The sequence below is a fragment of the Lathamus discolor genome, chromosome Z (genome assembly GCF_037157495.1).
Source record: "Lathamus discolor isolate bLatDis1 chromosome Z, bLatDis1.hap1, whole genome shotgun sequence".
NCBI classification, from domain to species: Eukaryota; Metazoa; Chordata; class Aves; order Psittaciformes; family Psittacidae; genus Lathamus; species Lathamus discolor.
The window spans coordinates 32,777,685-32,849,773 of record NC_088909.1 but is presented as its reverse complement, the minus strand read 5'-3'; positions in this window follow the sequence as shown (position 1 = coordinate 32,849,773).

Below are 72,089 nucleotides of genomic sequence, written 5' to 3'. Positions count from 1 at the left end.
GTAGCTGGAGAGGTTAATGCTCTGGGCAGATAGCTAAGAACCATGCTAAACTGGAGACAGTGGAGAAGGAAATGTCATAGAGAGCAAATTAAGAGCCTGATTGTAAGCCAAGAGAAGTGTCATCAAGTCCACATGAAAAGGCCAGGAAGCTCGGACAGCAGCAAACTCAGTGGGGTGACTGGGAGATAACCACCAGATTGTAAATCCAGAACTGATGAAACTCAGAAATAGACATTGGAAAAGAAAGATTATGCTATACACTTTTTTTGTATATGATCAGGCTTGTACTTAACCTTCCAGTGCTTTCCAGGTCCTGTGGCTGGCTGCAGTTTCAATACCCAGAAAGGTGTGGCTAGTAACTGACCAGTACCACCTAACAAAAGGAAATTTAAATAAATGGCAAGAAATAGGACAATTCAAATCTAATATTCAAATGGCTGAGAGAGTTGGGATTGTTCAGCCTGGAGAAGACTCCTGGGAGACCTTATTGTAGACTTTCAGTTTTTAAAAGGGTCCTATAAGAAAGATAGGGGGAGACTTTTATCAAGGCCTGTTGAAACCGAATGACGGGTAAATGGGTTTAAATTAAAACAGGGGAAATTCAGGCTGGATGCGAGGAAAAATTCTTTACAATGAGGATGTTGAAATACTGGAATCATCTCTGGTTCCAGTTGCCAGAGAGGTGGTGGATGTGCCATCCTTGCAAACATTTAAGGCCAGTCTGGATGTGACTCTGGGCAACCTGATGTAGTTGAAGATGTTCCCGCTTATTCCAGGGGGTTGGAATAGATGACCTTTGAGGGTCTCTTCCAACCCAAACTATTCTATGATTCCATGATTTTGTAATTAGAAGACTTTGTAGGTTCTGGGATAGCTTTTGGAATTTGCAAATTTCTCCTGTATATACAAATTAAGAGATAATTCTCTGAAGATTCACTTCTATACATTATGTGCGAAAATATCAGAATTGTTAAAAATAGAAATCAAATTCAGAAAGCAGACTGTATGTGGTTAATGATAAGTGTTAGGAATTAATAACAAATTTCACTGGATAGAGAATTTATTCTTTTATGATTAATTTCAATTTGATGCAATAAATGTAAACATGTTACAGTTAATTTACATTTTATCTTCTAACAAAGTTTAACAGAAGCCTTAAAGCAGCATGACTTCTCCTCTGTGCTGCAGGTAAGGTTAAAAAAATGAAAAAAGAACATCACAGGTGGAAGCACACAACCTACAGAAAAAAATTAGCTAACACATCTAATTAGTGTAAGGTACAAATTGAAAGTTGAATTCTGACTATCGTAAATTTAAGTCTACCTTTTTTCTCAGTACATTTTCAATCCAAGTGTCCTGGGTTCAGCAGTAGCAGTTATTTTTCTCCTTCTTAGGAGCTAGTGCAGTGCTGTGTTTTGATTTTTTGGCCTGGGAACAGTGCTGATAACGCCGATGTTTTCAGCTGCTTCTCAAATGTTTGGTCTGGCCAAGGACTTTCTGAGCCTCATGCTCTGCCAGGGAGGAGGGAAACCTGGGAGGAAGCAGAGACAGACACCTGACCCAAACTAGCCAAAGAGGTATTCCATACCATAGCACGGCATGCCCAGGATGTAACAGAGAGGTACCCAGAAGGACTGGAGGGTTGGACCAGGGATCAGTTGGTGCTCGGCTGGGGGGAGTGGGGCGAGTTATTGGTTGGCTGGTGTTGAGGTGTTGTATCCTTTCCTCTTGTTATTTCCTTTAACATTATTATTATTGGTGGTAGCAGTAGTGGTTTGTGTTATACCTTAGTTACTAAACTGTTCTTATCTCAGCCTGTGGGAGTTGCATTCTTTTTGATTCCCCTCTTCGTCCCTCCAGGAGTAGAGGGAGGGAAAGAAGGGGGGGAGTGAGTGAACAAGCTGTGTCAATTGGTTTAAACCACGACACCAAGATAACATTTAATTTCCTCTGTAAAGTTTTCTATATAAAGTTAGCGAAATTAAAACCAAGATATTGCATTGTATAATGACAAAATTAAAGCTTACAAATATAATAATAATTATCATTATTATTATGAATAGTAATAATAATAATAATCTGGGCAATGTTACAGATGCTAGCATTTCATATGCTTAATATTAAATTAATTATACCCAGATAATACACCTGTCTCAGACACGAAAAAAAAAAGTATTAGTGAATTAATAATCACGTTAATTGGTATATATAGCTGTGGGAGTACTGATAATTCATTTAGCACAGATTAAGATAGACGTGGCAATCAAATGTTTACATGCTATTAAAACTTGGAGCTTGAAGACGCAGGGGAATTTTGTCTCAAAAATGGCTTTGGTTTGCTGTAATGCTATAGCATTTACCATCAAAACTAGGCTACTGGTGATGGTTCATTAGCAATTTGAGGTCTTCAGACCTCAAGGAAAAAAAAGTGCTTGCAGAATAAGAATTAATCGCAGACTTCTGAATCTGAAATTCAATGAAATAGCATATTAAATCTCCTATATTTATGCCTTCATCAGAAGTTTTTAAATGTAGAAATTATAGTATTATATTTAATCTGAAATTCAAGCTATATTATTGAGGCAGGAATAGCTAATGTAAATAGAAATTTAACATTACTTCTTTCTGTTATTTCTACAGGGGAGTACATTATCACCTTTGTATACAAAAGCTCTGTTTTCATACAAATAGTTTTCATTATCTTACTAAAATGGTTAGGATTTGTTCTACACTATGTAGTATTAAGACTTGATATAATTTTTGATATATATATATATATAACAAAAAATAAAACCAGCAACAAATGTGATCCATTTAAAAAACCCTACTTGGTAACGTAACAAATCTAATAAAAAGATACTGTAATAAATCACTAAGTACTTTTCTGTAATACAATCTCTAATCAATTAACATTGAAATTGCAAATTGCATTATGAGAATAACACTAACACTTAGGCGCCTGTTTGTCATTAAATTAGGTAAGACCTTTATGTTTGGTTCATATCATACTGATATCACTTATAGCTGTAAACTTAAAATCTGTTGATTTCAGTAGAACTGTTGTGGATTGTATGAATGATTTATGACTAATGAGAGTGTAACTTGTTTTCACAACCAACCTTTTTAGCTAGACCTTTTTATCCATTTGTTTTATTTATTTCCTAGCTTTTGCATCAGTCCGGATTGGGATTAATTTACTTTTAAACTCTTAACTAAGTCATTTAGATTGCTGAGGTGAGTAGCTTGAGAGAGGACGCCTGCAACACCGGAGCGGAGAGGGGAGAGATCAGCGCCCAGGAGCCTCACCTCAGAGCGACAAGAGCCACTGAGGAGGGAGCCTCAAGTCCTCAACAGGACTTGCCCAGGACTCGGAAGCTCAGCTCCCGCGAGGGGCTGACTCACAGGGGGTGGAGCCAGGAGGAGTGGCACCAGCTAGGAGTGGCTAAAAAACCTTCCCAGGGAGCACGGCGACCAGGAGCGCGGCGAACAGAGAGCGTCGAGGCAGAGGGTCGAGGCAGTTTGCGCGGCAGTTCGCGCGGGCAGGCGAGCGGGCAGGGGAGCATTCCAACCGCCTCATCAAGAGGACTCGCCTGGAGTACAGGAGGGGGAAGGAGTGCTGAGAGACGTAGACGGATTGATTGACCAGATAGATCATGGTTACAACACGATCGAAAGCTGTAGTGAGTACTAATGTGGGTATCCAGACTGAGCCTTCCTGCAGACATGCAGCTGTGCAGGTCTCTGGCTGCAGCGAATGCCTGAGCCTGGCACTTGTGTTGGAGGGAGTCAGTGATACTGCTTGTGTTCGCTGTGAGCAAATAAATGACCTGCTCAGGCAGGTGGCTGAACTGAGGGAGGAGGTAGAAAGGTTGAGAGCCATTAGAGAGTGTGAAAGTGAAATAGATTGGTGGAACCGCACCCTAAGGCAAGGGCAGAGGGAAGTGGTTCAACAAGATATGGATCCCCTTCCCTCCTACCATCAGACAGAGGGAGAGAGCTTAATGGACAAGGATGGATGGAGGGAGGTTCCTCCTCGGAGAGGTAAGCGAAAACCCTCACAATCCCTTCCTCCCTCCCAGTTGCCCTTGAATAACAGGTACGAGGTCTTGGAAATTCAGGGCCAGGTGAATGGAGATGGTGAGGCAAATCTATCTAGTGAGTCACCCAGGGCTAGTCACTCACCCACATACCTCAGAACTTCCCCAACCAAGAAGAAAAGAAGAGTAATTGTGGTGGGTGACTCCCTTCTGAGGGGAACAGAAGGGCCCATTTGTCGACCGGATCCACCCCACAGGGAGGTCTGCTGCCTGCCTGGGGCTCGGATTAGAGATGTTAAAAAGAAGCTCTCTGAACTGGTGCAGCCGTCTGACTACTACCCACTGCTGGTTTTTCAGGTTGGCAGTGACGAAATTATTACGAGGAACGTAAGGGCAATGAAGAGAGACTACAGGGCCCTGGGACGGCTGGTTAAAGGGTCTGGAGCGCAAGTGGTGTTTGCCTCCATACCTGTTACAAGCGAGGGTGAAGGGATATATAAGAAAACTCTGCAGGTTAATGTATGGCTACGTGACTGGTGCCAAAGGCAGGGGTTTGGGTTTTTCAGTCACGGGCTGCTGTATGGGACACCTGGTTTGCTGGTGACAGGCGGGATACACCAGTCCCAGAGAAGAAAAAGGGTTTTGGGGCAGGAGTTAGCAGGGCTTATTGACAGGGCTTTAAACTAGTTATGAAGGGGGGAGGGGATTTAACTGGGCCTGTTGGGGACAAGCCCAAGAGGAACATGCTACGGATTGAAGGATGGCGGGCTAAGGAGGACTATCAATCTCTTGTTTCACTTGTGGGAAAGGATAGCTTTTTAGACCCTGTCCCGCAGGGGAAAAAGGGTACTAGGACTGGCTCCCTGAAATGCCTGTACACCAATGCACGCAGCATGGGGAATAAACAGGAGGAGTTAGAAGTCTGTGTGCGGGCTAAAGGTTATGATCTAGTGGCGATTACAGAGACATGGGGGGACAGTTCACATGACTGGAATGTGGTCATGGATGGCTATGTCCTTTTTAGGAAAGATAGGTCAGCGAAGCGAGGTGGTGGAGTTGCTCTTTACGTGAGAGAGCAACTAGAATGTATTGAGTTCTGTCCGGGGTCGGATGAGGAGCAAGTGGAATGCCTGTGGGTACGAATCAAGGGGCTGACTGGCACGGGTGATACAGTTGTGGGGGTCTATTACAGACCTCCTGATCAGGACGAAGGAGTTGATGAGGCTTTCTACAGGCAACTGGAAGTAGCCTCGCGACTACATGCCTTAGTCGTCGTGGGGGACTTTAATTACCCCGATATTTGCTGGAAGACTCACACAGCCAGTCATTCACAGTCTAGGAGGTTCCTCGAGTGCATTGATGATAATTTCTTAATGCAAATGGTGGACGTACCAACTAGGGGAGCAGCGCTGCTAGATTTAGTACTTGCCAACAAGGAGGGTTTGGTCGAAGTGGTGACGGTCAATGGCAGCCTTGGCTGCAGTGACCATGAGATGGTGGAGTTTAGGATCCTGTGTGGGAGGAATAGAATACCTAGCAAAGCCACAGTTCTGGATTTCCGAAGGGCCAACTTTGGCCTCTTCAGTCAACTGCTAAGGGAAGTCTCATGGGAAAGTGTACTAGGCGGTAAAGGGGCTCAAGATAGTTGGTTAGCATTCAAGGACCGCTTCTTCCAAGCTCAGGATCGGAGCGTCCCAATGAGTAGGAAGTCAAGTAAGGGATCTAGGAGACCGGCGTGGTTAAACAAGGAGCTGCTGGGCAAACTCAAGTGGAAAAGGAGAATTTATGGATTATGGAAGGAGGGGCTGGCCGCTTGGGAGGAATATAGGACAGTTGTTAGAGGATGTAGGGAGGCAATTAGGACAGCTAAGGCCTCCTTGGAACTCAATCTTGCTAGTCGGGTTAAAGACAATAGAAAGGGCTTCTTCAAATACATAGCAAATAAAACTAACACAAGAGGCAATATAGGCCCACTGCTGAACGAAGTGGGTACCCTGGAGACAGAGGATATAAAGAAGGCAGAGGTGCTGAATGCCTTCTTTGCCTCTGTCTTTACTCGTGCAGACTCTCCCCGAGGGCCCCGGATTTCTTTAGCCCCAGAAGGAGTCAGGACAAAGGAGGAGTTTGCTTTGGTAGATGAGGATTGGGTTAGGGATCAGCTATGCAAACTGGACATCTGTAAATCGATGGGTCCGGATGGAATGCACCCACGGGTGCTGAGGGAGCTGGCGGAGGTCATTGCTAGGCCACTTTCCATCATCTTTGGTAAGTCGTGGGAAACGGGCGAGGTGCCTGAGGATTGGCGGATGGCAAAGGTCACACCAATCTATAAGAAGGGCAAGAAGGAGGACCCGGGTAATTATAGACCGGTCAGCCTTACCTCCATCCCTGGAAAGATGATGGAACAACTTATTCTTGACTCCATAACTAGGCATATCAAGGATGAGGGGGTCATTAAGAACAGCCAACATGGTTTTATGACGGGGAAGTCATGTATGACCAACCTTATAGCCTTCTATGAGGAAGTGACTAGGTGGAGGGATGATGGTAGAGTGGTAGATGTAGTTTTTCTTGATTTCAGTAAGGCATTTGATACTGTCTCCCACAGCATCCTCATAGATAAGCTAAGGAAGTGTGGGCTTGATGATCAAGTAGTGAGGTGGATCGAGAACTGGTTGAAAGGAAGAAGGCAGAGAGTTGTGGTCAATGGCGCAGAATCTAGCTGGAGGTCTGTGACTAGTGGAGTCCCTCAGGGGTCGGTGCTGGGACCGGTGCTGTTTAATATTTTCATCAATGACCTGGATGAGGGAACTGAGTGCACCCTCAGCAAGTTTGCTGATGACACAAAACTGGGAGGAGTGGCTGACACACCAGAGGACTGTGCTGCCATTCAGCGAGACCTGGACAGGCTGGAGAGTTGGGCGGGGAGAAACTTGATGAAATTTAACAAGGGCAAGTGTAGAGTCCTGCATCTGGGGAAGAACAACCCCATGTACCAGTACAGGTTGGGGGTTAACCTGCTGGAAAGTAGTGAAGGGGAAAGGGACCTGGGGGTCCTGGTGGATAGGAGGATGACCATGAGCCAGCAATGTGCTCTTGTGGCCAAGAAGGCAAATGGCATCTTAGGGTGCATTAGAAAGGGAGTGGTTAGTAGGTCAAGAGAGGTTCTCCTCCCCCTCTACTCAGCCTTGGTGAGGCCGCATCTGGAATATTGCGTCCAGTTCTGGGCCCCTCTGTTCAAGAAGGACAGGGAATTGCTTGAAGGAGTCCAGCGCAGAGCCACAAAGATGATTAAGGGAGTGGAACATCTCCCTTATGAGGAGAGGCTGAGGGAGCTGGGTCTCTTTAGCTTGGAGAAGAGGAGACTGAGGGGTGACCTCATCAATGTTTACAAATATGTGAAGGGTAGGTGTCAGGATGATGGAGCTAGGCTTTTTTCAGTGATATCCAGTGATAGGACAAGGGGCAATGGGTGTAAACTGGAACATAGGAAGTTCCACGTTAACATCAGGAAGAACTTCTTTACTGTAAGAGTGACAGAGCACTGGAACAGGTTGCCCAGGGGGGTTGTGGAGTCTCCTACACTGGAGATATTCAAGGCCCGCCTGGACAAGTTCCTGTGTGATGTACTGTAGGTTACCCTGCTCTTGCAGGGGGGTTGGACTAGATGATCTTTTGAGGTCCCTTCCAACCCTTGGGATTCTGTGATTCTGTGATTCTGTGATTTTGGGATGTATGGACACTAAGTCCTGGATGCTTATGGGAATATTTTAAAGCCATATAGACAAGTTAGACTTTTTAAAAAAGTCTGGGAATTTATGAAGTAGTGACTTTTAAAATAAAAATCTGCGTCTAATTTGATTAAATTTTGCAGAATCTGGTTGTTTCTCTGGAATATTTGGACTATTTAATTCTTGACCTCCAGTCTGTTACTACCATGCAGCCAGCCTCACCCCTCCACTCTTATGGTCTGTCATCAGCCCTTTCCTCCTAAACAGTTCTATTTAATTTAATAGGTCAGAATTCTTTCAATGAGTCTTTTATCAGACTTTTCACTTCCTTCTATGTGCTCAGAACCTGTAACACAGTACACTCCTCTTTGCATGGATTTTTTTTTTTGTTTGTTTGTTTTGTTTTATTTTGTTAGGTTTTCAGTTAATGTCTTAGTATACTTTCAGGCGTCATTGTATCTACGCTGTATCAGCTGCACTGCAGACATCTTGAGGCTAAATTTATTGCCCATCCATACTTCTGACTTGTAGGTACATAACTGGTCTGAATGCAGGACCTTATTATTGGAAAGTAGCTGTGAGAAAAAGTTTCCATAGGCTTTCTGTACATTGTGGGACAAGGAAGCACTTGTATAAAATATGTATGTACCTCAGCGGCTTTTTTTACCAACCTTTTTCTACCTTCTTCTGTTCCCATTTGGTATCACCTACAAAAAGTCTTGCTTGAAAGGCCTGGTGGACATGCTACAAGGATAGATGGACTTTATGAAGAAATCCTATTTCTTTGGATATTTAAATAAAGTCGTCTAGCAGATAGTCAAAGTAAACACTACTAAAGGCAACACATGAATTAAACAGGAAACAAATCCAAACCCAGAGAATAAATATTATTATACTGTAATATCTTTCTTTTTTCCTTCAGTTTTTACTCTCTAATTTGGTATGGTATGGTGCATACATGTCTTGTAGAATGTGACTTTTATTGTTTCTTTCAAGGACAAGGTATTCCACTTTTATTTTTGATAATACAGTAACAATTTTCATGATTTGCTTGCTGCCCTGAAGAAGAAAATTGAACTTTTCAGGTAAGCATGTGAATTTACTAATCCACAAGTAAAGAATACAAGTCCATGTTACTTCCCAAGTTTATTAATCCTTCTAACATTCCTTTCCTTTACTATTTAAAGTTATTAACATATTAATGCAATTTTGCATAGAAAGTAGATTTGCCAATATATGACAAATAATCTGAAATACCACATGAACAAAGTTATTATTTTTTACTCAATTGTGTGGGTGGCTATAAAAGCTGTAAGTAAAACTCGTAATTACTAGTGGTGATATTTTGCTGAATTATAATTGTATTTCATACGAATAACCATTTGGTGAAATTACCAAATAAACAAAGAATCTGAAAACTGTTCATAATGAAGCAAGAAAGCTTTCCATTGAAAGGAAAAAAAGAAAAAAAGTGAAAAAAGTGTCTATTAAAGAGAAATTTTATTTATTTGCCTTTCTATCCTTTCAAAATTCCTTTTAAATATTTTGGATCTTGTCCTAGTATTTGTTGTCTCACAGATAAATCGATTCTTAGCCACAAAGTAGAATAATATTCACAAAAAAATGTAATATATCTTGAATAAGGTATGAATTACTCTTACCAGTTGAGCGCTCTGAAAGCTAATAAAATGATAAATTACAGTCTTTTATATCACCTCACCGTTGGCATAGTGACAAGTGTCAAAATAAGTCTGGTTCCACAAAAAATATTTAAATATAAAAGCTTTATCTGGATTACTGTACCCTGTTTTCCTTCACTTAAGTCTATATAGAAGGTTTGGCTATTACTTTGATGCATTTTTATTGATCTGCTGAAGATTTTTTCGTAGTCAGTTATCAGACAGTATCAATTTTTTTTAGGAAAGAAAAAAAAAAACAGCAAAGAAAACAAAACAGTAAAACAAACAAACAACCACCACACCAAAACCACAAATAAACAATCTTATTTAATATTACATGAAATTATTTTCTGGTTTGTTTCAAAGGTAGAAAACTGTGGAAGGTTACTTGGTAGATGTTGCAACATAGTTCTCTGTTATTAAGAAGAATGTAAGATTGTCAGTCTACAATGTTCTGTGTAACAGAGGAATATAGTAGTATTTTCACTACTTTTCATTTGCAAAAGTGAAAAGTTAAAATCATGTAAAGAAAAGGCTAGAAACAGGTAAAATCTCTCTTTAAAGGTTGTTATCAGCATTTGGGGCCTTCTCTAGCAAGTTGCTATATTCAGGGGGATTTTAGTTTTACTTTTTTTCAAAAAAGACCACCAGGTTCTCAGCTGGTCAGGAAAAGAAATACACCTTTAGTGGGCTAGCACTATGAGAGGCAGTTTTAATGTATTATTAACTTTTTTTTTCCCTTAAATGTCATAATCGAGCTTTTAGCAGTCATGTTCCATAAGAAGTATGAGAGAATGTATGAATATCAAAGGTTTTTAGTTTGACTTTTAGATTTGAAATCATAAGCTTAAAAACAGAAAGCAAAATTGTCTCATTTCCTTCAAAGGTAATGATAATGCTGACAAAAAAATAGCCTATATGACCTACTTTTTCACATTTAAAAAGAAAAAAAAAATAGTAACTTATTATCAATTACTACATGTTATTATTGCAGTTCTTCTATTATTTTGTTTCATTTAAATACCCATTTTAACTTCTAATTGAAAACTAACAACTAACTTCTAACAGAAAATAAACAGATTTTTCTTACAAGTTAAAGGGTTTTCTTGAATAAGGTTAAAATACACAGAATCACAGAATCACAGAATCCCAAGGGTTGGAAGGGACCTCAAAAGATCATCTAGTCCAACCCCCCTGCAAGAGCAGGGTAACCTACAGTACATCACACAGGAACTTGTCCAGGCGGGCCTTGAATATCTCCAGTGTAGGAGACTCCACAACCCCCCTGGGCAACCTGTTCCAGTGCTCTGTCACTCTTACAGTAAAGAAGTTCTTCCTGATGTTAACGTGGAACTTCCTATGTTCCAGTTTACACCCATTGCCCCTTGTCCTATCACTGGATATCACTGAAAAAAGCCTAGCTCCATCATCCTGACACCTACCCTTCACATATTTGTAAACATTGATGAGGTCACCCCTCAGTCTCCTCTTCTCCAAGCTAAAGAGACCCAGCTCCCTCAGCCTCTCCTCATAAGGGAGATGTTCCACTCCCTTAATCATCTTTGTGGCTCTGCGCTGGACTCCTTCAAGCAATTCCCTGTCCTTCTTGAACAGAGGGGCCCAGAACTGGACGCAATATTCCAGATGCGGCCTCACCAAGGCTGAGTAGAGGGGGAGGAGAACCTCTCTTGAGCTACTAACCACTCCCTTTCTAATGCACCCTAAGATGCCATTTGCCTTCTTGGCCACAAGAGCACACTGCTGGCTCATGGTCATCCTCCTATCCACCAGGACCCCCAGGTCCCTTTCCCCTTCACTACTTTCCAGCAGGTTAACCCCCAACCTGTACTGGTACATGGGGTTGTTCTTCCCCAGATGCAGGACTCTACACTTGCCCTTGTTAAATTTCATCAAGTTTCTCCCCGCCCAACTCTCCAGCCTGTCCAGGTCTCGCTGAATGGCAGCACAGTCCTCTGGTGTGTCAGCCACTCCTCCCAGTTTTGTGTCATCAGCAAACTTGCTGAGGGTGCACTCAGTTCCCTCATCCAGGTCATTGATGAAAATATTAAACAGCACCGGTCCCAGCACCGACCCCTGAGGGACTCCACTAGTCACAGACCTCCAGCTAGATTCTGCGCCATTGACCACAACTCTCTGCCTTCTTCCTTTCAACCAGTTCTCGATCCACCTCACTACTTGATCATCAAGCCCACACTTCCTTAGCTTATCTATGAGGATGCTGTGGGAGACAGTATCAAATGCCTTACTGAAATCAAGAAAAACTACATCTACCGCTCTACCATCATCCCTCCACCTAGTCACTTCCTCATAGAAGGCTATAAGGTTGGTCATACATGACTTCCCCGTCATAAAACCATGTTGGCTGTTCTTAATGACCCCCTCATCCTTGATATGCCTAGTGATGGAGTCAAGAATAAGTTGTTCCATCATCTTTCCAGGGATGGAGGTAAGGCTGACCGGTCTATAATTACCCGGGTCCTCCTTCTTGCCCTTCTTATAGATTGGTGTGACCTTTGCCATCCGCCAATCCTCAGGCACCTCTCCCGTTTCCCACGACTTACCAAAGATGATGGAAAGTGGCCTAGCAATGACCTCCGCCAGCTCCCTCAGCACCCGTGGGTGCATTCCATCCGGACCCATCGATTTACAGATGTCCAGATTGCATAGCTGATCCCTAACCCAATCCTCATCTACCAAAGCAAACTCCTCCTTTGTCCTGACTCCTTCTGGGGCTAAAGAAATCCGGGGCCCTCGGGGAGAGTCTGCACGAGTAAAGACAGAGGCAAAGAAGGCATTCAGCACCTCTGCCTTCTTTATATCCTCTGTCTCCAGGGTACCCACTTCGTTCAGCAGTGGGCCTATATTGCCTCTTGTGTTAGTTTTATTTGCTATGTATTTGAAGAAGCCCTTTCTATTGTCTTTAACCCGACTAGCAAGATTGAGTTCCAAGGAGGCCTTAGCTGTCCTAATTGCCTCCCTACATCCTCTAACAACTGTCCTATATTCCTCCCAAGCGGCCAGCCCCTCCTTCCATAATCCATAAATTCTCCTTTTCCACTTGAGTTTGCCCAGCAGCTCCTTGTTTAACCACGCCGGTCTCCTAGATCCCTTACTTGACTTCCTACTCATTGGGACGCTCCGATCCTGAGCTTGGAAGAAGCGGTCCTTGAATGCTAACCAACTATCTTGAGCCCCTTTACCGCCTAGTACACTTTCCCATGAGACTTCCCTTAGCAGTTGACTGAAGAGGCCAAAGTTGGCCCTTCGGAAATCCAGAACTGTGGCTTTGCTATTTATTCTATTCCTCCCACACAGGATCCTAAACTCCACCATCTCATGGTCACTGCAGCCAAGGCTGCCATTGACCGTCACCACTTCGACCAAACCCTCCTTGTTGGCAAGTACTAAATCTAGCAGCGCTGCTCCCCTAGTTGGTACGTCCACCATTTGCATTAAGAAATTATCATCAATGCACTCGAGGAACCTCCTAGACTGTGAATGACTGGCTGTGTGAGTCTTCCAGCAAATATCGGGGTAATTAAAGTCCCCCACGACGACTAAGGCATGTAGTCGCGAGGCTACTTCCAGTTGCCTGTAGAAAGCCTCATCAACTCCTTCGTCCTGATCAGGAGGTCTGTAATAGACCCCCACAACTGTATCACCCGTGCCAGTCAGCCCCTTGATTCGTACCCACAGGCATTCCACTTGCTCCTCATCCGACCCCGGACAGAACTCAATACATTCTAGTTGCTCTCTCACGTAAAGAGCAACTCCACCACCTCGCTTCGCTGACCTATCTTTCCTAAAAAGGACATAGCCATCCATGACCACATTCCAGTCATGTGAACTGTCCCACCATGTCTCTGTAATCGCCACTAGATCATAACCTTTAGCCCGCACACAGACTTCTAACTCCTCCTGTTTATTCCCCATGCTGCGTATATATTTAACCTTCTAAATCCATTATCTGCTTGGATTCCATAATTTCATTCCTGTCTTTTCAGCTAATAAACAGGATAATTTTTAACAGTTCTTAGTACATTTATTTGCTATTCATACCACAGAAATTTAGAGAAATCAAAGATGTTCTAGAGAACTATTTTTTTTTAAATCATGAAGAATTGAAATATTTGCACAAAATAAATAAAAAAAAAAATTGTTTCTAACTATTTTCCAAGTAGTTAGGTGTAAGGGAAGTAGAAACAAGTAGATATTAGAAACATTCAGGTTGTCTTGCTTAGTTGTACATTTTACTAAACCGAAAAGAAAGTGAATACAAAATAAAAATATATTGAGGATGATATTTATGGACCTCAGTCCCTGTTTACAAAGTGCAATTTAAAGTAAAAATTAAATAGAAGTCTTATTTTACATGAAACCATTCAAACAAAAGAAAACCGGACAAATTATTGGGGTTTTATTTAGTTTGTTTTTAATTTTTCTAAATCATATTTCCAGAAAAAATAATTTCCAAAGGAAACAATCACATAGTTCATCTGAACTGCCTAATGGATTGGATGAATACCATACTGTAACTACAAATTACTGATTGTTTACATTATTGCCATCCAGTTATTTGCAATACTACCTCCCCAGATATTTGATTAACTCTGTAACTTAAAAGTAAAGAATAAAAAATTGAACCCATGGGATAAGACCCTGTCTGTGCAAATTCTCACCATTAATTTCTGCTGAGAATTCATCTCCAATAATCTTTACTTGCACATATTGACTTAAATCAATGTAAGTTGAAATCTATACAAATATTTTATGTTACCAAGAACTGGCTTGAAAGCGGGGCTACATGAAATCTTTCTACATAAAGCTTTGATTTTCTATATCATAGTGAAAATAATCCCTTCAAGTTTGAAACATACCTTGCAGTTACTAGCTTCTAAACTGATTTTATCATTTACTGTTATTGCAAAACATTTTCCTTGAAAGCTGATTACACTACAGAAATAGATATCCAGAGAAGACTGGGGAGGGGATGAAGCAAGGCAGTTCACATTCTTTTCAGTTTTAGTGTGATCAGCGAGTCAATGAAAAAGCCTATGCTAACAGTACACTATAAATTAGTACATCTGCAATAAAGGAACTGATTTTCCATTTTAATCTCTTGGGAGCTCTCTTGTAAATGTATTTCTATCTTAGGTACTGGTAAGTTCAATGAGGTACACTAAAGGACTCATGCTCCAGTAAACTGATGAAAGATGTTAAATGCAAGAACAGCATTAATGTTATGTCTAGTGGCAGCATAAATGAAAGTCCTTCAGTATTCCCTTGTAACCTGCTCTGGAGTTTGTAACTCAGCTGTGAAATGGGCACTGGATTAAAGAAAGTACTACACAAGTCTACAGAAAAAATATTCCCTTGAGTTTGTTGGAGCTACCTTAACAGACTTTGACTTTTAGGCTTGCCAGGGAACAGAAATGGTCCATTGTGATTCTGGAAGAGAAGACTGTTGATATGATATATATGTAGGAAATATGTGATACTCAATCCTCAGCTATTTCTCAGCAAATCCTAAATTAATATGTTTTTATCTATATATGTAAATAAATACACAGATACCCCATTTCCCCTACACAACATGGAAATTTGACACGCTTCAAATTACACTGCAAATCTTGCCAAGAAAACTGAGCTGAATATGATAAGGTCTGAATGTGAGATTTATTGTATTTTAAAGTCTATTTACAGTGATATCTATGCATTAAAATTTTGAAAGTAAGAATATGTGACCACCAATATGTGGAGGCCTAATTCTCCTCATATTTGTTAGTGAACAGGGCAGAAATTCAGCTGATTTCAATAAAGTTTTACATTTGAACCATTTGAACAGAGAGAAACCATTTTATGTGACTTATTAAGAAGACCTTTATTTTCTTTCGTTCATCTGCTGTGGCTGTGGAAAGAAACTCAGTGTGTACAAATTGCAGGCATACAAGGATTACAGAATGCTCCCACATAATGTTCCTTATGCTGCACGCCTGAAAACAAAAATATTTGCATGTACATACAGGAAGCCCTCAGGTGAAGACAGCTGATGAAATCTCTTCTAATTTCTAGTCCGGGTGGGAACCTGAAAAAGATGTGTTTTCCAGAGTGGAAGATATTTTGACTGTATCACAAGAATTAGTATTATCTGTTAGAATAGTGTCTGCTGGAAATACCTGTTCCTATCCCCATTCTGGGCATAATGATAACCATGCAGACTACACCATTGTGTTGAATATTGCCCTTGATGCAATGAGCTTGAATTGTACTACGAATATTTTGATATACAAAGTTCATTTAGGTTTAAAATGAACAATATCTTTCAGTATAATCTCCTTAGGTAGCACTGTAGCCTTCAGTTTCACAGAATCACAGAATCACAGAATCCCAAGGGTTGGAAGGGACCTCAAAAGATCATCTAGTCCAACCCCCCTGCAAGAGCAGGGTAACCTACAGTACATCACACAGGAACTTGTCCAGGCGGGCCTTGAATATCTCCAGTGTAGGAGACTCCACAACCCCCCTGGGCAACCTGTTCCAGTGCTCTGTCACTCTTACAGTAAAGAAGTTCTTCCTGATGTTAACGTGGAACTTCCTATGTTCCAGTTTACACCCATTGCCCCTTGTCCTATCACTGGATATCACTGAAAAAAGCCTAGCTCCATCTTCCTGACACCTACCCTTCACATATTTGTAAACATTGATGAGGTCACCCCTCAGTCTCCTCTTCTCCAAGCTAAAGAGACCCAGCTCCCTCAGCCTCTCCTCATAAGGGAGATGTTCCACTCCCTTAATCATCTTTGTGGCTCTGCGCTGGACTCCTTCAAGCAATTCCCTGTCCTTCTTGAACAGAGGGGCCCAGAACTGGACGCAATATTCCAGATGCGGCCTCACCAAGGCTGAGTAGAGGGGGAGGAGAACCTCTCTTGACCTACTAACCACTCCCTTTCTAATGCACCCTAAGATGCCATTTGCCTTCTTGGCCACAAGAGCACATTGCTGGCTCATGGTCATCCTCCTATCCACCAGGACCCCCAGGTCCCTTTCTCGTTCACTACTTTCCAGCAGGTCAACCCCCAACCTGTACTGGTACATGGGGTTGTTCTTCCCCAGATGCAAGACTCTACACTTGCCCTTGTTAAATTTCATCAAGTTTCTCCCCGCCCAACTCTCCAGCCTGTCCAGGTCTCGCTGAATGGCAGCACAGTCCTCTGGTGTGTCAGCCACTCCTCCCAGTTTTGTGTCATCAGCAAACTTGCTGAGGGTGCACTCAGTTCCCTCATCCAGGTCATTGATGAAAATATTAAACAGCACCGGTCCCAGCACCGACCCCTGAGGAACTCCACTAGTCACAGACCTCCAGCTAGATTCTGCGCCATTGACCACAACTCTCTGCCTTCTTCCTTTCAACCAGTTCTCGATCCACCTCACTACTTGATCATCGAGCCCACACTTCCTTAGCTTATCTATGAGGATGCTGTGGGAGACAGTATCAAATGCCTTACTGAAATCAAGAAAAACTACATCTACCGCTCTACCATCATCCCTCCACCTAGTCACTTCCTCATAGAAGGCTATAAGGTTGGTCATACATGACTTCCCCGTCATAAAACCATGTTGGCTGTTCTTAATGACCCCCTCATCCTTGATATGCCTAGTTATGGAGTCAAGAATAAGTTGTTCCATCATCTTTCCAGGGATGGAGGTAAGGCTGACCGGTCTATAATTACCCGGGTCCTCCTTCTTGCCCTTCTTATAGATTGGTGTGACCTTTGCCATCCGCCAATCCTCAGGCACCTCGCCCGTTTCCCACGACTTACCAAAGATGTTGGAAAGTGGCCTAGCAATGACCTCCGCCAGCTCCCTCAGTTTCAATATAATCTCTATATTCAAATTTTGTAAGTTCAATTCTTTCAAATTCTTAATTCCAAATTAAATTTTAGTTGCTTCAGTAACTTTAGCTATCATATTTGGTAAAGAAATTATGTAGCTGCTTTTAAATGTCAATTGTATTCTTACAGAACTGCATACTCCTTTTGTTTTATCCTCCTCAATACAGAGATAATAGAGAAAATAACATTCATATTTTATGAAACTAGGTTTCTTTATAAATTGCTTAACAATAAAATATGAAATGGATTCCTTTTTCTTGTCATGTAAGAGCCACTAAGAGTCTTCAAATGCTGATACTTAATGTAAAGAAGTAAACTATTATATTTTTTGTGTTTAAAGTCTAAATTTACACACTCAAGCAGGCACATATGTGCTCAAACCAAGTCGCTTCTTGTGTACAATAGGGCAGTTAGTCAAGCAATTAGATATTTGTAAAAATTAACAATGTTCTCCCATGTCTTTGGAAGATCAGACAACACATATAAATCTCATCAGTGAAAGTACGTTACACGTCTTCTGTGGCTAACTCTGAGAAGAGTCTTTTTTTCTGGATATGCTCTGCAAAACCCACAGAAGAATCTTTTACTAGTTTCAGTGAGGCTTGATCTGAGGTCTCATTTTGTTAATGTGGCTGGGGCTCATGCTGAATGTGATAGTGCCCAGTGCCATGGTAACAGAGCTTTACAACTTATGGAAACATTCTAGGCATTGCTTATTAAGCTTCTGTGTCACACAGTAATTTGTAAAATCAATTAGCATACACTACTAATGCTTATATGTTACTCTGGGAATTTTTTTAACAATAAAATTAATCCTAAAGTCCGCTCTACTTAAAAATTTCATCCACATAATGGATTTCTTTTGGAAGATTATACTTAGGGAAGTGGTAAGTGAATATGTAAGACTTTATTATTATTTAAAGAAGGAAATGTAATCTTTCTCTGAAGAAAGATATCTTTACTTCCAGCACACTTTCTTTTCTTTGTTTCATACATAATTCTCTATATATTCCATATTTCTGAGGCAGACCATTGTACAATTGTTTGATTTTGCTTGCTTTTTCCTAGATGATTACTTATATTTAAAACTTTATTCATAAGTAAGTTTAGAGACTTCTAAAAGTAATTAATTAATGAATTCTGTTTGCCCCAAAAGTTAGAATCTCAAAGTTCTGAAAACTAAAACTGGTTGATGAAGATTTCTTGAGCTTTTTCATGCTTATATGTTACATATACAATTGTTTTATTGAATCTTTAAATGCTTGACATTTTTACCTAAATGGTTGCATTCTTTGAAGAAGATAGGTATGTCCTTATTTTAAGTTGAATCATAGCATAAGTCAAGCAGAGGGGGCAAAAATTAATTTCTTTGTAGAGCTGATATTTTTCTTCTATGTTAACTGGAAATGTTTTCAGGAGCAATGTGACAGTTAAAGAGCAGTAAAAGTACAAATTCAAGTATATTCATTCCTGCTAACACAACATTATTATGGTGGAAAATAAAACCCAGCATATTGTTTCTTCTAAAACTCTGGTTGAGAATGGCATATAATATTGACACATCTTCAAAATTGCCAAAAAGATCAAATGATAGCAGAGAAAACTAAAAAAAAAAAAATAAAGCAACCATAAAAATGCAATGAGGGTTTTGAAATAACCCATAGCATCAACTTTAAATTATATTGCCATAAAGGAGGACATTAAACTGTTTCTCTAAAAACAAAGATGAAAGAAAGATTTTGCACCAGGAAGCATTGTTTTTGAAGGTAATAAATGGACTAGATGATGTGATGTGATCCCGAAGATATCCTTTATGAAAGTCACCAGTGTTTCATCTCTTTCATGGAACCTCATGAGCTTTGCTGAGACCGCATCCCAGAATAAAACCCCTGTTGTTCAGGGATGCTGCAGAAAGGAGGAAGGTTTGCTTGCAACAAGAAGCAGACCCAAAAGGCGACATTCAGGGAAATAGAAAGGAGATTTTTCTAGACACCTGTAGGAATGGATAGGAAGGGGAAAAAACCCTAGAAAGTCATTTGAAATCTGATAGGCTAAAAAGCAAAGTAGTAGGACAGGGAGAGGACAACAAAGACCTGTTAGCTAAAAAAAAAATTTGGTTTTGTACATCTAAAAAAGAAAGTTTTCTTAAAAAACATCAATAGAAATAACAAGACATTGTCAATGTTATTATGCTTTAAAGTGAGAAGCCAAAATGACATCTAATTTGAAAATCAAATGATGACTCATGCCTTTAAGGTTTCATTTTTACTCAGTTTGTAAACCTTGTAAACTGTGTCACTGTCAGATTTGCAAATATATTGAGGCCCAAATATATTATGTTCTGCTAATACAGGGGAATTCAGAGGATTTTAAAATGGGAATGATATAGCTTTTTAAACTAAGCACTCTGCAGGATGCCAAGTGTTTACCACTTTTCATTTTAAAGGGAAAAGGCACTTTTTTTCAGTAATTATGAATGTTATTCTGCTTTTGCTCTACTATTTGTATCCTGGTGTGCCATTCGGAGGGACACAGAGCACACACAGACTACATGTGTTAGACTGATATCACATCCTTTGAACAACCATTTTTTGCATATGCAACTACCGTACCCACCAGAAACTGTACTGTAGAAAAAACAGATTTTTTTTAAAACTTAGATACTTACTGTCGTGAAGTTATTTTGATATTTTTCTCTAATTTCCACAACAAATCCCAATAGTTACCATGCAGAGATTTATTAATTTAATCTAAGTAAATGTAATTACAGTATTGACATTTATAATATCAGATTTGTCTTGTGTAATTTTCCTAATCAAACTAGAAGCTAATGTATTATTCTTTTTCCCATCAATTTTATTTTAATGTTAATATTTTTTATTTTTAATGTTACTATTAATATTTTTATCTGCTATGTCTTTAAAAAGTCTGTATATTCCTTTCTATATTTAATTAATCACACTGAAAATTTGAATACCTATCTCAGTCTAATTCTCAAATGACATACTTAGTCAGAAAAGTATGAACAGAGTCACTGACTAGACTACCACAAATGACCTTCTCTTGCAAATATCTGACCTTTTAAAACTGGTCTTTCAGAATTCATTTTTGCTCATCAGAAGAGAAAGTTTTTTTCACACCTGATTTAAATAAAAAAATATTTATAATATTATATTTTTTTCAATTATAAAGAGATTAAACTATTGGAACTGATAATCCCTTCTGATGGTTCATCCAGAACAATATTTATATACTTAAATATTTTTCAAGACTCTGAATGAAATTTGGACTATGTAAGTGTTCAGACTTACTCTTAAACATAAACACAGATTCCAGCTCTTGAGTGCACATTCCACTGAAAGTGAAGAAAAAAAAAAGCATCTGCCACCCATGATGTTTAAGTTGAATATTAAAAGAAAATATTTATTTTATACGATTACACATGGAACACCCCTCACTACCAGAACAGGAATATTCCATTACTAAACCTCTGAAAAAAAACCCAAACAGGAAAACAAAACTCAAACCCAATAAATATCTGAAACAGGCTGCAGTCAGAAGTTTTTGTGCACAAAAGGTAACAGCCCTTTGTAATCAACAGTAAGAAATTCCTTTGACACATCAATAACATTCATATTGCAACACTGGACATTTTGGTATGATAGTATGAATGCAGAAGAGCGTCAAATCGTTACTAAAACCTGTCACTTCCCACTATTATTTCAAGAAAGGTGTTACCTTCTGCTTAAGTCTTGCTTGTATCCCACTGTGTTCTTGATCAAAGAAATGATGGGGAGTGTGAATTTACACAGCATTCACTTTGCCAAGTAACAGCTCTAACAGATGAGGTTCATAAAATAACACATACTGATATATTTACAGAACCCACAACCACATTCTTTTTCCAATCTAGAAGCAGTCTAGTCATATTGAAAGAAAAATACTGTTAATCTGGCGCTATTTTTTCAAGTTTTGGATTGAGCAGTTTGGGCATTATTCTGGTTTTGGCTGGGATAATTAATTCTCTTCCTAGTAGCTGGTGCAGTGGTATGCTTTTGACTTTAGTCTGAGAACAATGCTGATAACACACCAATGTTTCATTTGCTGCTCAGCAGCCCTTACCCTAATCGAGGACTTTTCAGTCTCTCATGCTCTTCCAGTGAGGAGGGGCACAAGAATCCAGGAGGAATCAGAAACAGGACACCTGACCCTAACTAGCCCAAGGGGTATTCCATACTGTAGCACATCATGCCCACTATATAAACTGGGGGGATTTCGCCAGGAGGGGCTGATCGCTGGCTGGGCTGGAGATTGGTCCATGCATGGTGAGCAATCGTGTGGAACATCACTTGTCTTTCTTGGGTTTCAATCATCTCCCTTTTTTTGTTGTCTCCAGTTTCATTACTATTACCATTATTACTATTGTTATGGAAATTATTACTGCTATTGTTATTATAATTTTTTTAACTTTATTTCAATTATTAAACTATTCTTATATCATCCAATGAGTCTTTAGGTTTTTTTTTTTTTCCAGTTTTCCTCTCTGTCCCATCAGGGACATGGACAGTGAGCAAGAGGCTGAGTTTTGCTTAGTTACCAGCTGGGCTTAAAGCATGACAGGTGTTTTACACTATACTCTATGTGAGAAAGTTGTACCTAATTTTTTTCATCCCCAACACTAGGAAAAAAACCCAAACTACTTACTAATTCAAGTACTCCAAACATAATAATTAATAAAATTATTTTAGAATAAAAATAACTATAGCCTTAAAAAGAAAAATATACATACAAATAAACAGTATAAGCCCATCAAACTCTGACAGTACCTCCTTTGAGTTAGAAACCTGTCCTATCCACCAGGAAGAATAACCTTAAATTATTACTCAAAACTCTTCTGTTTTTATTGTGTCTGAACACAAATTTTTGGGCTGGGTTCTAATCGGAAGTCCCAGCTTGTTCAGATTGCAAACCCGAACACTATCTTTTGGAGAAAAAAACAAACCACCGCCCCAAACAAGAAAAACAAGCCCAAAATTAAAATCAGACCTAAAAAGACTATTTTCTGTATTATGCAGTGTATTACACAACAGAGTAATATAAACATACTTCTTTTTCTTGCTTTGAGATGAGATAATGGCTTAAGAGAGCTTTTAAATTCTACTATTGTATTATTGAAATTAAATAACAAGGAAAGCATTCAAACATACCCTTCTTCACAGACTTATTCCTAGATGCCATTTTCAGTGTTTCAGATTTATAACTTCTGTTGGAGTTCATGCCTAGAGCTGCTTATGGCCTTGTTAAAAGTAAGCACTTCTGACAACAAGATTTCATTTATTTCTGTACATTTTTTTTCCAAGTGCATCATTTTTTGTCCTCTACCTTTGTTTGGTAGAGCCTGTTTTGGAAGGTTTTAGGATCTTCTGTTTTGAAAATTCTCTGTAAAAACTATGATGCCTCAACTAGGCGATTTCTTTGCACATTAGTAATGCATATTCGTGCTAGCAAGAGTAAATTGCTGTACTTTTCCACTTTAAGATCTCAGCTTTCATCAAATTATCTGTGTATATGCTATGGTTTAATCCAAGCTGGCAGGCAGCTAAGCACAGCACAGCCGCTTGCTCACTGTCCTGGAACAGCAGGATGGGGGAATAGAGTTGCCAGGGTAAAACTGAGAAAACTTGTGAGTTAAGATGATAACAGTTTAATAATGAAAATAATAACAGTAATAATTACAATGATAACAACAATAATAAGAAGAAGGAGGAGTAATTGAAAGGAAAATCGCAGAGAGAAATCAAACCCAAGAAAGACAAGTGATGCAAATGAAAACAAGTGCTCACCAACTGATGCCCACCCATTCCCCAAGCAGGAGCACCTGGCCAGTCTTTTCCCCACTTTATTGCTGAGTGTGACATTGTGTGCTATGGAACATATCTTAGGTCAGGTGGGGTCAGCTGTTCTGGCTGTGTCTCCTCCCAGTTTTTTGTTAGTGGGGTGGTGTGAGGAGCAGAAAAGGTCTTGACTTGATGCAAGTACTGCTCAGCAGTAGCACTGTTTCCAGCTCAAATTCAAATCATAGACCCATATTAGCTACTGTGAAGAAAATTAACTCTGCCCAAGGCAAACCCAGCACAGTATTACATTAGTTGTACATAACTGACAAAATCTTTTATGGCAGAGCCAAGAGAGCACAGGAAAATCACATAGAATATTATTTAGCGCGGTAGTAAAGTTTCTAACTACTCTAGGAGTCTAATATCAGAAAAAAAAATTCTTCTCGTGTGAGCAGTTGAAGGGAATAGTATAAAAATAGCTGAGGACTGAGATAAACAGAGTAAGAGGAGGGATTCACAAAAGGATTTAGTCCGCCTTATTTTGTTGTCACTAGATACTCCTAGAACAAAGGAGTATTTCCAATTTAATTTTGTGTTTGTTTATTTTTTATTTTTTTTAATGGGGACATAGGCTGCTGGTGTCAGGCAGATAAACTAGACTTTTGTTGTCATGCTGTTCTCATGGGTCACAAATATTTTTATGGTATGCCACTTTTGAACAAGTTGTCACTCAAAGTGATAGTTCAGGCAGTGCAGCTGTGGGAATATGTGGTCCTGTGAAAGTTCAGAGATTCATCAGAATGATACAAGAGAAGAGAAAAATTAAGATTTGAGAGTTTAGTAACTCTAATCCTGATTGTATAATTCCAGACGGATAAATTCTGAATAAAACAAATGAAAGCAATTCCAAAATTTCCTTGTAAAAATTCTAGTAAATTATTATTCTAATTAATAACTTTTATTAAAAACTAATGAATACAGAAAAAAAAACCATTAAATGAGCTATATCAATTTCACCTTTTTTCTGCTTGCAGACAGATTTCTATAAAGGCCTTGGTTTGGGTTGGTTTTTTTTTTTACTGGCAGCATGTGTTAGAGAAGGTGAAATTTTCATTGAAGTCTGGTTGGAACTACTTAACCATAAGCACAGAATTGACAGGGTTTTTTCAGTTTAAATATCCTTAACCTTATAAAAATATTTTTATAACTTTATTTTCTCTATCTCTCTAAATGTCTGTTTTACTTTCTATTCAAACTCTTTATTTTTTTCTAATCCTTAGTTTAGACTGACCTCTGGGCAACTTCTGACTGACCAACACCCTTTGCAAGATGAAGTGCTTAGAATTTGAAACAGTATTTGGCAATGTTAAGTACAGTAACAGCTAACTTTATCACAGGGCTGTTTCTTTCCCACTTTTCCTTTCCTACCTAAAAGCACCACAATGTCAGTCTTTGCAGAAATTTTGCCTGTTGCAGTTGCATTATAGAAAACATTTCTTTGTATTACCACACATTTTTCCTTCTTTATCAGGCAAAATGCTGAGGTGGCAGTTTTTCAATTACCAAATCCTTCTTTTATACAAATAATTACTGGAGGGAAAAAAAAATATATTGCAATTACACTAACCAGCTACAGTGTATCTTCACATGTTTCAAGATCCTGCTCCTTTGCTCTTCCTAGTATATATTATAATATCCTGCAGGTGCTATCTATCTAACCCATACATGTGTCTTCCTTTTTTTGGGGGAAAATGACATAGGTACACAGCTTTGTACTTAAACAGCTTTGTGCTAATAAAAAACAAACACTGGGTTAGAGCCAGGAATGTTCAAGTGTTTCTGGATCTCTTAGTTTAGATATGGCCAGAAGGATAGAAAGAAAATAAATAGTAGGTGGCACATAGATGTTTTCTAGAGTTTGGGTTCAATTTTTCCAGGGTTGAAAGGGGAAAAGGGAAGGATGACAAGTAGGAGAAGACATGCACACATTATCTCTAAAAATAATGGAAAACAAGACTTTTAAGTGAGCTGGAATCTTTTCTATCCACCATTATAAAGGAGACTCGAGTTAGGGGTATTTTGTCCATTACTGACAGTGAGTGTGGGAGTTCCTGTACGCTGACATACAGGAATCAGTTCAGCTGCTCATGGAGGAAAGAGTGTTTAAGGCACAAGGGTGACAAATCTTTTCTTGTTGGCTCGACATCCCACACTGTCGTCCTCCCACTTGAATGCAGATAATTGCATCCTGCACAAATCAAAGAAATCTGCAATCCATCATAAATTTTTATTATAGCCAAGCATTTTAAGGTTGAAAAACAACTTTATGTTCCTGGACTAGCCTCCTAAATAAATACAGGTTAGACACATAAAATGACTGGAGTGTTTACTGCTCTATTTCAGTGCACCAAATCCCTGTTAAATCTGATTTATCTATCAAAAAATCAAATATGCAGATTAGGAAAGTCACATTTGTTAGTGACAGTTGCTGTACCAAACATCTTAATCCCATTTCATACTTTTTGTACAGCACTATTTATTTTTGCCCTGACTCTTTTTACTTTTTGGAAATGCTAGACACATATTAGGAAAATATTTATTGAAGTTAAGTAGCCATTTTATTAAAGCTAGACATAGAAATATAGACACTGAATCCAGCATTTTTCTCTGCAAATCATGTTACCTCTGGGGAAGAATAGTAAGCAATGTGAATAGTTTATTTAAATTCAAATATATCTATCTTATAGAAGAAAAATGTGAAATTGTATAGTAGAAAAAAGGCTATACTTCCACAAAGGAAAAATTTTTGAGCTCCAGGGCTCAGAAAGACCATGAATTTAATGACCTTTGTTGAAGCACAGATTGAGTAATTTTTTTTTTGGCAGTCTACATCACATAATCAAAGGAAAATTGCCTCCTGTCTAATATAATGTCCCTGAGAGTACATGTACCAGGACCTAATAGCAGTCACAGAAAACATACTATAGATGATCCACTTTTCTTTCTTTACAAATATACTTAAAGAAGTAGTCCAGAGTTTCTAGGCCCAAAGAATAGGCACAAGGGTTAGCTGGTTTTTGCTTTTGCTTTATGTTTGACAAAACGAAAGTTTGCCTACTCCTTCCTTCTTCTGACCATACCTTCGAATACACTAAATAGCACAAAACCCCTAAAATATTTAGTTTGGCAGGAATAAAAATTACTCAGTAAGTAGTATATCTTAATGTCACTTAATGAGAAATTTGAATTGGAAATTAGGAATTTTGGTGTCTAAATTCGTATCTGTTTAGCTTGACTCTTCTTTGTGAATATTCTAGAAACAAACATCTTGTATCCTAAACAAACACCTAAAACTTGGTTTGAAAAGTAAAGATACTGCTTATTGGGAGGGTAGAATAATAGGGTAGAAATAGAATTGACAGAAACAGAATGGAACAAAAAAGGACAGCATAAAATAGCATAGAATACTGCACAGACTAGAGTGGACTTGGCTAGACTAGACTAGACTAGAATAAGCCCAGTTGGAAGGGACCTACAGTGATCCTCTAGTTCAACTGCCTGAATACCTTTGTAAAAGAATGTGTATCGTGTCCAGAAGAACATCCACAGATTCCATGAGTTTAAAAAACACTGCTTTAAATATTCTTTAACAAATTTGCTTGTCCTTTTAATCACACATTTTTTTCTGAGTCATCTAAAGGATATTTCTACATTTTTTGGTTCTGAGATAATTTTCTGTAACACAGACCCTTAAGCCATGATTCAAACTTTGTATTTATTCATGACAGATAAGTTATAAGTCACTATAGTTAACTGTACTTCCCATACAGTACCATGGCACCCAACTATGTAGTGACATGGGATGACAGATTTTTGTACCAGCAAGGAATGAAATTGAATCAACTTTTGAGAAAGGAAGATCATTCCTGAAAAAGGGAGAAAAAACATTTATAGAGCTTCTACAGCTGTTTCGTATATGGTATAAAAGGTCATGGAAAACCAGTCATGAATATTTTCAAGAGTGAGACAGCAGCAACAGATTTTATATCCCTCTAAAATAAGTACTGAAAATGTATGCATGCCAATCGTATGTCCATTTTCAGCTGTAGAGATAGCTTTCATAGATTGCATTGGAACTTCATAGAATCATAGAATAGTTAGGGTTGGAAAGGACCTTAAGATCATCCAGTTCCAAACCCCCTTCCATGGGCAGGGGCACCTCACACTAAACCATGTCACCCAAGGCTCTGTCCAACCTGGCCTTGAACACCGCCAGGGATGGAGCACTCACAACCTCCCTGGGCAACCCATTCCAGTGTCTCACCACCCTAACAGGAAAGAACTTCTTCCTTATATTCAATACAAACTTCTCCTCTTTAAGTTAGAACCCATTGCACCTTGTCTTGTCACTACAGTCTCTAATGAAGAGTCCCTCCCCAGCATCCCTATAGGCCCCCTTCAGGTACTGGAAGACTGCTATTAGGTCCCCACGCAGCCTTCTCTTCTCCAGGCTGAACAGCCCCAACTTTCTCAGCCTATCTTCATACGGGAAGTGCTCCAGTCCCCTGATCACCCTCTTGGCCTTCCCCTGGACTTGTTCCAGCAGTTCCATGTCCTTTTTATGTTGAGGACACCAGAACTGCACACAATACTCCAAGTGAGGTCTCAAAAGAGTAGAGGGAGAGAATCACTTCCTTTGACCTGCTGGTCACGCTCCTTTTGATGCAGCCCAGGATACGGTTGGCTTTCTGGGCTGCAAGTGCACACTGCCGGCTCATGTTTATTTTCTCATCAACCATCACCCCCAAGTCCTTCTCTGCAGGGCCGCTCTGAATCTCTTCTCTGCCCAATCTGTAGCTGTTCCTGGGATTGCTCTGACCCAGGTGTAGGATTTCTCACTTGTCATGGTTAAACTTCATAAGTTTGGCATCAGCCCCCTTCACAAGCATGTCAGGGTCCCTGTGGATGGCATTCCTTCCCTCCAGGGTATCAACCGAACCACACAGCTTGGTGTCATCAGCAAACTTGCTGAGGGTGCACTCAATCCCACTGTCCATGTCACTGACAAAGATGTTGAACAAGACTGGTCCCAACACCAATCCCTGAGGGACAGCATACGTTACTTGTCTCCAGCCGGATATTGAGCCATTGACCACAACTCTTTGCATGTGGTCATACCGCCAGTTCTTTATCCACCGAGTGGTCCACCTATCAAATTGATGTCTCTCCAATTTAGGGGCAAGGATATCTTGTGGGACAATGTCAAACGCTTTGCACAAGTCCAGGCAGATGACATCAACTGCTCTACCCCTGTCCATCAGTTCTGCAGCCCCATCATAGAAGGTCACCAAATTGGTCAGGCAGGATTTCCCCTCAGTGAAGCCATTCTGGCTGTTACCAACCACCTTGTTGTTTTTCATGTGCCTTAGCATGCTTTCTAGGAGAATCTGCTCCAGGATTATGCCAGGCATGGAAGTGAGACTGACGGGTCTGTAATTCCCTGGGTCATCCATTTTCCCCTTCTTGAAAATGGGGGTTATATTTCCCCTTTTTCAGTTGTTGGGAACCTGACTGCCATGATCTTTCAATATGATGGACAGTAGTTTAGCAACTTCATTATCCAGCTCCTTCAGTTGCTGCAGATGGATTTCATCAAGTCCCATGGACTTGTGTACATTCAAGTTCTTAAGATGGTCTCGAATCAGATCCTCTCCTACAGTGGTCTTAGGGTCATCATTCTCACAGTCTCTCCATCTGCCTTCCAAGACTTAGGTGGTATGGTCAGAGCATTTGCCAGTGAAGACCGAGGTAAGAAGTCATTAAGAACCTCAGCCTTCTCCAAACCCAGGGTAGCCAGTTCTCCCAATAGCTTCTAGAGGGGGCCTATGTTGTTCCTGGTCTTTTATTCGCTACGTACATATAGAATCCCTTCCTGTTGTCCTGAACATCCCTAGCCAAGTTAATTCTAACTGGGCCTTAGCTTTCCTAACCTGATCCTTAGCTTCCGGACAACATCCCTCTATTCTTCCCAGGATGCCTGTCCTTGCTTCCAGCTTTTATAAGACTCTTTTTTCTTTCGAAGTTTCCTTGGCAACTCCTTATCCATCCAAGGAGGTCTCCTGGCCCTCCTGCTGCACTTCGTTCTAGGTGGGATGCAACATTCTTGAGCTTATAGTAGGTGATCCTTGAATATCAACCAACAGTCTTGGGCCCCCTACCCTCTAGGGCTATATCCCATGGAACCTTACTAAGCAGGTTCCTGAAGAGGCCAAAACCTGCTCTCTTGAAGTCCAGAGTAGTGAGCTTGCTGCACGCTCTTCTTAATGTCCTGAAGATCTCAAATTCGACCATCTCAAGATCGCTGCAACCAAGGCTGCCCTGGAGCATCACTTTTCCAACCAGCCCTTCTCTGTTGGTGAGCACGAGGTCAAACATGGAACCTCTCCTTGTTGGCTTCTCTGTTAGTTGCAGAAGGAAGTTGTCTTCCACACAATCGAGTAACCTCCTGGGTTGCTTGTCCTAGGCCGTACCGTTGCTCCAACAGATATCAGGGTGGTTGAAGTCTCCCATGAGAACAAGGGCCTGTGAGTGTGAGGCTGTTCCTATCTGTTTGTGGAGTGCTGCATGTACAGATTCCTCTTGATCAGGCAGTCTGTAACAGATCCCCGTAACAATGTCTCCCGTAGTTTTTCTCCCTTTAACCCTGACTCACAAACTCTCTCTTGGCGGATCACCTGTCGCCAGACAGAGTTCCATACTCTCCAGCCTAAAATAAATAGCAACTCGGCGTCTGCCTGGCCTGTCTTTTTTAAAGTGCCAATAACCTTCCATTCCAACACTCCAGTCACAGGAGATATCCCGCCATGTTTCTGTGATGCGTATTGTATCATACCCCATAGACATGCACACGTCTAATTCCTCGTTTGTTCCCCATGCTGCAGGCGTTGTATAGAGGCATCTGAGCTTTGCTCCAAATGAAGCCGGCTCATTGACTGTGGTGGCTGGAATCTCTCTACATTGTTCCGAGCATTTTTTATAGGTGCTGTCCACTGACTGTGTGTGTTGGGTTGGAATGATGCTCCCTCCCCCAACACATCTAATTGAAAGCATCCTTGAGCAGTCTGGCAAACCTCTTACCAAGACTGCTTTTCCTCTTATCAGACCATCTCCACCAGCCACCAGTAGACCTGGCCTACAAACTTGGGTCTCGTGTTCAAGATACTCAAACCCCTGACTATGACACCACCCTTCTAAGCATTTTTTAACCACTTACACATTTTTTTTTCTACTTAGCTACAAATAAGACTAGTCTTCTGATTTCTTTTCACATGTCCTGCAGAGGCTAATGACTTAAAGAATGAAACATTCCAGGCACCTAAATAGCTTTCCATTTTTTCAAGTGGTAAGAAACATTATAGCTGTGCCATCACCTCCATAATTTCTACTGTCTGATTGACATCTAATCTCTGTATGTTATCAGCAATAAGGATTACCCTACGTACAAAGTTTTCCTGAAAACAGTAGAAAAAGCTACCTAGATACATAACTATCCTTGAGAAGCAAGGAACTTTATTTCTTGAGCATATGACAGCCATATGTTTGACCTCAGGATGTAAACAGATATTCAAGATTGACAGGTAGGGATTCAGATTAGGTTCTACTACATTGAAGGTTCTGTCCTAAGCATCTCTTTAAGGCTGAATCAAGTTGCATGACTGCATTTAGAGTGTCAGCAATGTAACTGGACTGTCCGCTGTTAGACTGCCTTGACCTGCAGAATTGGGTGCTCCCAGTAATTTCCAGCATGTTCTACCATCATATGTGGCGGCGTCTGCCAGACTTTACCTGTCAACTTTGTTCAAAATGATCAAACAAAAAGGTTGAAAATCCTCTGCAAACCAGGAGTGAATGAGCAAACTCACCATTAAAATTCTGCTTTAAATAAAAAAGAGTAACCCAATCTTCTTTTCAATTAGGAAGGACTCTTACAAGACTTCTGATTTTGCTGCACTGCCTCAACTAAATTACCTATTACTGCGTACTTCTATTCAGACTCCTTCAATTTGTTCTTTAGCTGGGGACTCATGTTCCTCAGGACTTCTTGTGACTTTATAATAGAGCTAGGTTAGTTGATTTCCTAAGTACTTTGCACACCTATCTTAGCTGTAATAAGACTCTTCTGTTTGGGCAGATGGTGCCAGTATTAGTGTTTAATAGTTTAAAAGAATCCCTAGAAGCTATGTACCAGTGACAAATATGCAATAGCAAAATTCAGTGAAATAAAGAACAGGGAATTTTCCTCATCCTGTTTCTGATTTTAGCCGTTCTTAGTAGGAAACTCTCCAATGGATTTGGACAGTTTAAGAGTATGAAGGCTACTTTAATCTATGTCAACTGCCAACAGCCCAAGGCTTACTGGACCACAGGGAGCTAGATAGGCACAGTATTATTTGTCTGCCTTTCCACAGAGAAATAAATTATTTTTAATTTTTTCTGCTGTCAAGTGTTTGATTTTCTAATTAACTTGACCATACCAACATTCCAGTACCCAGCAAAAAGTATCTGAATTGGCAGAGCTATACAAAAGCTGTGCCTGCAGTACTTGTGTAGATCTGATTCAATGTCCTCCCATTAACTACCCAATTAAGCAGAAGAAAGTTTAAATTACTAGCCTCTGACTTTATATATTTATTTTTACAGAAAACTAGTAGTTAACTATGTTTAAAGTCCAATGTATATACCAGATCAAGCCATGAAGGACATGGGGAAAATTAGGAATAATTAAAGGAAATGAGAAGGAAAGAAAACACATTACCATTAGAAAAGAATTTCTTATTTAATTACGGTCTAATTCAGTGAGTTATTAGACTTTTATTTAAAAAGAAACACCTGATAATTAAGTAGCTATTAAAACAAATTGCTCATTAGTTTTGGAAACACAGACAACCCTTTTACTGAAAGGCTACCTCCAAGTTATATAGCTTTAAATAGATATCTCCTTTTCCAGTAACCCAACTCAATGGAGCCAGCTGCACAAAATGTTTCATATGAAAAGAACAGCAGCTAGAACTAGATCTCGAAAAGAGAATTGATCTAAGCTGCCTAGGAAGCAGTCCCTGTGCTTTCAGAGGCAGAGAAATCCTGTCCTAAATTGTAATACTTGTGGGGTTTTTTTTAACAAACTTCCTACATACATACTGATTTAAAACTTTAATCCTGTTGACCTGAATTGAACAATAATAGTCATTTTCAAGTTGTGTGAGCTGGTAATGACCATGACTGAAGAGCATATCCACTTGTAGTAAGATTTATGTTTAATTTAAATGAAACTAATGAAAAAAAAGGGCTAATAAAAAAAAAAGTTATTTGCCCAGTCTTATTCTGCGTCCTTATTCTCACTGCTGCATGCAAAACTTCCTAACTTTACCTAAAACTAATGTATGAAGACAATGAGTCTTTTTTTAACATCTGCTGGAACTTGTTTGGTTCATTGTGTCTGAGTAAGTAGAGGACTTTCATATTTAAAGGTACCTCAGAAATCTTGATTGTCTCAGGCCTGGCTAACTGACTAAGTTTGTGAATAAAAAAATTCAAAGTGCTTTTGGGTATGTAACCTATTTTGATAAAATGTCACTCAGACTTATGAATCATTAACTTATTTGCAAAATCATTCTGCTGGATTAAGTAGACCTCCTTTCTACAAAATAAGTCAACCTCTAAAAGTAAGCTTTTGACTATACTGTTCAGATAAGGTCAAAAAGAGCATATGTTATGGAAAATATTTACAAAGGAAAAACAATCACTTAGCTAAGGAAAATTCTTGCTTTTTCATTTTAAACGCTTTGAGTTTCATTTTACTTCTTTGTTTGCTTGCTTATTTTGAAACCTCATACTGTATTGGAGTTCTGACCTCCAGCTTTTATTTTGACCTCAGAAGTGCTAGGAGATGTTGGATATGTTAGGTTAAACTCTACTTTATTCTTCTATAATGGCCTTTATATTTGCAAACTGTGTGTAAATTAAATGGCAAGTTAATTGTTAAATTTGCCTTTTTTTTTTTTTTTTTTTTTGTCTGATGAGTTACCTTTGCCTTGAAGTATTGAGGGAAAAACTATCCAGTATTTACCAAAATAACTTTATTTTGGTAAAAATCTTATAACTTTGAAAAAGCATGTATCTACCACTTCTGAAAGTTTAAAAAAAATACTTTTCTCATTAAAAATATCACTTATTTATGACAAAAGACATTTATGACAAAATTAAAAATATTTTCTCTAAAAGGAAAAGCTAGAAAAGAAAAGAAGTACCTACAAAGTAATATTTTCAGGTCTTTGAGGGTCTGAGTTCTGTATGTGCATAGGCCAGGGGATCTACTAGGATTGCAAGACTTGATCATGAAATAGTGAAGACTAGGAAAGACCTTTAGGGTTGTATTATTCAAAGCAGTGCTTCAGACTTAGATTGGTATCCTCAGGACGCTGCCTGGTCAATAAATAAAAAATCTCCAGTACACAGATTCTTCTGCCTCTCTTGGACTGGTTCCAGGAGTTAGTAATCCTAATGATGAAAATATTTCTCCTTAATATGTATATCCAATTGAAATCTCATTTCAAGAAATCTGTGTGCTTCTCGTCTTTTAACTGTGCTGGTCTGAGTCTTATTTTGTGCCTGTTTCTCCGTTTATGACAATTAAATAGTGCAGTTAGATCCTGCTTAACCTTTTCTTCTCAAGCCTAAACAAACTGAGCTCACATAGCCCTTCCTCAGCATAAACATTCCTTGTGTTAGTGGCCTTCCAAAATGATTTGCAGTTCCTTTAAACCCTTCTGCTTTCAAATGATAGTTAACATAGCAGGGCAAATATTGTGAGTCTCTGTCATCACTAACTACTGACTTAACAGCTGCTCTGCTGAAGTCAACAAGTTTATTGCTTGAGTGATGGCAAGTCTGCGCCAATATTTTTCAACTCCACATAAATATAATTACATGAAGTAGAACAGCATGTCAAATTTCTTCTCTAATACTTTGCTAGCAATGTATAGTAGATTGCTCCAGCTTTAATATCATCTTCAATATGTTATATCAAATCTGACTTACTTGTCTGTGTGAGAATGGGTTTTAGATTGCTTTCAATCCTTTGAATACAAAGAAGTTTACTTCGGTTTTGTATGTGCCATGTTTTGGCCCAAGGACAGCTGCATAGCAGAGACATATAAGTCATCCCAAAAGCTTATCAGAGTAATGTAAGGCTCATTTAGATTTAGTAAATCTTTATAATGCACCACTAGAAGTAGCACAATCTATTTTAGTCATAACCTAAGTCAAATCAATGAGCTAAGAGCCAAAATAATCAACTAAGAGTAAAAGCAAAATATTAAAGATTTCAACAAGTGCTTGGACTTGAGATACCATTGCCTATTAAAGCCATAAAGGAGCTGAGCATCCAATCTTCTTTAGTTTGGAAAATTGATTGCTTTCCTGTATTGAGTTCACTGTTTACATTGCATTTACCTGCATATATCTGAAGCCAAACATGCATATGTATGATCTGTGATAATGAGTTGGGGAGTGAAAATTTACCCAACTGTTCTCTGAGACAAGGAGGCACAAAAGCACAAAATGGAATATAAACCTTCGTAAACACGTGGAATCAGTTCTAAGTAACGATGGCTTTGTAATGGAAAATAACTGAGGTGCATGAAGATAAACCCCTGTAGCTGACATTAATTTTATGACCTTAGTACAAAAAGTGTAAGAAAAACAGGATAGAACACTGGACCTGGGGATGGGGAGTATCTGGGACTAGCAGATGTCCAGGATGGAAGCAGTTAAACTAACTGATAAGTATGACAGGATGATTGCTATGTCTGTAATGTTAATTAAGCTGATGCTTCAAAGGCTGCCAGAAGTTATGAAGATTATTGGAAGAAGTAAACGACCCTCAAACACCACCAACACATTTTTGTGCACATGTGGAAAACTTTCTGGAAAATGATGCAAGTCAAATGCAGCCTTGTGAATATGTATGTATGCCCAGTGACTATATAAGGACAGCTTGTGTAGCAATATGGTGATACACATTGAGAGGAGCTATCCCCCATGTCTCCCGGCCCCACAATAAGGAATACCTGCTTGTCAACTTGAAGAACTTGTTGGCGAGTTTCTTCCTGGAGTTTTCTCTGAATCAGTTTGGTACCCCAGATGGGACCCTCTCTGCTCGGCTGCATGACCCGCTGAGGACAGGGCTCACTAGGGCCCTCGGGAACTTTTCCCGGGGGGACCCCTCCACTCATTCAGATCACTGTGGGAACAGACAATGACCATCTTCATAAAAGATATTAATTATTTTCTTCTATATAGTCTGTAAGATGTGGGGGGCATCTTACATAAAGACTAAATTGGTTTGGTAAGCATACACAAGGTTTGGAAGTTTTCCATGAATCAAATCAGGAAATCTCATAGGTAAAAGTGTATACAATCCTAAAATTGAAAATAGAAATCAGATTGGGACAACTGGGAGAGGAAGTTATCCAAGACAGCAGTGACAAATAAATTTTTCTGAATTACCAAGAAAAGGAGGTTAACGATATTTGCTGGTGTTAACAATACTTTTTCAGGGTGGCCTGAAGCATTCTCTTGTAGAATAAATAATGCAAGACAAGTAGTTAAAATATTATTAAAAGATATAATACCTTGTTTTGGAGTACAAGCAGCAATTTCTTCTGACTGAGGCTTGCACTTTAATGCAAAATTAAAAACATTTACAAAAAAAAGTTACAAAAGATTAGCAAAAAATTAGAAATTTATTGGCAACTATGTGTTCCATACAGGCCTCAGGCCAGTGGGCACGTAGAAAAGATGAACCATCTGATCAAACAACAAATTAGTAAAATATGTCAGGAAACAAATTTATATTGGTACCAAGCCTTACCACCAGCTCTATTAAGAATTTGAACTAAATCTTGGTTGAAAGAAGAGGTTAGCTCATTTGAAATTTTATATGGAAGACCATATCAGTCCCAGTTTAAAGGAGAAAGTCTTCAGGAAGTGGGAGAAGGCTATCTCCTACATTTTCTAGTCAATCTGAGAAAACAATTAAAAGAAAAAAGAGAATACTGGGGATAAGAGCAAGAGGTTTGGATTGTCCAATTTACCCTTTCAGATCTGGAGACTGTGTTTATGTTGAGAATTTTTCAGGAGATCCTCTACAGGAGAAGTGGAGTGGACAGTACCAGATATTATTAACCACCTTTACAGCAGTGAAGATAAAGGAACGACCTGCTTGGATACATTATTCATGAATAAAGAACGCATCAGAATCAGAGAAGACATGGCAGATCAAACCTTCAGGACTCTTAAGCATGAAATTGCGTAGGTTATAATTTGGACTAATATGATAACTGGTGTACCAGCTTGGGACCAAAACTTATATCTGAAATTAATGAAGAAAGTTGTTAATTGTAGCGACTGTCGGGTGTGTGCACATTTGCCCAAATCAGGAGAAAATCCAGACCTTCAATTAATTGGCGTTCCAATTCCCAGCACTATCTCATGGACAAATTCGTGGGTGAACACTAGCAGTCTATGTCAGAGCGAAAGGTTAAGATTTGGGATCGGTGATCCTAATCCAAGTAAAGAATATTATACCTGTGTACAAAGATGTATTACACCAGGAACCAGAGTAGAAGGTTATGTTTGTTTAAATGCCACAGGGGCAGGTCGCTATTCAAATTGCAATCACACTCTTAATACAGAAGGTATCATAATTCAGTGGTGGCCAGTTCCTGAAGGGAAAGGATGGTGTTGGTTATGTGGAGAAAATGCTTATAAGACTCTATCCCTAATAAGACTCTATCCCCTAACTGGAAGGGGGCATGTACCTTGGGTGCTGTGGTACCCAATCTTACAATTATTGACATATATCCTTCTGGAACCTGGGTTAGAAGTTTTGTTAAAGGGATAAAATAAGGGTTTAACCCTATTGCTGAACAGAACACCGCATTTCGTAGTTTTGTGAGATGGCTAATTCCATCATTAGGAGTAAGTGAATTAGAGAAGACAATTGTAAATATCTCAGCAACCATAGAGGAAACAGAGAGTAAAACTTTTGATATAATCCAAGTGGAACAAAAAGAGATAACTAGCCTATCTAAAGTGGTATTACAAAACCAAATCGCCCTAGACATGTTATTGGCTTTACAAGGAGAGGTTTATTCCATAATCAATGAAAGTTGCTGTTCCTATATAGATCAAAGTGGCAGAACTGAAACAGATCTGGAGTAAATTTGGAAACAAACTGCAATATTTCATGAAATGACCAAGGATGATACCTTGTGGGGGGATGAAGAAATACGGAAAAAGTTAACTTCATGGTTACATAATGTCTCCTGATTGAGGCAACTGGTTGCAGGAATATTAATATTAATTGTTTTAATATTAATTACTTGAGGTATGATACAATGCTCATTCTGGTATTGTATATGATCTATGATAAATTATGAACATTGGAAGAGAAATGAAATCAAGCATTCAGTAGAAACAGGAAATTATTTCAAAAGTGCTCTAGATGGTAATGGTAGTACACAAAATGTTGCAAAAGAATTTCCAAAAGGACAGAAAAAAGGGTAATTTGAGAAAAGGAGGCACAAAAGCACAAAATGGAATATAAACCTTTGTAAATAAGTGAACCAGTTCTAAGTAACTATGGCTTTGTAATGGAAAATAACTGAGGTGCATGAGGATACACTGTTATAGCTGACATAGTTTTAAGTCCTTATGACCTTAGTACAAAAAGTGTAAGAAAAACAGCATAGAAACACAGGACTTGGGGATGTGGAATATCTGGGACTAGCAGATGTCCAGGATGGGAGCAGTTAAACTGACTGATAACTAGAAGGACAAGTTGATTGCTATGTCTGTAATGTTAATTAAGCTGGTGCTTCAAAGGCTGTGTCATGGTTTAAGCCCAGCAAGTAACTCAATACCATGTAGCCGCTGGCTCACTCCCCTCTTTTCCTCCCCCCCCTGCTCCCAGAAGGATGGGAAGGAGAATCAAAAGAGTGTAACTCCACAGGTTGAGATAAGAACAGTCCAGTAGCTAAGGTATAACACAAACCACTACTGCCATCACCAATAATAATAATGATAAGGGAAATAACAAGGGAAGAGAATACAACTGCTCACCACCCACCGACCGATACCCAGCCCTACCAGAGCAGTGATCTAGCCCTTCCGGGTAACTGCCCCCAGTTTATATAGTGCACATGACGTGCTGCGGTATGGAATACCTCTTTGGCTAGTTTGTGTCAGTTGTCCTGTCTCTGCTTTCTCCCAGCTTCCCCTCCTCCCTGGCAGAGCATGAGACTCAGAAAGTCTTTTGTCAGAGTAAACATTACCAAGCAGCAACTAAAAACATCGGTGTTATCAGCGCTGTTCTCAGGCTGAAAGTCAAAACCACAGCACTGCACCAGCTACCAAGAAGGAGAAAAATGACTGCTGCTGCTGAACCCAGGACAGGCTGCCAGGAGTTATGCAGGTTATTGGAAGAAGTAAACAACCCTCAAACACCACCAACACATTTTTGTACACATGTGGAAAACTTTCTGGAAAATGATGCAAGACATATACAGCCTCATGAATATGTATGTATGCCCAGTGACTATATAAGGACGGCTTGTGTAGCAATATGGTGACACATGTTAGGAGGAGCTATCCCACATGTCTCCCAGCCCCATAACAAAGAACACTTGCTTGTCAACTTGAAAACTTTGTTGTCAAGTTTTCCCCTGGACTTTTCTCCAAATCATCTCCATGAGTTCTGGCTGTTCTCCTCACAACTTCTGCAATCCTGGCAACGAATTCAGTTCTCAAACATTCGTGCTGAATCAAAACATGAACCTAAATATTTTCCTTTTATGAGCTTTTATCGCCAGGAATGGTGTTATAAAGAATTTATGAACATGAAATCTTCACTAACTACAGGGTTATTCCTGTCCTTGAGAAACAAATAGAAGCTACCTTAAAATATAGGTATAAAATTCTCTTCACTGGAGAATTCAGCACTGACAGGCAGTGTCCCAAGGTCTTCATAATTACTGGATGTTTTCAGGGCTCTAAAAGGTATGAGTGGAATGCAAGATAAAGATTAGAGATCTCTTCAAGTAGTCAGTCAGAATATCTACATGTGAAAAAGCAAACTTACAAGAAATCATTTTCCTAAAGCAGTGTAAGTCAAAGATGCATTACAATATTCATCTTTCTATCTGGGTTTTGCCACTAGCTTTGCAAATAAACCAGATTCCAATTATATGCAACATTATTAGTATTGTTTTTTCAGAAAAATGCAATATAAAGTCACAAAATAATGCTTTTTTTTTCTATTTGAACAAGTACTAAATAATGATCATGAAAAAAGTTAAAGACATATCTAATAAAACTATATGGGAATTGCTGCTCTTGAGTATATCTAAATTATTTTGAAGTGTGCAGTAATGAAACTACAAACTGAATTAAGTACCTTCTTCTGCTTCTGGAAGCTGTTGTGTCTGATCCATTAAAGAATACATGTTTTCATTGCAGTAATCAGAGGTTTAAATGGGCTTAATGTGATTAGAAAATTCCTTGGAGATATATATTATCTCTTATGAAAATTTATATTCTTTGTAGGTTAAAATGCATTGTTTCAGCATCAGTGTAGGACTATAGAATTGCAGTTTTAAGTACTAGCTGTGCTTAGATATGAGCAGAAGGCTCCTGTTGAGTGTAAAAGGAGACAAAAGCACTGGGCATAAACGCATACAAAAATCACACTGAATATCCTTATAAATAGTCTAAAGTTCTCATGGAAGAGCATTCACAACTGCTATAATGATTTTGATCTATTCTGAAAATGCAACTGTGAATGTCCTCCCCCAAATTATGATGCTAAAAGAAAGTCAGTCTGTTGGCAGTAAGACGTTTAAACTTAGTTTCTCACAGCAAAATCAGTGAAAGTTAGTTCAGTGCTGCTTTGTCTGAGCAAAAACAAAATCAAAACAATATACCTCCATGAAAATCAAAATTAGAGATGCTTACGATCATGATTTGCATGCATATCTGTTATTACATACATGTAAATACGCATACCATCCCACATTCAGCCTATGCAAATGCTTCTAGAATTGGAGATTTAATTTGCTAAACAAGAAATCTCAGAAAAAAACCTGAAGTGTTTCTAAGTGTTTTCTGACCACATCCAGGATGTCAGTTTCTTATGGCATTACCTATTTAACACTTCAGTCTTGGTAATTTGTTTCTTTTGGGCCAATATGATAACACCAATTTTTCATTTTCTTTTCCTTTTTTTATTTTTTTAGTTGATATCCACCTGACTGAATCTCTTAAGCATATCTGTAAGAGACTGGTCTGAAATCAGACTCCACTGTCCATTGTCTCAAAGATTGGTAGGAGAAGCTGAGATGGGACTCCACCATCCACTGCCTGAGGGATGAGTGGGAAAGAGCTGAGACTCTCCCTTCCATTGCCTCAAGGACTGGTGTAAGGAAATGAAATGGGTCTCCACCCACCATTGTCTCAGAGATGAGTGGAAGGAAGACTCTCCCATCCCTTGCCTGGGAGAAGGGAGTGAGGAGCTGAACTGGGACTCCACCATTCATTGCCTAAGGGATGAGTGGGAAAGAGCTGAGGTAAGACTCTTCTGTCCAGGTGTGAGGAACTGCTGTCCATTATCCCAAGAATTGCTGCAGACACCTGTGTGTGTGCAGACAGCTGCAGCTGGCTGCAAGACCAGGGAAACCAATCCCCAGGATTCATGACATGAAGAGCATAGGTACTCTCCCCAACTCACAATAAAAGGGGGAATAAAACATTGCCAAAATGGGTACCTTCAAGGGGACTTCATAAAGATGCCTTCACAAGGACATCTAGCACCCATAGACTGTTGGGGGACACTCTGCTTTGAGACTACGAACCCTGAAGAACTCCCACCACCAATGATGACAACATGGGGGTACTGCTGAATCCACGCTGGTGACTATCTCTCTCTCTCTCTCTCTCTCTCTCTCTCTCTCTCTCTCAACCTCAAATCCTTGCTTCATTTTCTGCCTTTTTCCAATCTATCCTATTGCTGTCCCCTTTATTACAATAATTTCCCTTTTTTCTAATAACTTTTTGTAATTTGTAATAAACAAACTGTCCGATTACAGTACTTGACCTCTTTCGTGTCTTACTTTCACTCTTGCGATCATGAACTGAAACAGGGTTTTTCCTCCAGTCAGACCCTGACAATATCTTAAATTTAAGTTATGCTGAGTTTTTAATGCAGATGCTCACGTGATTGAACTTAAGCACAAGCTTATAAGTTTTGTTAGACCAAGGGTCTTCTTGAACTAAGCTCTCCTCACCCATGAAATTGTCACTGAGACAGTAAAAACATTATTATTAGTACTGTTTGATGCATAATCTCTCCCTAAGGGGATATTTGCTGGCTCAAAAAGGACTCAGGGTACAGTCAAGATGCTATTCTAATGTGGAGGATTAGCAAGAAAATTGCATTTTGGCTTTAAAGCTGCTTGATCATCCCACTCAACATGGTTTTGTCAGGCACTCCTGCCAATAATCCTTTCTCCTGAGGGGGTTAGAAGGTGTGCAATGAAACCCTGCCAGCTATCTTCAATGTCAGGCGTGCATTTACCAGGAGAACTAAAAGGCTTGATTCTCCTCTCTAGTGTAGTCTCGTTTGAAGTAATTTGCTCCTATTCTATAAGCAATTTGGCATGGTAAAAGCCAAACAACTGCATGTTTCCTGCTGGATATAATCTCAACAATTTTATAAGATAACCCTTCATAGGTACTGTGTTAATTCATATGCTAGTCTTGATGTGGCCTCTTGGTAATGAGTGGTGGGTTAATTGCTGTGGAGGGCAGATTGTCGTGGATCTGTTGATTTTTTGTCTTAAGAACATTTTAAGACATGGCTCTACAATGTTGATTAACATCTAGACAATTGGCTGGGTTAGCTGAAGCTAACAAGATAGGCTGCAGGCTAAATCACAGGGGAGTCCTTGATCCTAGCTTTACCAAAACTTGTCTCTGAAGCTACCTGATGTACTTATCTATAAACTGGGTGATAAACATACTTAGCGTATGTGAAAATATTTAGGCTAAATTGACTTAGTAATGTATTCTTAAATACTTAGAAGGAATGTAGTATTATAATTCTAGGTGTTAATATTTTATTTTGTTATTAAGTTTTAAGCACTTATATAAGTGATAATTTTTCATAACTGTGTATGTAATGTGTGACATTACATAAGTCACAGTTTACTCAGTGTGCTTGTTTTACCTACTGTCTTTCTGAAATTTGGCTATTTAACAAGTAAACTGAAAATCCTGAATAAAAATTGTCATGTTATCATGACAGAAACTAGATATATTTTTTATTGTTTTTATTTTTAAATTAATAAAATCTTGTCAAGACTGATGTGTTGTAGTATAAGGATTCCTGCTGCTCTCACCCAGCGACAAGAGCTATCTCTGAAGCCTGACCCCAAACCGGAGTGTTACAGGTTCTGGAAAACAAGGTATCTGTGACTCAGTATTCCTGCATTAACATTGGGGTATAATATTGACATTTCCCCTGCTTAATCTTAGAATTTTGCCTTCCCCGGAAGAGTGTTTGAATTTGTCCATGCACTGTTAGTACTGAGCACAAAAATCTTTCTTATCATCTCATTTTGATTTTGTGTTTCACTGTATACCCCCTTTCTCCTGCTCTTTTTTCTGTCCGTGAGGAGTTGATAACAGTTTGCAAAATAATTGGGATGTTCCTGGTAGTATGGCACTTGAAAAATTAAAAGGAAGATGTAGAAAACCTCTTGTGTTATGCAATTTCTGATATGAAAGAACAAGAGGGACATATTTTGTTAATTTAGTTGATAGGCAAATAAATCCTAAATACCAGTGAAGACCAGCGGTTAATTTAGTTTTAGTGGGAATTACATATTCAGATATGCAAGACAGGTCTTTAATATGTTATTAACCTAGGGAATTGTAATTACAATGCATAGGGTTTCTTCAATTATCTATTTCAAATGTCAGCATCAGAGATCCTCAGAATTTACCCAAATCTGTAAGTATGCAATATTTTATAGCGTACTTCACCAGCGATTGCAATAGCATGACTGCTAAAAATCCCAGTACACTTACAGTATTTTTGGCAGGTGGAGTAAGAATGTTTTCAGTTCTTGATATCTTTGTCTACTTAAAAACACAACTGTTCTTTCTGGTTAGGAGCTGAGTGGTCTCCAGTCTGCTATTTGAAAGTAAAATGACAACTTATGTGGAGATCATTATGTGAGAATGGGAGTACTGTTTAATTGAAACAATCAGTTCTAAGCAAAAATACACAACATGAAATTTGGAAGTGACATGGTGTTATAGTACTACCTGTTTAATGATTTTTTTTGTACTTTGCTTTAAATTCTTAAACCATGAGATAGAATCACTCCCCACATTTGTGCTTGAAAATGTTTTACTTGTTGTTAGCTAAGGAAAAGGAAATAATATTTCTTTGATGCCACATGCTGCTTAATTCCACAGCATACTGCATAGAATATTGTGTACAAAGGTCTTGGATTTCTAAAACAGGGTTCAAATCTATCAGGAAAATTTGTACAACACGCAAAAAGAAGTGCAGGATTCTATGTTATAGACACTGTGTACTACATGCTGTGTACTACTATGCTGTACTATGAAGATGTTTAAACAGTTCAGAGAAAGAGGGACTTATTTAGGCTTTGCTAATGAATGAAGAGGTGACCTCAGTATTACAAAAGTAGTCTGGGAGCTACTTCAGATAACAACACATGTCTCAATTAAAACAAATAAAATATTGATGTTTATTGTTTTGTCCAGCATATATTTTGTGGTTTAACTTGAACAGAGACATGCTTGCATCATAAAATCTCTCTGTTTTTTCTAGATGATACAATATTTTTAAGATTTATGTCTCCAAGGAAACAGACTTTTGAGACCCCAGAGAAGACTTTTTATATTTTAGTTTGGGTCAGTGAAAAATGCAAATTTTTAAAAAGTCATTATTGAATATTCTTATTTCAACTAAACTGCATTCCCTTCTCAATTTAGTGGATTTAGCTTAAAATGTAAATTTTACAGGTGCACAATTTTAATGAATAACTGATAGGGAGGATATAAGTTTACTTTAATTCTTCCCAATTAAGCAATTTTTGTACTAGCCATTTAGAAAGAGATTTGGGATTTACTTTTCTTGATATTTCTGTGAGGATTTTCTAATCTTTTTCTTAACTTTTTGTTTGTGACCATGGCTTAAATAGTGCAAAATGTGTTCTAATTAATATCATCTGTCACTAGGTAAAAATAGAGCATCTTTCCTTACTCAGCTTAACTACACATGCTTCTCAATATTTCATACTCAGTGTTTTTGGAAAACCGTCTCAAAGTTTAACCTCCGGCTCTGGGGATTTGACATAATTTCTGTAACTGATCCATACATAGCGAGTAAGCAGTCAGTTCTGATGGAGAACATTAAAGAATTTAAAAATATGAATCAGTGCCTCCAAGATCTGTTATTTATTGCAAATTCTGGATTTTAAAATTTATTTTAGAAACTATCACGTTTAATTTTCACCTTTCTCTGACTTCTTGGGATAATCTTCTGACAATTCCTTCTCCTCTTCTCCAAGTCTTATCTGTCCTATGTGCTCCTGAAGCCTCTTGCTAATATGCGCACTTCCCATTCCCAACTCCTACTATAGAGAATCCCCTTCTCTGTTGTGCCACCTAGCCTGGCTAATATATCTTGTCTCTGAACTCAATATAGTTTAGCCCCTTTTTATTTCCAGCAGGTGTTCTTGCTCCTTTTTAGCTGGCTGATTTACATTTTCTTTCTACTTTATATGAATGTCGCCTGATCCCTGAGCACAGGCACAATTCATACTAGCAAAATATAGACAGATGTCAGTTATTGTTGAAATGTTTTATAATTCAGATTTTAAAGAAATCAATTCTTAACAGCTTTAAGTCTTCTTCATTCTCCTCCCAGCTTTTCTCAGTATTATTAATCATAAATGTGAATTATTCAGGATGGAAGGGAGCTCGGGAAATTGCTTAGTACAAAACCCTGTTCAAAGCAGGGTCAGCACTAAGTTCACACCTAGTTGCTGTGGGCTTTGATTAACTGAGTCCAGAAACAACCTGTCTTGGCAACATCAATCTATCTTCATATGTTATTTCCCCCCCTCCCCCCCTCCCCCATATTTTGAATCATAAATAATATCAGTAAAAAGTGTCTGTTTTCTCGGGAATATTCCCATAGGCATTAGGAAGCTGATGTTAGGTTCCCCTAGATGTTTTTGCCTTCCGTTAAAAAAAAGTCTACCTCCTTCAGCCTTTCCTCACCAGGAAATTGCTCCACTCCCCAAGCATTTCAGTGGCCCTTTGTATACCAATTTATCTACACCCTTCTTACACTGGGGATCCAAAACATTTTAAAATGAGATCTGAAGTTTTGAAAACAGCAACAAAGCACTCCTGAAACATGCCTTTACAGCATATCTTTGGTGGCTTGGCACCAAAGTATCACACCTCTGGTTTTCCTACTTCATTTTACAGCATGTGTATTGTTGAGCATCTGTGCCAAGCTTAATTATACTGAATCTGATAGCAATAGATTGTTCTTGGTCTTTTGATTGTGCACTTGCTGCTATTTGCAAGAATACATTTCTGGAAATTTATACTCTGGTGTTAACGCTGTTTGAAATATATAATTTACAGAGATGACTTACACAGTGTAAATAAAATTTAAAATACATATAAACAAATATTTTATGGTTGCGAGCTGATGTATTGTGTATACCGGCTTATTTTTGCAGTTCATTTTTTCTGTAGCAGTCAGGTTTCATCAGCAGCACTGCTTCCAAAACCTAGAATTTTCTCAAAAAACTCTTTTGGGCATTAATACATATTACACTTGTTTATCTTCTGCAACGTGGTGGAGGGTGTGTCTTTCATTTATTTATTTATTTCTTCTAATATGTGCATATTTGCATTTGGATGTTTCTTAGTAAGGCAAACATTTTAAGCATATTCGTTTGCATGTGATTCTGGGAGATGAAAATCTTTCTGATTATGCAACAAATACTTGCTACAGGAACTCCAGAAAATGAAGTATTTTATATGTGATTCTCTTTTCAGAAGGATTTTTTTCCTTTAGCACCTATTTTTCTTACAGTGAAAATATTTAAAAGTCATTGAAAGTAACTGTTATGCTTCAATAAATTTCTTCATAATTAGAGTACATGACCAACATCTGAAGTAGTGTTGTGGTTGTTTCATGTTTTCTGAAGCAGGACACTTAAAACCCGCAGGCATCCTGTTGAAAAATACTCCATTTGGTTCATATATCCATAAACTGGAAAATTATAAACTGAAGTGGTATTGTAGACATGCTGGAAATTTGGGCAATTTACATTTAAGAAAAATCTTTTCCCGAGAAAGTCATGTTATGGAAATATTTATATTGGTCTCCTACGTAAACTTAAATCAGCCATGTAAGAATTATGCAGTTTTGACTAATATACAGAATTTATTAGGAATCTATATTGCTTTTCCTAAAATACTTTTAATATTGGATTTAAGAAATCACTAATTTGGTACAATACAGCACTTTCCTGGTTATATTTTAATTTGTTATAGTCCCATTGCCTTCATGGTCAAGGTTCACATACATTTATTTTAATGTCAAACTCTTAGTAAAACAGAAAGTAAAACTAAAGATGCTGGTATATTCTTCAATTTCATAACCTTTCACTTCTGGAGGAGGAGGAGGATTATTTATTTTTGGTAAACTCATTAAAATGACATTTCTTGGAGTTGCCAGCATTGCGTAGCCTAGCATGTAGCATGTAGTACATACTTCTCTTGCCATCCTGTGTTTTTGTTTCAAATGCATGACATTACATGGCAAAACTTGTCAGAGTACATTTATGCTTTGTTTGCTGAGAATATTGAGGCGGTAGTATTGGGTTATTCCACCTCTATTCTTTAATATATTTCCTGCCATTACTGAGACCAGTTAAAAGGAAGGAAGTTGCATGAGTGTCTGTTTGAAATCTGCTGCAATATACAGACTTAAAATAATGCAAATAGTGTGACAAGCTAAAACATGTTAAAATGCAAAGCGACTTTGAAAAATTATAAAAGTACATTAGAGGTCTGCCATGCACTGTGCACATGAGATGGGGTTTATTAATTTTTATTAGTCAAAGGTGAAATTTGGCATATACCCATTGCTTCTTGTAGCTGGGAAACTTTGGGAACCATGACTCACCATGGTTAAATTTTACATGCACAGTGAATTATTTTTTGAGAACATTCCAGTTGTGTTTCTATAAAGGTTTAGACCTTATTGTTTGAAAATTAGGTTTTAATTTTTGTGAGTGGAGGAGAAGCATCACCTCACTGATGTGTTCCAGAGAGTCATTAGATTTTGTGAGGTAACTGCTACCAGCTAATGTGAGACCCATGTAAGTGTTCATCAAGTAACAAGAAATGGATAAATATTGAGGAAGCAAAAAAGATCACTCCAAGGACTGGAATTGCAAAGATGATGAAGATCAGGTTTGATAATTTTTCAGGAGACTCATTAGAGCAAGAGCCCAAGACATTTTAGGAAATGATCCTCTATCCCCCTTAGTCTTTCCCCCCCCCCCCCTTTTTTTTCTTTCTATGTTTAGTTTTTCCTTCTTGTGACACATCTGAATTCAAGAGAGTCAGAGGTAAAGGGAAGTGTCTTTTTATCCTTATTGAAATCTGTAGCAGCCTTTTCAATAAGTCATGTATTGTACCTGGAAGTTTAATTGTATTTGTCATGGCCCTGTCTAATCTTTCTCTGTGCCTTCAGACATGTCTGAAATCGTTTGTGCTATACTAATTTCTTCTGTCTCCCTTAACAGAACTTCTGTCTTCTTTGAGCTGAGAACAATCTGAAGTTACCCAAGGAATTAATTTGCCCAAATGGACCATTTTTTTTCAAACAATATGAGAATATCTTCTAGGCTTTTCTTTTACTTCATATTAAGTTCTGTCGCATAATTCTCTTAAATCTTAACTACAAATTATTACTTTCTAGTAAAAAATACCACGTTAATTTACAGCTTATTGTTGAATTACACACTGTAGTCCTGGTTTCCTTAATCTTATTCATAATTTTTTAAGCCAAATGGATAAAAAAAAAAAATTCAGTGTCTCACATAGCATTTCAGAATAAGTATGTAAAAATAGTAATTTTCAAAACACAAACCCCAAATAACCTTTTTTATAATAAACCTCATTCTATCAAAAAAATCTGTTTGATAAGATTTAGTGCTTAGGCATAACATATACCTATGTTTCTTATGTGCAAACTGGAATATCAGATGTTTGCATCACTTTTAAAACATTTCAGAAGTTCATGAAACCATCCAACACAGAAATGAAACTCTATCCAACAGATCTCATGTCAAGCTAAAAGTTGTGTATATAATGATAATATCAGTTCTGTCACCAAAGGCCTATATAAATGTATCTGAGTTATGGAAATTCAAATATGCAAACTTATTTTATTTTGTACAAACAGTGTTTCAGTTAATTATATGAACTCTTGCCCTGGGTTCAGCAGTAGCAGTCATTTTTCTCCTTCTTAGTAGCTGGTGCAGTGCTGTGGTTTTGACTTTAAGCCTGGGAACAGTGTGGATAACACTGATGGGTTTAGTTGCTGCTCAGTGATATTTACTCCAACCAAGGACTTTCTGTGTCTCACGCTCTGCCAGGGAGGAGGGGAAGCCGGGAGGAAGCAGAGACAGGACACCTGACCCAAACTAGCCAAAGAGGTATTCCATACCACAGCATGTCATGCTCACTATACAAACTGGGGGCAGCTACTCAGAAGGGCTAGATCACTGCTCTGGTAGGGCTGGGTATCGGTCGGTGGGTGGTGAGCAGTTGTATACTCTTCCCTTGTTATTTCCTTTATCATTATTATTGGTGGTAGCAGTAGTGGTTTGTGTTATACCTTAGTTACTGGGCTGTTCTTATCTCAACCCGTGAGAGTTACATTCTTTCAATTCTCCTCCTCATCCCTCTGGGAGCAGGGTGGAGGAAGGGGGAGCAGTGAACGAGTAACTACGTGGTTCTTAGTTACTGACTGAGTTTAAAACATAACAGCTCTTAATAAGACCCAAGTAATTTTGTGTGTTGGTTCTGTTCATTTAGGTTTTTAATTTTCATTCTTATGAATTGTAAGGTTGACAGTAAAATCTGTTGGTTTTCAGAATTCTTCTAAAAGTTCAGAATTCTTCTGATGTTTGATTTTAAGTTCAAAAATAAAAAGAAAAGCAAAAGTGAAAATTAATAACTTTTTTTAAAAAGCCAGAACAGATATCCTTAAAACCTCGTATTCAGAATGATTTTGGTGCCATTGATGAATGAAATATTCATAGGTATGGAAAAAAATACTAATCAAAAACACCATTTACAAGTCATAGAGTATACCAAAATTAAAGGTTTCATATTGCTACACATTTTAGTAAAATTACTACAGATACGTACCAGGCATGGAAAACTTGTCTTCTGAAATTCACACTATCTCCTTGTTTCCAGCATGCATATGTAGATATTTAACATACTAGCTAAAATTTCCACAACTTTAGGTACAACTTATTCCACTGGTAATTAATGCTTAGCTTTTATATAAGCTAAAGACTATTCATTAATTTCACCTGTGATGAGTTTCTTTCATCTTTGTGGAACACTTGATGCAAAATGTTTTGAAAATTTTTCAGTTTTCTTCTTCAACATGTTTCGACTTTTCCTATCTTTCAGTAATAAATTAAGTACAAAGACAACACCACCAAAAGTATCTTCTTAGTGCGGCATTGCCTTAGGATGCTAGGTTAATTCAGTGGGGAATCAGCAAAATGTGACATGTCTGGCAAATCAGGGGGAAGCAGAGAGTATCACAGCAAGCATCCTATATTGCTTCTAGACTGGGAACAACCTTCTTGCAGTTACATGTTGCGAAGTGATAAACAAATCTATGAGGAGATGTTCATTGAGTTACTCAGACTTGCCTTTCATGGTCTTTCCCACCTTCCCCACTTTTCTGATACTTCAAATAATCTCAGCTAGTAGGAAATCTTCTTCTGTGTCTATAATATCTTTGGTGAATGTTTCCAACAGGATTTTTCTCTTTTTACCACTCTTTTCCCTCTTCTTCCCTTTTCTTTTATTTTTCTTTTTTTTCTTTTTCTTTTTTTTTCCTTTTTCTTTCTGAATGCCAGCAAACACACCAAATACTCATTCAACTCAATAGTCATAACAGTGTATGACCTTATGCAGAAATAAAAGCTATTACTTTAGAAAACAAAAGTAATCCAGTTAGTAAACAATTAAAGAAAACACTTTTTTTTTCTGTGAGGGTGACTGAGCAGAGAACAGAGAAGCTGAGAAGTATCCATCCCTAGAAATATTTGGAAGCCATCCGTACATGGTACTGGGCAACGTGGTCTGGTTCACTCTGTTTGAGGAGGGGCTTGGATCAGATGACCTCCAGAGGTTCCTTCCAGCCTCAACTGTTTTATGATTCTGTGAATGATGGAAACAGGAATAGACTCAGACAATGGTGTGTATGGTCTGAAGATTCATGTGGGTGTTCGGTTTTTACATATATAGATTCTTTGATTCCATATTAGCTTGACCTTAACAAGGCAAATACTCAAGAAAGAGCAAACTGATGTACTGGACCTGCCATTGCAGTGAAAGATAATCTGCTTATGTAACAACTACTATGCATTTTGAGTAAATACTGTGGTGCTGTGAACAATGACCATTTTAGCTTAGTCACCTGGCCAATGGAACAAAGTGTTCTGTCAGTGCTGAGGAAGCAGGCAAAACTCACGATGCTTTCCAGCATTTGCATTCTCCTTGTTGATTTCATAACCTTTTCCTAAGTAACTGAAAACCCTAGTCATTACTAATTCCATAGTCATCCCTAATTAAGAAGAGATTTAAAATTTATTTCACACATGGTATAATTACATGCACATTAAAGATAATTATGATTTGAAATGATGCCAAAGTTAGGAAGTGTCTGAGTTGTAGTTGCCTGCTACATGCAAGCCAGTGCACTATATATAGAATTACAGAATAATAAAATCAACGAGGTTGGAAAAGACCTTTAAGATCATCAAGTCCAACCATTACACCAGGACTGCCAAGACCACCACTAAAACATACCAAGTATAGAGTGATATTCTGAAGTTTAGTGATATGATTGTTTTCATCTTCTCCATGGCCTTTACATTATTTCGTATACAAAACTAAACACTATTTGTGATGTGCTAGGGAAGTCCTCCATAACATTATTAATTTATGCTAACAGTCCGGTGCTTTAGTTAGTAAGCAGAATTATGCTCATCTGATTTGTAAAGGAACTAGGCAGTGACACATACTTGAAGGGGAAAAATAGGCAGATAAGTGCAGGTAAATAAACTACTATCACTATCTGTGCAAAATTAATGTTGGGGTGTTATCATACATAAATGATCCTTCCTTAAAAAAGGAGAGAAGTAAAAGATGTTACAGGTGGTACCATATCGGTTCAGATCTATAATACCGTCCAGTGTATATTAGTGCTGTGAGACTTAGACAACAGTAACTAAAGAAGAAAACCTATCTTGAGATATTCATACCGACATGAGAAACATATTTCAAGTACAGAGGTGGTACATCAGGCTAGAGTGCACCATGTGAGGCTAACATCAGCAAGAGCTGAGCATTGATTAGGGTCAGTCAAGCTGAGTTCAAACAGCATTTGTGGAGTAAGCCTGTGCTCTAGCTCCTCCAAGACACTACTTCTAGACTGACATTATTGCAAGACCTGTGGTCAGTTTTGTGCAAGCTGAAATTTCTTCTCCATTTGGTGATGAATGTGTATACTTCAGGAAAATGGTAGTTCAGATGCTATTAATACTTGGTATGTTTTAACTAGGCCTTATGCCCTTGCTGTGTGAAGCTCCTCAATCACAGTGTAAAATCAAATACCAAGATTAAAAGGTAACAGAATAAAAAGATGATTTTTTGCTTGTATCTGGCTTCTCATCAGAGATAGAAACCCTAAGTAATTTCTACGAAGCAGATTATCCTTCCATATGGACTCAGTGTAATGCCATGGGTACATCTGTGGCACAGTAGGGCACCACTCCTAGCTAAAAGGATTTCCTCAGTCTGCTTTGATACTGCTTAAAGCTAGATGATTTAATGAGATTTGGTGATTTCTCCTTAGCCTTTCAACTGAAATTTGTCCCTTCAAACACATTAGTCTTAACCATGAATGAATATCACTGACACACACATCTTGAAAGAAAATTGATACATACGAGTCTTCGGGATGACATTTTCTTTCCTGCTTCCTTTTTTCTGGTTTAGTTTGGTTTGGTTTTGTTGTGGTTTGGTTTTTTTTTTTTATTCGGTTTTTCTTGTTCTTTTTTTACTTATGAAAGTAAATTACTTATGTCTTTGGCTAATAAAGAATTGGGACTGGATTTTTTTTTGTGTTTTGGCTGTTTGTTTTCGTGGGTTTTTTTTTTTCTTTAACAGTGCTTTTTTATTTGCCTGTGGTAAGGAAGATACATGTTCTTATGAGCTGTTATAAGACTATGGTAGTCTAAACTTTCCAGAAACAAACTTAACAGTTTTCATAGGTAAGACATATAATTTTATATAATCAAAATTTTTACCATCTTGTTCCCTTCAGAACAGACATTTAACATACCACAATAAAATATTTGAAGCACAGTGTCATAAAAAGTTTTGTTTATTCAAATGGGACTTCTTGTTTGACATCTAATTATGACTGTTCAGCTGCCAAGATTATTATAGCACTTGCGGCATTCACAGTGCCAGGAAGACATCTGTTAAAGACTTATATTTAATGCCTAGTGTGAACAAGGTGTGTCTGCCACAACCACTCTCCATATGAGAACACTCCAGGATTAGAATATGGAGTTGTAGCAGTCTGTTCTCTCATACATAAGTACAAAATTAATTTAGAAAATCTATTTACAGATGTGTTAGACTGGGTTGCTGTTATTACCTCCTCATTCTGCTTCTCAGTTTTGATCTCACTATTCCTGTCTCAGTAAGCTTTTATTCCTTCTTCAACATTTTTAATTAGTGTGTATAATTGCTTTTAAACTTGTGGATAATTGTTAGGATTCTAGGTGCTCACATATTATAAATTGCAGTGAATTGGCCCTAAGAATTCTACTCTGATTGTGCAGTTCATAAAATCTGTGTCTTTTCAGTAGGGTTTTGATAAAGCTCATGAATGACAAAAATGGTATTTCGTTAATTACTTACGGTATGTCTTTGCTGTTTCACAGAGGTTCACATGAGAAAGTCAGATAATTCCAATTATTAATCTTCAATAAATGTAAAGGAAATGCTTGATTTTTTATCTATTACATCAAAAACCACCTGATACACATGGTTTTCTTTTAGTGACATATGTATGCATGTAAAGATCACATAAGTTACTGCATGATTACTGTAACTCAGAGACAACTGTAGTTCTGTTGGAAATTTCCACAGACAAATAACAGTTGTTTGTCTCAGTACCTCTGAGTGCCGAGTTTCAGATTAGTGTCAACATTTTCATTGTCACTGTGACTAGAGAATAAGAATGGTGATAGGTCTCTTCAAGGCATTTCTATTACTATGGAGCTCAATTAGAAAAAGTGTTTGCCTCAAAGCAAGAGTTGTCATCAGAGATCACATGTAGCTTTCAAGCCCACTAGCATTAATCTTCTTTGCATATCTTTAAAACTAAAAAGCTTTCTAATTAAACTCTTAAAGCCTCTTATCTCTGAGGCCTGGCTGATGCTGTAATGGAATATATTATTCCTAGCAACAATGAGCGAAATTGTAATTCCTCACATAATACAAATCATGTTGATTGCAGAACATTATGTTCATTAGAAAGTAATAGATTTTTTTACATGTTTGATCAAAGCAGCTGGTATTTAATCCAGGTTGAGAAGCAGAATACTGTTTCATACTACTTATTGGTTAAGCCATGGCAAGGTCTGCAGTTTACTAAAAAAACAACAGAGCAACATCATGGGATGTTTATGCTACCTAGGTAACATACATAACGGTCAACAGATAAACTTAGCACAGAAGAAACGTAATTTTCAGGACACTCTAATATATTTTTGCCTTTTAAAAATGTAAGTGGCACAGCTGCAGACTGGGCAAAGAAGAGATTCAGAGCAGCCCTGCAGAGAAGGACTTGGGGGTGTTGGTCGATGAGAAAATGAACATGGGCCTGCAGCGTGCACTCGCAGCCCAGAAAGCCAACCGTATCCTGGGCTGCATCAAAAGGAGCGTGACCAGCAGGTCGAAGGAGGAGATCCTGCCCCTCTACTCTGCTCTTGTGAGACCTCACCTGGAATATTGTGTGCAGTTCTGGTGTCCTCAACATAAAAAGGACATGGAACTGCTGGAACAAGTCCAGAGGAGGGCCACGAGGATGATCAAGGGACTGGAGCACCTCCCGTATGAAGACAGGCTGAGGAAGTTGGGGCTGTTCAGCCTGGAGAAGGGAAGGCTGCGTGGAGACCTCATAGCAGCCTTCCAGTACCTGAAGGGGGCCTATAGGGATGCTGGGGAGGGTCTCTTCGTCAGGGACTGTAGTGACAGGACAAGGGGTAACAGGTTCAAACTTAAACAGGGGGAGTTTAGATTGGATATAAGGAGGAAATTCTTTCCTGTTCAATTGCCCAGGGAGGTTGTGAGTGCTCCATCCGTGGCAGTGTTCAAGGCCAGGTTGGATGAAGCCTCGTGTGGGATGGTTTAGTGTGAGGTGTCCCTGCCCATGGCAGGGGGTTTGGAACTAGATGATCTTGAGGTCCTTTCCAACCCTAACTATTCTATGATTCTATGATTCTATGAGTGTGAATTGAGAATAAAAATATTGTTTTGTTATGTTTTTAAGGTTCTACAATACATGCTTCATCTGACATTGGGAAAACCCCCTGGGTTAGATGCACTCAATTAAATCAATAGATCTAGGAGAAAGACATGTCAGGTTCTCAACTCCTCCAAACTGAGCAATGCTCTGTGTAATGGGAACAAGATATGCTTTCTTATATAATAGAAGATGGTTAACATTTGCTCTTCCCTGACATTCCTCCTGTGGTAACACTCAAAGGAGTTTATTGTTGCTTACCTGTCCCTTGTCCACCTCTTCTGCAGCGGTACAGTAGAACTATATACAATCAAATATTTATAAGGCACAACATCATCTATACAACATCAAAGGTTTATAAGGCACAACATCAAAATAAAGAGAGGCAGACTAGCAGTGATGGTCTTTAGGAATGAGAGTAACTTATTCCAATGAAAACTTTACAAACCCCACTAAGCCTTTGAGTCTTAATAATGACAGACATAGCACAGGAGAGGTTTATCTGTCTTGTACAGAGGGACAACTTGTGCTAGTTTGTTCCAACTTTCAATAAAAGGCGTGCCCAGAGGAAAGTTAAAAATTAATATGCAATATAATAACTTTTTCTTCCTGTTTTCTATTACATAATAACTAGATATTTTTTGTTATATGTCCATTTTGAGAATATTTTTTGATAATGCCTAACTTACACTGTTCTTAGCTTGTACAGTGTTTACTCCTAATTGTTCTCTGCTCTAGTAGTAGTTCTGTAGCTTTTTACAGATAGCTTTCATATGAAACTGGAACTTCATCTCACTTTCTCAGATCTTACTAATCTTCTAGTATTGCTGATAGAAAGAGTTCCTGTAGAATTATCCTGTGATTAAGATAACTCCTCCTATGGAACTTGTTCTTATTTAATTAATTCATTTCATGTAGTGGATAGAACAAGTATATTTTTCTTTTCTTGTTTGTTTTGTGGTTTTTTTTCATTTGTTTGGTTGGTTTGGTTTGGGATTTTTCTTTTTTTTTTTTTTCCTTTGTTTTTGTTTTTGGTTTTGCTTCCCTTTGCCATCTTCCTGTTGTAGGATTTTTTCTTCTATTTTTTTCTGAGAATTTTTTTACGACAAACTTAATGTCTCACATTTTCAAACTAACTTTGCTTAATGTAAATAAAAAGGATAAAAAGAGTGTAATAAATAAGAGAGTCTGTATACTTGCCTTAACAAAACGTATTTATAATTAAAAATATTGAATATAGTGAGGTTAAAACTAATGAATATAGCTGGGGTTGGGGATGGAATTTTAAAAAGACTGGAATAGAAAGAGATACTCATGAAAAGAAGATTAAATTTATTACTTTTAAGAGAGAGTTGTCTGTACTTTTTATTGCTTTTTAGATTCCAGGCTGCTGGAAAATTCTGACCTTTTCCTTTATAAGACTAATCAAAAAAATAAAGTCTATAAATCTTTCTGGCTCTTTCTGCCACCCTAATGCACAAACACACAGAGACACACACACAGGGAAAGAATCCAATAAAATAGGTTTAACACATATCTCTCAAGTCTGGGTGTATTAAATTCTTCCTTAGACCAGGCACTAAAGAATGAAATAAAAAAACGAATTATTTGAAATCAGGTTGTGTGTGATCTTTTTTGACACACTTTCATCTGAGATGTAAAAAGAAGTTCAGGATTCTGTCAGAATCAGTCAGATGGAGAAGTGAGGTGAATCATCAGATGCAGTCAGTGATATGCGAACAAATTCCTATCTCTGCCAATCTGCCAGCTCATTGCTCAGTGCTGGTGACTTTCACCTGCTGTCAGGTCTAGAAATATTAGTTAGATGAAGTTGGAACATACTGATGATTTTTATTTGAAGTATAAGGTTAGTCTTATATTAGCTGGTTCTTAAACAAAACCTGGGAGGATTAAAACTCTTTTATGGAAACACAGCAGTTTCATACTGAGATGTGCACAAGATAATTCTCAAGCGAAAATACAGTGACAGTCATAATTTTTCTGCCTAGTAGTAACTCAAAACATTGGGCTATCAGAAAACTCAGTGTTTTTTGTAAAGCAGTACAAACTGTGTACTGGAAAGTAGTAACAAACTACACAAAGTTATAGTGAAATTCTGGTAAAAAAAGTGAATTCTGCAGAGTTCTGAATCCCGGCATTTGAGAGCAGCACCATTAGTTAGCCTTCATGACCACAGTTACCAAAAAAAAAAAGAACCAAACCTAAACATACTGAAAAACCTTGCGTCTTCTGAAGGCAAACGATGATACAAATAATAATAACTTCAAGGCCCACAGACATCTGAGTGTTTGAACTACCTCACTTTTCAATTGACTATTTGATTACAAAATGGTATTTTAAAAAAGATCCATGGAGGTAACAACTTATCAAGGTGCTTTAAAAAGCAACCACACATAATGACAACATATATATGAATGATGCTGTTTTGTGAGTGGTGCTGCCTGCTTTACACGCAGATTTTTGGCAACTGCTTTCAATTACTTCTGAACAGGATCTTTAAGTAAACTGACTGTATTTGTTCTAACATGATATGTTTAATCAATATAAGTGAAAAGAAATATTACCACAGTGGAATAATTCTTAATGCTGGTGTGAGAGACAAAGCTTAACTGAAAGAAAATGGAACATTATTAAGTATTGAGGAAATATTGGTTCCCACCATCTTCATCATCTTTACATCTTTTCTTCAGACTTAACGACCATCTTCAGTTCCTACCATTGCAAGATATGGGTTGCCTTGAAGCCTTATTTGGAGTGTAGACAACCTTGGATATAAAGTTCTGGCTGTGTTCATAATAAGTAAATACATCCCCTTCTTAAGCCTTCTTATTCAACCTGTTTGTGTTTAAGAAAAACAATAACAACAAAAAACCCAACAAAAAACCCCCAAAAACAACCCAAACCTTGAATTTACAATTGTGTAAAATTAGATGAGCAAGTGTTCTCATTTAGAAAGCAATGAATGATGTTCAAATATTTTGGAGAAGATGATGCCAAGAAAATGCCAAGAAACACTAGGTATTTTATATATTTATTTATTTATTTATTTACATTAAATTGACAGTTGTTTTATTTGTGTTTTGAATTTTTTTCTGGTGATTGAAAATTGTTTCTTATAATGGATTTGGGCAGATACAACTGCTTACGCTTTCACCATTACTTCAAAGTCATTTTGGCTGTGTGGCTGCAGAAATCTGAAGTTCCTACCTGGTTCTACATGGAGGTATGTATACAAGGTTCTTTAAAGACAAGAGGAGTAAACATAACTGCTTGGTTATGCAGTTCAGCAGTCACTTTGTGTTTGACTTTGGATCGGTCCATTTTACTTCCAATGCCAAGTCTTTGGGAAAGATGAAAAATGGGGAGGTTGATTTTTTAGGTGCAGGGAAAGAGTATTAAGAATGACAGAAAAATGAAACTGTATGCCTCCCCTTAATTGCACGTCATGCCAAAGCATAACATTTGCATTCTTAAGGGAAAATGGACCGAACTGGATAAGGTGTTTCAAGCTCAGCTACTGCTAGATTTCAGAATTATCCCATTGCTGCTTTTGTTCTGAGGATATGGAGTAGTATGTCTACGTGCTGCATATGTGCACACTATTAGACATTAAAGATCTCCCTCCCTTCACAGGGTACTGATTGTTTTGGTCAAAATGCTATTTAAATGAAAACAACATCTCTTCTGTTCTCAAAGTCATAATTTCTGTTTGTTGAGTTTTATTTTTTTATAATTTGTTATCTTCAGCCATGGAAATAGTTAAAAATTGTAAGGTGACCAGTACAGTGTTTTTGAAAACTTGAACGGTTTAATTTTTAATGGAAGCTTTAAATCCAAAACCTTCCACCAAATGCTTTTCAACAAATGGACAAAGTAGCTATTAAAGTATATTTCCTATATGTGCATAATAAAAACCAGAATCTTTTTGTTCTCCTTACCCATTACTGTGGCTCCTTTAATTTCCCTTTGTGTTTTTGTGGTTGAGCAATGATGAACAGTTTAACAGTAACATTATCTTTTAGTGCTTGAAGTTTCCCCATGATAAACAATAAATATTACTTTTAATATGCTCATTGTTTAAGAGACTGTACAGTCTATTGGAAGTAAAACTAAATCACATTTTTTAATTGAAGTGGCTTGTAGAATGTACAGCATAATAAAATATCTTGCTCTTTATAGAAATGAATTAAATAATGTCTTCTGTGTGTGGCTTCTCTTTGTTTCAAAAATAAAGTGTCAGAATGCTTGTGTTGAGAATAGAGTTCTTTCTTCGTTTCTGAAAATTTCTCTGCTCTTTTCCTCCCCTCCACCTGTAGTGTTTGCCTATTTTTATATTTTAAAAATATCACACTAAATAATAAATTTCTCATCCTAAAAAATAAAAAATAAGAAATCTGAATGGATGAGTATAACTTTCTTAAATATCCTTTGAAACTATATTTTAGCTTTAATTTGACACTAGAATTTAGATTTGATGAAAGTAAACATTTCTATCACAAGATGCTGAATTGGTGCAACTAAATTATTCTGCTTAAGTTTTTATTGAAGCTTTAGTTGTAAAACACAATCTTTTGGAAAAGCCAAAGCATATGAGTTACAGTAGAATTTGTTAACCTAAGTTTTATTTTTCTTCACATTATTTCTTCTGTTATACAAAGGGATAATTAAATTTATAATTTTTACTATATATATGTTTTCACAATAAATACAAGCTTATCTTTTTTCATTTTTGCCTTGAATAAAATTTAAATTGTTCAGCCTGAACAGAAACTAAATGATATGACAAGGCTTATTTTGTTGGTGTGGGATGGGATAAAATGCAGGCTGAATTTTACTTCATTGCTTGTATGTTGGATTGTCCTTACAGCTCCAGTAATGATTCAACTTCCTAAAGAAATTCCTGTAGTGATTTTAGGTAAAAATATGAGAAAAAAATAATGTGCTTAGATGGACTGAAATACCAACAAGCTATATTATACATATCCAAAAAACACTCCTATTTGTATTCTGTGGAGTAAGTTTCATCTTCCATTAAAAAAAAAACAACAAAAAAACAGCATGTGATATGGGAATTTCAGATTAAAACCCATGGGGGTGATGATAAGTGTAAAATCTTTTAGCTTCTGAAGAAGCATTTATGTATTTATTTGTCAAAGACAATGCTGATATAAAAAAAAGTAATAATTCAAAATGTCATTGCTGAAAGTGCATTCAAAGTCTCATTATTCAATCGAACATTATGTTGTGACTAATAGGAAATTAATTTTTGTCCTAAAAAAGCCATTTAATCCTTAGTCAATTCTCTTGCAATGCAGTCATGAGTAAGCTATACTGCCAAACAGGTGCAGTCTCCAAAGTGTTGTGCTACTCACTGTTGATCTTTTGTTTCTGTCGTAAGGGCATTGTTTATTAATGGGATGGAACCTACATTCTAATATCTTCAAGTAATCAGGATTAATGTCTGTAAAAGTTGTAAAAATTATCATCAAAGATACACCTTACTGTACATTTGCTTTCCACTTTGCATTTTTAGGATCTTAAAAACTTCTGGAATAAACGCAGTCTTGGACTTTGAGAAGCCTCTGTTGTTTTTTAAATGCATTATAAATAACAAAAAAAATCCACAATGTAGAGTTTCATCTATAGTTTGTGCTTCTGTCTTCCCTAGAACACATTCTACATCAGAAATTCATAAGTTTTTACATATCAGTATCCATCTTGTTTCTACAAACATCAGCATTTTCCCCCAGAATTTGAATGGGTGTCATATTAAGCCATAGAAGAAACTTCTTTCCTTATCCTGTTTTATCTCATTCCAACAAGGGTATAGTTGTTGAAGATTACTCTCTTTTTCAATTTAAAATCTGCTCCCCACAGTTCATATTCTTCCCAGGTGTTCTCTGGATGAACATGAGAAAATTATAAGAGAAAATTGAATGTATGAAGTACTTTGTATCTGACAGTTACGGTTGAATGTAAAGCAGTCTTCCTTTTTAGTTAAAATTGTATTGTGTATTTCTCATTGTCCTCCTTCAGGTGGGGATAAATCCATAAAGAAGTTATTTCTGAAGTACTTTGGAGAGTCACTTCTGAGGGACTACTGAACTTATATTGTGAATAGTGATATTTCACTTGATATTGCTTTAAAAATCAATAGCATACCCTTGCAAACAAGTCTATATCTACTCTTACTAGACTTTGTGTTGCTGTTTTTGAGTGATTTCAGCAGCTCCCACAGTGGTTAGAACAAATTGCAAGTGGGATTTCAGTGTTGTTTAAATCTGTAGTGATAACTATTTGTGCTAGTTATTATTTTAATCACATAGAAAATTTAATCATTCATAGAATATGATATCAGATGTCACAAAACTGAGTGGTCAGGATTGCTAAAACCAGTACTGTCAGAGTTATTAGCAAAAGTTATTTTCATAAAAATTTATAAAGGTGATTCAACAGAATTCAATGGCAAGGTTCACTCTACTACATACAAAAATAAATTGTGTCAGAATTGGTAAAGATTTACAGAGAACTGGGTTAAAGTGATTTATACAGAATTGGACTGAAATGATGTGTACAGAAACCAGAGATATAAAGGAGTAAGAGCCACGAGGTTCAGACTAGACCCCCTTTCTTTCTAAAGTTATCCTCAGAGAGGAGATCTATCATACATCAGGGAAAAAATTCTCCTCTGATTCAGTCAAGCAAGCTTTCAGCATTTGATGTTGATATTTTTGGCCTTTCAAACTTCATATTTGCTGAAATGTGTTAAATTGTAGCTTAGGTGATTGTTGATAAATAGATATTGCTTTCTTCCATTATGTATTTTTACGTATTTTTATCGTGCTTTCACACATCCTTTTTTTCTGCTGAAATTACTTTGAATTTAAGGCTGCTAAATGTTTCTAGAAGCAAGCAGTATGATTTCTATGAGTTTATCCCAGCTGTTGCTAGCACCTTTCTTCTACCCTGCTCTTCTCCCCTACTTTTAAAAATTTGCTCCCAAGGAGCTACAAGAGACTCATACTTTTGGATTAGGTTTTTTATTTGGTTTTGTGGGTTTTGTTTTGCTTGTTGTTTTTTGTTTGTTTGTTTGTTTGTTTGTTTTTGTGGCTTTTGGTTTTGGTTTTTGTTTTTTTGTTTTGTTTTATTTTGTTTTTAATGTCAACTAAATATATTACTAGTTGGTGCCATATTCTGTTTGTAGTAAATAGATGTCTCATCACCATTGCTCAGGCAACAGCTTATTTTAAGTTAATATATACTGGGTTTGTTGTTCAGAAAGAGTTATTATAGCTTATACTGCAGTGTTAAATATTATCTTCACTAAATAAATATCCAAAATAAAAGAGTCTAATTTTAATAAGGACGTATGATTTAGATTTCATTTTTGTGAGTAATCCAAACAGAAATATCAGCCTCATGATAACACCTTAAGCTTTGGTTTGTCCATGTCATATGTAGCCTTGATGGCATCCTATCTCACTATTGTGTTTAAAGAAAAATAAGAAGTATGAGCTTTTCTTTCTTTTTTTTTTTTTTTCACTTCTTGTTCAAATAATTGTAAAGAAATAGCAAACTCTACTATTTGTGAACATCTAAAGTCTATTACCTAAACAGGAAAAAAGAAGTAAGGGTGGAGTATGTGAAGTGTGTTTTCACAATTGTAATGCATCCTAAAGTTTCCTGCTACAGAGATATCCAAGCAAGCACATCACACTTATGTGTCTTGCTTTATGTTCTGCAACAAATCAGTGCTCAGACTCTTATTTAACTCATACAATGTCTGTTTTCCCTTGTGGCCCTTGTAGAGGTGGTTTAGAGAACACAGCTACCAGTGGGGGAGACAGTGGAAAGTACTCCAAATAATATTAAATATGGGACACATTAAATAAATGATATAAGGGAAAAATATATATGTTTTTTGTACAAAGGAATTATTCATACATCTGTTGAAATTATTCATATGAGTCAGTATATATGGGAGATCCCACAGGCATACGCAAATGATTCAAAGACAAGAAACATGACCAGTGTTTGTATAAGGGAGGAGGTAGCTGAAGAGATCTAAAGAAGAATGTGAGGTGGGAAAGCAACCTTTTTTGATATTTTGGATAAAAATATACATGTAAACTATAGGCAGATCTATGACAATATAAGGTAATCAACATTTAAGGAAAGAAATAAAATGGTAAGAAGTGTTGCAGAAATGTAGAGAACATAGGATGTCTCTAGCTAGAACTGCAGCAAACTCATATGCTTAGTAAGGCAAGCAATACTGTATCCTATTCAAAAGTTTCAAAGGTTTTCAAAAAGAGATAGCAGAATTGAAACAGGTTGAAAAGCAACAAGGATATATGGTTTTGATATGCATAAACAACTTACACTCTTCAATGTGGAGATAAACAGTTTAGGACCTGTTAAAAGTATATAAGATTATGAGTTGTGTGGTAGAGGGTGGGTAAAGTATAGGAAAAAGAAATGTTAAAAAGCAGTGATCTGCCCCTCCTGGCTAACTCCCTCCGGTTTATATATTTGGCATGATGTGCTGTGGTATGGAATACCACTTTGGCTAGTTTGGGTCAGGTGTCCTATCTCTGCTCCCTCAAGGCTTCTTGTACCCATACTCCCTCAAAAAATGTAAGACTGGAAAGTCCTTGATGAGGGCAAGTGCTACAGAGCAACAACTAAAACATTGTGTGCTATCAGCATTGCTCTCAAACTAAAGCCCAAACATAGCTCTGTACCAGCTATTAGGAAGAGAATTAACTATCGCAGACAAAAACGAGACAATATGCTACAGTGTAAAGTAAAATTTTAAATGAGTTCAAAACTATTTAAATAACAGAAGAAAAATATCTGTCCAGTATAGCTCTGGAGAGTGATATAAATTCTGACTCAAAAGCCCATAATATAGAAATAATTGTTGTGCAGAATATCATACGAAAGCATTCCTCTATATGCCCTCTTACATTCTTTCACAAACATCTGTTACTGGAAATGTCACATTCATGGTATGGTATTGGTCTATGTAGACATTTGCTTTCATCTAGACAGCTTAGCTTTATGTTATTCTGTTTTTCTCACTTCTAAAATATTCAATTTGTAGATATTGAATATTTGACAGATGTTCTTTTTGCCACAAATAGAAAATCTGACTAAGTAGATGTGGTTCCAATCTGAAGACAGACCACTTGAGGCATTCTAGATCTTAACATTTCCCTATTAATTAACATAGATAAATCCACCAGCTAAAGCTAAAAGTCCTTCAGAAAGCTATATTAATTTTCTGCCTCAAGGAAACTGAAACAAAGGTGGTTTAAGAAAAAATTCAACTGCTTTTTCTCCTCACTGTTAGACATGCTTGGCTGATTAATGCAGCAAGATATGTTAAACAGTGGAGTCAGGGACAAAGAGGTTGGCAAAGTTGCTTTTTTGCTTTCAGGGATATATTCCTTCAGTTCTCACTGATCATGAGCATCTAGTCATGTTTGTACAGTGCTAGATGTATCAACGTTAGTGTAACTACAATTGCAGGAAGATAAACGAACATTCTTTAAATTACACAAAGTGTTGTGGTTTTCACCTATCGAAGGTGATTGATCAAGCATTTATTCTTTATCAAACCCCATTCTGTATGGCTCAAGAGTTGGATAGAATTCAGCTTCTAAATACATTCAGAGTAAAAAATGTGTTTGTGGACCGCATTAACTATATAAAAATATTGTTTAGATTTCTAGTGTAAATATTCTGCATATTTATGGTGTAAATACTCTACTGAATTTCTGCTGTAAATTTTAACAATTCTAAATGGGTGTGCACATAAATGTAATTGGAAGATAGTTGAAGATGGAGGAAAATGGAGTACAAAACACCTTGTAAAACTATACAAAACAAGAAAGACTGAGTGAAACTTAAGCTTACTTTTAATGCAGATGAATAAATATTTTTAACAAAACAGTGGGATTATTTAGAAAGAGGGTTTGGCTTCATTTTTAAATGTTATTTTCTATAGTAGGCTTCAAAACACGTTGTATTGCAAACACCGTCAAAGATGTGGAAAGGAAATTTTGACAGTGAAAGCAATCTTCCACAGTATCGTTATGTGTAAAACTTTCTAACAATACTGAAGTTTTTAGCTAGAGGCTTAGTACAAGTTTGAGCCAGTAAAGACTGGCAACTATGCTTAATAACAGGATCTCACAAAATTATATTGATATGTGGCTGGAAACTGGAGATAAAAAGAAAGACGGTTGACTGAGCTTGATGGGCTCTCTATTGAAGCATTAGGGTTTTATAAATTCTTTTTCCAGTTTTCCTCCAGAAAAAGAGTATAAGAATTTCAGAAAAACGTTACTTCTCAGTGAGCTGCTGGAATTTTGTGCTATTACTACGAACAGGTTTTGTGGGTTTGCTTTCATAAAATCATGGAGTGGTTTGGGTTGGAAGGGACCTTAAAGCTCATCTAGTTCTAAGTCCCTTGGCATGCGCAGCGACACCTTGCAGTAGACCATGTTGCTCTAAGCCCAGTCCAGCCTGGCCTTGAACACTGCCAGGGATGGGGCAGTCACAGCTTCCCCAGGCAAGCTATGAGAGCGACTCACCACCTTCACAGGGAAAAACTTCTTAAGATCTCATCTCAATCTGCCCTCTGTCAGGTTAAAGCCCTTCTCTCTTGTCCTGTCCCTACAGGCCCTTGTTCAAAGCCCCTCTTCAGGTTTCTTGTAGCCCCTTTAGGCACTCACAGCTGCTCTAATGTCTCCCCAGAACCTTCCCTTCTCTAGCTGAAGAAACCCAGCTCTCTCAGTCTGTTCCGAAGCAGAGCTGCTCCAGCCCTCACAGCATCTTCATGGCCTCTGGACTCACTCCAACAGCTCCATGTCTGTCTTGTTTTGGGGGCCCCAGAACTGCACACGGTACTCCAGTGTGGTCTCATGAGAGCAAAGGGGCAGATTCACTTCCTTCGACCTGCTGGTCATGCTCCTTTTGATGCAGCCCAACACACTGCTGGCTTTCTGGACTGCAAGTTTGTTGAGGTTTTTTTTGACAAATACAGCGTTAAGATATTTTGCTTCCAGAAATAACAACATTTGCATCAGGACAACTGTTTCATGATGTATTCAATGTCCTTTTCAGGTAGACAGCTATCTACACGTCGCAGAATAGGAAAACTAGATGCTGAGATATAAAATGTGCTTGCAATTCTCTGTGATCCTACCATATGGGTTTTTGCATTGCTTACCAGTATCCCCTCTGACAATCTGTTTACCTCAGTTAGTTTAAAGGGTTCTTTCATCATAAATTAATTTTGAAGCTCACTGATGAGCTTTCTTTGTTGCTTAGCTGCTATGAGAGTATCTCTAATGTACAGTCTTGACATTTTTTGGCCCTGACAGGCCCTGAGAGACTGTAGAAAGATAATGCAGGTTCCTCACCTGTATAAGCTGATTACTATTAGTAAAGTCAGCATTTAAGGGTCATTTATAAACACATTTGGAGGTGATTCTCATATGGTTCTTGGCAGAATCTGCTTTACTTTGGTACTGATGTGGTTTAAACAGAGATATTGTTACACTCTAAGGAAACAAAAAATCCACATCAGCTGAGCACATATTGATAATTCATGATGAAGCATTTTGAAGTGTAGGCAAGACAGCATTTCACAGGAGCAATTCTTCAGGCAAATTCAGATGTTGAGAACTCTGGATAAATAAATTAGTCGAAAATGTCTTGAAGTAATCCCAGTTCATCTTTAAAAAATAAGTCATGCTTTTAATGAAATTCTGTTTCCACTTGAAATTAGGATAGTGTTGATTCTCCTTCAAGAGATTTTGTTTATTTGTGTTTGTTGTGGTGTGACAGAATAGAATGCAAGTACAGAGATTTATAAATTTGCAGAATTTCCTCTTTGCTAAAAAAGAAAGGAAAAAGGATGAAAGAAAAAATAGTGACATAATGCCATGTCATCCCTTCAAGTGAAGTGTCATTTCACTCCAGAAAGCAGTAATGAAACAAACTTAAAGGCAATTATGCCTCACATCTTCTTATATACATTAAGGTAATTATGTATTATGTTTCAGATTCTAAATACTTCACTGTATTAGTGTAAATAATGTAAACAGTAAAGCAGCTTTTGCTGTGCTGTAATAATAGAGCATCCTAAAATACATCTCAAAAACTCACAAGTCATAGGAATTCTTGCTCTGTAAGCATACCTGCCACAAAATACACTTTTTTCTTCATATTTTTAAGGCCTCAAAGAAGATGGTAGTGTTTCAAAAAACAGTAAAAGTGGTTGGATCTATCACACTTAGTTTTCCGAACGACTTAATCAGGATAAACATCCATCCCCAATGAGAGTTAGTTCACCTGTATAATTGTAAGTGATATATTCAGCTCAAATAGAGAACCAATTCTTGGATGTAATGTAAAACAACTCTGCTAGTGAACTGTTCATAGACTATTTTCATCTCTAGCAAAACACTTATATGTGTGAATGGGAGTCAAGAAGACAGACAAATCTACTGTTTACTCAAATGTTGGAGGTTTCTTTTAGGGTTTTTTTTATTATTTTCTGTATTAAAAATTAATTCCTTGTCTTATTGTGAGTTATGTGCAGCTATTCAAGATTATATGGGTAAGGATAGATATTATTTTGACATTCATATAATTATTTTTTGTTTCAGAAATTATATTAAGAACTCCAAAGAAATAATTTTTTATCACTTTAGCCACTGCTTTTTATTTCCTTAAATATGTAAATATCTGTATTTTGTGATGTCTCTGTCAGCTCTTATTTGTAAATTACATCAAGATAGAATTATAAACATTTTTCCTAACAATTTTTCTTCTGTTATTAAAAATAACTCTCTCTTACATAGTATTTTCTGATACTTCAATTATATTTAATATTTTGTCATGTTTTTAATTATTATTTTCTTTAGCATCAGGTGTTTTTTGCTTGTTTTATTTTTGTTGTTGTTTTTTTTTTTTTTCTTGGTTAGTTGGGTATCTTCGGAACGTAATTGTGTGTAATGAAGTTATATGCAGTAGGAATTGGTCGAAATCAATAGTTTTTTTAATTCTTCCTCTGTTTTTTAGGAATGTGTTTACTCACTAAATAATCTCTTTCACGAAATTTATATTGAATAATCTCTGCTCTTACAATCTAAGGCATTTAGGTTTGTGAGGGATTTTATTGTTTGGGGTTGGGTGCCTTTAAGAAGATTTCACTTCATTTTGGAGAATTTTTGATGCAATAGATATTGTATGAGCATGAGAACTTTAGAAGAAATAGCTAAACTATTTTTATTATTTTGATTTGAGTGTTACTTCCAAATGTTCATTGTTACTACTTGGGCAAGCTTTAAATATCTGGCTAAAAATGTTCCTTCAGAAGATAATTAATGCTGCTGTTTCTGAAAGAGACTATATAGTAAATATCCTAACAGATATTTATTATAATTGGAATAAATTTTCTGTAATCTAAAAATTCCTTTCAAAACGGTGGCTTTGGGATCTTTGCTGTGGATTTTGCACTATATGGTGTTCTGAGGTTAGAAGTATATTACTAAATTATATCTAGCTAATTAAAAATTATGTGCTATGTTTTTACTGGAGGATTATGGAATATGGATGAATGAGGCAGCTAAATTAATATTTTCTTAAGATGGCAAAATCTTATTGTCTTATTCAGTTGGCAGTCTTTTTCCTCACCAGATTGGGACTTGAAACAACTCAGGAAAAGCAAAGTTTAGGAAGTACTTGAGGAATAATTGTGAGGAATTTATTTAGTATAGTAAATAGCTGTTCCCTCTTTTTTGACTCATTTATCACATTATGAGGGGGAAGTCTCACAAAGTGGTGTTCAGAAACTCTTCACATTGACAGATTGGAGGTAGGAGAGGGGATAGGATGATTGCAAGTGAGAACAAGTCTTTACCATATGGTAATTTTTATAAAATAAGTTATGTTCTATTCTGGAATGCCTGTTACTGGAATATTCCTTGATATCATTCAATAAATCTGTAGTCTAGTCAAATGATATTTCTGGTATATTTTGTTTTTTTCTACTGATGCCCAAGACAAGGTAGTCAGTACTTAAAAAAACAACAAGAAATCTGAAATCACAAATTTCAAAGAGTTGATTTCACTGAATTCAAAGAGCTATGAGGGAAAGGCAAAAATAACACCTAATGAGCTGCCTATAAAGAAGGGATGAGGAAAGAGCAACGTTATGACTTCAAGGAATGTCTTCTTGCATGCTTTCCAAATTTTATTTTGTGTTAAGGTGAATTTTTATTACTGCTTCAGCATTTACATGGACAGAGTGTTAACATATTTAACTAAAATTATGACTGCTTTATGTCTAAATGGTGATTTTGCTTGGGAGTTGGGAACTTTTATGTCCTTTCAGTTAATGTAGAATCTCATATTACTTTAGGAATGCATAGGTTTAGGGTTTATTAGTAATTTCTTTTACTACTTAGGGGAGAATAAGTGAATTTTGCTCCATCTAATCTACAATACCTCATTCTCCTACTTAGATGTTTATGACTTAGGAATCACTTTCAATTTTTCTCTCTGCTACAAAACATAGCTACATGTCAAACATGCATGATTATCTTACATTCCAGGACATTTTGCAAATTCTTAAATTTTTAAGCTTTAAAACGAAAGAATGCAACCCAAGCAATGATCTAGCCCTTCCAGGTAACTCCCCCCAGTTTACATCCTGACCATGACATGCTGTGGTATGGAACTGGCCTTTGGCCAGTTTGGGTCCGGTGTCCTGTCTCAGCCTCCTGCTGGCTTCCCCTCCTCCCTGGCAGAGCATAAGAATCAGAAAATCCTTGATTGAAGCAAACATTACTTAGCAATAACTAAAAACATCGGTATTATCAGCGTTGTTCCCAGGCTGAAAGTCTAAAACACAGCACTGCACCAGCTACTAAGAAGGAGAAAAATGACTTCTATAGCTCAGCCCAGGACAGTATCCACCCCTTATTCCATACCATTCACATCATTCTCAGATCCCACATTTTTCAATATACCACCACTCTTGTCTCATATATACACATATGTATGTATATACACACATACATATATATACACAAACTCATCCACACACACACACAGAGACAGATATCATTTCTTAGTCCATGGACTAACCTCTATAAAGCTGCTGAATTCATTTGGTCCAAGATGTCTGGGTCTACCTCTTGTGACAGGCTTTCAGGATAGGACAGACAGTGTGCAGTGTTTGACTGTTGCCTGCTGATGACACCGCGGAACTCGTCTGGTCACTGCTGAGCTTGTCTGGTTTTGTCAAAGTTCATTCTTTGCTGAGATGATGGTCTAAGGGAAGCCAGGGCCAGTCACTGGTGATCTAAAGACACTTACCTGATGGGCTATAAAAGTGCTACATAGGAAGCACTAGCATACAACTGAGTTCATTGGCTCTTTTCCCCCAAAAGCAAATCCCCTTGAGGTACACATTGGACTTCCCCATTTTTTTCCTCAGGTGAAAAGCTCATGGTTGTATCTTCAGATAGAACTGGCAGTCTGCTGAAGGGTGGGAAACTGGATGTCCCAGCCCCTGCCTCTTGGTACCCCCTTGATGCTGTTAGCTGAGTGTCCCATGGGGCCCGAAGTGTTTACTTTGAGTGTTCAAAGCAGTCTTGACACCGCCATACAGCAGCTAGGAATAATGGAATAGGACTCTGGTTCCATTTTGCTGGTTTTCGGAAATGGGACCATGATTAAGGGGGACGGCTGGGGACATTCTTATTTTGCCACTAGAGCTGAAATTCCTGGACAAGCACAAGACGACCTAGGGTGAAATCATTTGCTAAGAATGTTTTCATTAATCAAAAACTAAAGTTTGAGGTTTGAAGATGACCAGATACCGTTGCAACTCCGACCACAAACAACGCTGACTGGCAATGCGATGGTGTTATTCCTATGACCCGCCTGGCAAAATCTTGAAGCAGATTCTCCTAGAAAGCATGCTAAGGCACACGAAAAACATTGAGGTGGTTGGTGACAGCCAGCATGGCTTCACCAAGGGGAAATCCTGCCTGACCAATTTGGTGGCCCTCTGTGATGGGGCTATGAAACTGAGGGACTGGGGCAGAGCAGTTGATGTCATCCACCTGGACTTGTGTAAGGTATTTGACACTGTCCCACATGACATCCTTGTCTCTAAATTGGAGAGACATGAATTTGAAAGGTGGACCACTCAGTGGATAAAGAATTGGCTAGATGGCTGCATGCAAAGAGTTGTGGTCAATGGCTCAGTGTTCAGCTGGACACCAGTAACGAGTGGTGTCCCTCAGGGATCTGTCTTGGGGCCAGTCTTGTTCAACATCTTTGTTGGCAACATGGACTGTGGGATTGTAAGGTGGGCTGATGCCAGTTCTATGAAGTTTAACCAAGCCAAATACAAGGTCCTACACCTGGGCTGGGGCAATTCCAAGCACAGAAGCTGGTTGGGTGGAGAAGAGGTTCAGAGAAGGCCTTGTGGAGAAGGACTTGGGGTTGTTGGTTGATGAGAAACTTAACATGAGCAGGCTTCAGTGTGCGCTTGCAGCCCAGAAAGCCAGCCGTACCCTAGGCTGCATCAAAATGAGAGCTATCAGCAGGTCAAAGGTGGTGATCCTGCCCCTCTACTCTGCTCTCTTGAGACCTCACTTGGAGTATTGTGTGCAGTTCTGGTGTCCTCCACACAAGAAGGACATGGAACTGTTGGAACAAGTCCAGAGGAGGGCCACAAGAATGATGGATGGAGCACCTCCTGTATGAAGACAGGCTGAGAAAGTAAAACAATAA